This window comes from Melanostigma gelatinosum (assembly GCF_949748355.1).
Source record: "Melanostigma gelatinosum genome assembly, chromosome: 18".
NCBI classification, from domain to species: domain Eukaryota; kingdom Metazoa; phylum Chordata; class Actinopteri; order Perciformes; family Zoarcidae; genus Melanostigma; species Melanostigma gelatinosum.
Genome location: NC_136651.1, coordinates 8,810,610 through 8,882,698, shown reverse-complemented (window position 1 = coordinate 8,882,698; position 72,089 = coordinate 8,810,610). Strand labels below are relative to the sequence as shown.

The 72,089-nt window shown below is 43.2% G+C and overlaps 4 protein-coding genes and 1 long non-coding RNA gene across 5 annotated transcripts in view; all 5 read right to left on the bottom strand.

Annotated features, from left to right (window-relative positions):
• LOC306792598 (uncharacterized protein) overlaps nucleotides 1-4,551 on the bottom strand; it is a 5,710-nt gene extending 1,159 nt beyond the window's left edge. Inside the window, exon 1 of the mRNA XM_079289844.1 lies at nucleotides 4,221-4,551. Within this exon, the coding sequence (XP_079145970.1) occupies nucleotides 4,221-4,533 (313 nt within the window). The 5' untranslated portion in view covers nucleotides 4,534-4,551. The remainder of the gene's footprint in view (nucleotides 1-4,220) is intronic.
• Nucleotides 4,552-16,505: 11,954 nt separating this feature from the next.
• On the bottom strand, nucleotides 16,506-22,592 carry LOC306792304 (thrombospondin-4-B-like; the record flags this gene model as incomplete). The annotated part of the gene is made up of 11 exons (XM_079289377.1): nucleotides 16,506-17,303; nucleotides 17,577-17,716; nucleotides 17,880-18,052; nucleotides 18,195-18,391; nucleotides 18,478-18,526; nucleotides 19,196-19,374; nucleotides 20,461-20,654; nucleotides 20,776-20,828; nucleotides 20,962-21,080; nucleotides 22,352-22,511; nucleotides 22,581-22,592. The coding sequence occupies 11 exons, from the start codon at nucleotides 22,590-22,592 to the stop codon at nucleotides 17,245-17,247; spliced, it is 1,335 nt and encodes a 444-aa protein (XP_079145503.1). The 3' UTR covers nucleotides 16,506-17,244.
• A 14,420-nt stretch (nucleotides 22,593-37,012) lies between these two features.
• Nucleotides 37,013-38,210, bottom strand: LOC306792601. Its single transcript, XR_013772829.1, has 2 exons — nucleotides 38,084-38,210; nucleotides 37,013-37,810 (listed from the first exon to the last, which is right to left on the bottom strand). It is a non-coding gene; the product is annotated as an uncharacterized lncRNA (long non-coding RNA).
• Nucleotides 38,211-38,267: 57 nt separating this feature from the next.
• On the bottom strand, nucleotides 38,268-54,046 carry LOC306792303 (thrombospondin-4-B-like; the record flags this gene model as incomplete). Its single annotated transcript, XM_079289376.1, has 10 exons — nucleotides 38,268-38,304; nucleotides 38,387-38,559; nucleotides 38,702-38,898; nucleotides 38,985-39,033; nucleotides 39,695-39,873; nucleotides 40,960-41,153; nucleotides 41,275-41,327; nucleotides 41,461-41,579; nucleotides 42,839-42,998; nucleotides 54,035-54,046. 10 exons carry the CDS (start codon nucleotides 54,044-54,046, stop codon nucleotides 38,268-38,270), a joined length of 1,173 nt encoding a protein of 390 aa, XP_079145502.1.
• Nucleotides 54,047-63,525: 9,479 nt separating this feature from the next.
• LOC306792302 (thrombospondin-4-B-like) lies at nucleotides 63,526-69,612 on the bottom strand (the record flags this gene model as incomplete). Its single annotated transcript, XM_079289375.1, has 11 exons — nucleotides 63,526-64,323; nucleotides 64,597-64,736; nucleotides 64,900-65,072; nucleotides 65,215-65,411; nucleotides 65,498-65,546; nucleotides 66,216-66,394; nucleotides 67,481-67,674; nucleotides 67,796-67,848; nucleotides 67,982-68,100; nucleotides 69,372-69,531; nucleotides 69,601-69,612. 11 exons carry the CDS (start codon nucleotides 69,610-69,612, stop codon nucleotides 64,265-64,267), a joined length of 1,335 nt encoding a protein of 444 aa, XP_079145501.1. The 3' UTR covers nucleotides 63,526-64,264.
• Between the last annotated feature and the right edge of the window lie 2,477 nt (nucleotides 69,613-72,089).

The following is a 72,089-nucleotide window of genomic DNA, read 5'->3' as shown; positions in this document are numbered from 1 at the left end:
TGTTTATTAAGTCAAGCATCAAAAACATAGATCTATGGTTTCACAAAACACAATAATTGATTAAGTAGCCCTAGCAACAGACACAAAGTCAGGGCTCCGCACACGCATCTCTCCTCAGTGTTTTGTGAGCCCTGCCTGTATCTTTATACTTTATTTGAACTTGTCCAGCACAGGGACGCATTATCTTCACCCACACACAAGCCAGGGTTGGGCCACATTGTGTGTGGGAGTCCTGGAGTCTCAGGGATGGGGAAGGTGCTGTTCCTGCAGGTTGCTACACAATATCCCACCGACTAACCCGATTCACAACACAACTAGTTACAAGTTTTAAGCTGAACCACCTGCGTGTCAGAGCTCCCTCTTTGTACGGGGAGCGCCTCACCCGGAGATTCAAACCTTTGCTCTATGACAGTGATTCTTAACCATAGGGCCGCGGCCCATGATTGGGCCGCGAGCGCCACCTAGAGGGCCGCGAAAAACTTTCAGTTTTGCACCTGTGGGCCGCGAGGGCCGCGGGACCGCATAGGTTATCAATAGAAGACACCAGATATATCACTGTTATCCATGAGACACTCAGTTACAATACAGCTTCCCACCACCTGGTGGCGGTAATGCGTCAGTCAGTTGTTTAACAAGCTGCAATAAGCAGAAGAAGACACTCAGCTAGCCGCTAGCCTGTAGCGAAAGTTATGGATAAGTTATTAAAAAGAAAAAATGAAGACGACAGTGGTGCCATACCCCCCAAAAGTCTAAATGTGTGCGCAAGTACAACCCTGACTTTCTTAAGTACGGCTTTGTGAACGGAGGCAACGAGGCAGAGCCGAGGGCTCAGTGTGTGGAATGTGAGCTAATGCTATCAAACGAAGCACTAAAGCCTTCAAAAATAAAGCGACACGTAGCGACGAAACATCCAACGCTCGTGGGAAAGTCTGTTGGGCTTCTTGTTGTGTATGCAGGTTTACATACACATGATAATAAATGTCTTTGTGATCATCACATTCTGTCATCTCATTTATTTAACAAGGGTTTTGCCTGTTCAACACCGGCATCCTCGATCCCCTCCCCTTCCGTTCCTACGGCTTGTTTGCGCAAATACGTCACAAAACATGTCCGTGTTTGGTATCCCAGCATGCCCAAAATCCTCATCTTTGCAAAGAAATCATCGATTTTCTTTCATTTCTTATGGTTTCTCCACAAAAGGAGCCCACACACACACTGTCCAAAGTCGCCATAACCGCTGCAAGTCGTATCTTGCAGCATTTCGACGGAAAAAGACACATTACAGACCCGACAACGTGCTAGCGGATGTTACCATGGAGCTCCTGGCTTCAGAAAACGCTAGTACTTATAGTACAAACCTTATCCTCCTCTTCCGTAAGCCGTCAACCAACGTTTGTGTAACTGAGCTGTTCTCATTCTCGTTCGTGCGCTCGGTCGCAGCCATTAAGCACAGCAAGTCCGCTACTCACACACCATGTCTTCCACCATATATACATCGTTTTTGCAATTTGCAAAGGCTTATAATAAAAGGAAAATAATATAAAATCACAATATAAAGGGAGAAACACCTTTAGTGTGTCAGAATATCATGTGTTACCATGTGTCCATTTGGGTCTCCAAATGTCCTTTTAGAGCTCGGCCTGGATCTCTTCATGAAGAAACTCTGTAGAATGGTCATACTTTGTCCAATCTTCTTCAAATGTGAGGCAGTTGTTCACTGATAGTGTAGTTACAGCCCTATGGAGTGGTCTCGTGTGACGTCACAGTTTAGCTGTCGGCCATGTTGGAGTACACACAAAGCCACTGGCATGCACGGCTGAGTCGCATAACCTATCGGTGGTGAACTTTTGTGCTGTCTTTGGTTGTGGCAGCAGAGCTGATAGAGACAAGAAATCATTCTTTCGTTTGCCAGCGGTCATTACACATCAAGGAAATGACACGAAGGAGCTATCCAAGCGACGTCGCGAGAAATGGCTGTCACGCATCTCTCGAGATATAAAGGAATGGAATTTGGCGTACACTAGAGTATGTGCGGATCACTTTATAAGTGGTCAGTGATTTTATTTACTAATTCGTTTGTGAACAGTATTTAATAAAGGAAATATAAATTAAACTTGGACATGAGAAGGTTACCGAAGCTTCATCGGCCCGTGACAGCAGTCGGTACCAGAGACGTGTCGAGCGTGTACAACAGGCGAAACACAGAGATGCAGCCTCAGCATTGCTTGATATGAGTTTAACGTCAGATCATATATATATACACACACACCGATGGATGAAGTTATGGGTTAGTTTAAAGTTAATTCCTACACACACGCACACAATGACGTGCATGTACAATGTAAACAAACACACGTGTCTGTTTGCGCTGAGTAAACATTGAATATTGCTAAATATCTGACCAGATCTGTATATATTTACTCTTCCAATGACGAGATGAGAATTCTCGACGACCGTTGCTTTGACGTCTCGGACCCATCCACTGACAAACTGATTATAAGCGTCGAGCCCTTTGTAGCACGCCAACTCGTCTTCTGTGTAAGGACTGGGGGTGTTCACGAGATACGTGTAGATGTTGGCGTAGTTTACCGATGGAAGATAAGTAGGATCGGCACTGAAACCATCTGCACTCATCGTATAGGGATCCAAGTTACCAATAACCTTCAATTTGGCCAGGTAGTGAACCTTTGATGCACTATCCAGTGATTCAAAGTATGGTATTTTCGCCGCACTTCCTTGTTTACTCGCCGCCATGTAGGTTCTGTATGTACTCCAACATGGCCGACCGACCTCGTAACTAAGGAGATCGTGACGTCGGTGAGACCACTCCATACTGTCCTTTACCTGTACAGATACAGCCACCGGCAGTTATTTATACTGAAAGATACTTTTTTATTTTATGCGGACAAAAATCTTAAATTTGTACTGACTCCAAAGGCCCACTGCTCTGTTTCTGTATGACCTGCAGGTGTTCTGACACTTGTGATGCATATAGTCAGAGTGGGCCCCGGGACACTTTGTACTTGAAAAGTTGGGCCCCGAGGTCAAAAAGGTTAAGAACCCCTGCTCTATGACACACGCAACACTATTGCAAATGAGCGCACACACACGTTATGTTCAAAATTTCTCAAACAAAAGGTAAAAGCCCCCCTCCTTGCTCCAGAGATGAAGAAGCATGCAGAGGAGAAGAGGCAGCCCCCCCCCTTTCTTCCATCATTAAGCAGGGCCGAATCAGCTGGTTGAAGCTTAAATCAAAAGGAATTTAATATACTAACAAAAGAAAATGCAGTTACAAACTGAATTACATTATCAGTTGTGATACTTCATGAAATAGAGGCCCCATCCGCACCACACGACAGACTGGTGTGTCCGCCTCATGGTCCAGATGAGGTCTGATTATCTCCGGGGATTCAGTTTCTTTGTCCCTCCAAAGTCTCTGAAATGTCTCATATTACACATTCCTTAGCCCATCGATCAGCTCAGTGATTGGCTGAACCCTTCGGACTTCATTCGGCCACTTCCTTGACCAATTCACCCCCCTTCTTTAAGGCTGTACTCAGAAACTCTTCAGCAACATCCCCCCTCTCTGACTTAATGGCGGTGTCATAAATTCTCTGGTTTCTCTCACAGTGCACAACAAAATTCAGTAACTCTCCCTTTAGTTTAAACCTTCTACAAGTAAACAGATTGTAACGCATAATATCCATTGCTAGGAGCGCTTTAAAACTTAAATTCCTCACAATACATAATAATAAAAATACATAATAATAATAATACATAATTAAAAAAGTTTAATGCCTGTAAATACCGCAAGCATATTTCTACAGTAGCGAGAACCATCGAAATGACCATCGAAATGAAGACAGTGTAGACATCTTAACGCTGATTGGCCAAGACTCGACACGTCGCATCAAATATGTTTTATTGAGAAGATCACGACATCACATTTTCTCCTTGTCTCACTCCAATCTGAGAAACGCTGGCTGGCCAGTTGACCCCCCCCCCCCCAAAAAAATTGAAAACTCTACGGATCTACACTCACGTGGATGATATATTTTGATTCAAAACGGCTTATTTCACCGAAAAGCGACACGTTTGCAGGTATTAAATCAGGACAAGAAGAAAACGACGAATTGCAACAGAGTCTCACTCAAAACTACATTAAAAGTTATCAGTCGGAGCATGAACAGTGTTTGAGAGAAGAAATAAAGTGAACCCACGTGCTCTTTGGATCCGGACTTCCGGGTTGTGAACGGCGTCCAGAAGTTCCCGTTGTCGCTTATTCGCCTCTTTTGAACGAGAGATTTCCTCCTCGTACTCTGCTATCGTTCTTTCAAACATGCCTAATATATCTTCTTCAGCCGCAGTTAGTCGCTGGCTGACTAAAGATCTCAACATTTCTACTTTAGACATTTTCACTAAACCACAGAAAGGTTTCCTCCAGACGAACTCCGTCAACTCCTTGTCACCGTTTACTCTGACTTGCGCTGTGTTGGTCACTTCCGTCCTCGTCCGTGTGTTTCCAGGTAGCATGCTAAGCTAACTTCAATATCTTTATCGGCTACCAGGAGATTAGTCCTCTTCTTCTTCCTCCCCTCCGTCTTCTTCTTCTTCTTCTTCTTCTTCTTCTCCTTCTTCTTCTTTCACTTTAATGGAGGACTCCAAACCAATGTTTAAGGCGCCACCTACTGGACCGGAGTGTGTAACATCATGACTTTATGACAGTTATCATTTAAACACAATAATAATGTTATTTATAAATATAATGAAACAATTAGAAATAAACTCAATATTGCAGTCATAGTCTGTCTTTTTAACCCGTTCCATTCAAAATATTAAATAAAGCCCTTTTAAGCTGAACTTGTTTGTCCCCTGTCTAACAGTCCTTTGATGCTCCACTCCCTTCCTGTATCTACCACTCTGTTCTTCAGTCTCTCTTTCCACTCTATCAGCACATGTTCTACAGTTTCTTTACAGTTGCATATCTCACATTTATCCCACTCTGTCTTTTTCATGATGTGTATAATGTGTCATTGAGTCCTGTATGTCCGAACCTTAATCTGAAAGTAACATCTTATTTTTTACTTTTACGTCCATCACTTCTCACTCTGACTGATGTCTGAATTTTGTTGTAATTTCTACCCTTTGTTGGGAACTAAAGGAGCGTGTTTGGGTTATCAGCATTTAAGAAACTGAATTCTTGACATCAATAGAATTATTAATGTATGTAACAATTATTAATGATTATTAATAACAACGGGGCACCACCCTGCGAACAGGGACCAATAACCAAACGATAAAACTAAGTCTCATAATTAGTAGTCACTCGTAATGTCAATAGTCTGCGTATGACTATACATTCAGTGACAGTGAAGGTTTTAAGTTCGAGCACAGGCTACTACATACAGGTTTATCAAATACATATGCACAAGTAATCACAGACGACTGCTCCTTAAAGTATAACAGAGTTTATTAAATCAAAATAATAAATGATCAAATCAATTAATATTGCAACCAACAAATGTTATCATACAATTTTATATGCCTAAACTAAAGAATGAATAAAATGGATGAGGGTGTATGTCTGTGTGTGTATGTGTGTGTGTATGTGTGTGTGGGTCTGTGGGTCAAAAGGAAGGGGAGTCTTACAGCTACCGCTAAAGACTACAAAGATGGCGGCGTCGAGTGACGCTGGCCAAAAGGGGAGGGGCCTTAAGATACTACAGCTAAACTACCACCAGATGGCAGAGTCGAGTGACTCGGACAAAATGGCGGTGAGACTGCTGTACGTAATCACGTGTGCCGATGCACACATGTGTTGTGAGGCGATCGTTTGAACGGGGTTTCCCCAGGGGCAGAGATAGGAGCTGTGTGTGCGTGTTACGTGAGAGGAGGAAGAAAGGAAAAAAGGAGCGAGAACTCGACGTGCATCACACTTCGGCGTGCGATGTTGTAGGGAGCCTGAGTTTGATGGTTCTATCACGCATAATTATACCGCTGTCGTCTTTGAACTGCCGGTAACATATGCCGTGATAAGCCACGCACCTCAGCTCACTCACAGATTCGAGTTAATGAAAAGAGAACTCCCACACGGAGTGGAAGACAATGAATGAAAATAATCCCAAATAAACAGTCATAGCAGTTAATACACTAATACAGCGGAGCTTCTCTGCTCCGTAATGATTGCGCGATATCTCAATATCACGCGACAGTAACTTAAACACACAAAAACACGGGAATATCAACATATAAATGAATGGCCTGAATTAAATTTACGTTAATTTAAGCTAAGCTATGCCCAGATGCCAAGAATCTTACTTGTCGATGCGTCGTTGAAGTATGTTCGTGGCAAAGTGGTCCGTTTTCCTCGTCGGGAAGGGGGAGCAGGGGGAGCTTTCTGGTCAGCGTGGCTTTGCAGCGGGCGCTGTGTGTCGCACGGCGTTTGCTGGTGCGGCTTCGGCCCGTTGGCGTGAGCTCGCTCTGGAGCGAAACGCAGACGTGATCTATCCTCGCTGCAGGGAGGGTGATCTAACTTCGGCTGACGGCGTGGTCCGTGCGTCTTACCAGGAATCGTCGGTGAAGGAGGGAGGCTTGGTCGTCTTTCCTTCGCCGGAATGTGTGCACAAAAAGAAAAAGAATCAAAAAGCGGAGAACGGATCGCTGAAGCGGATTCGTTATCGCGGGCGGAGTGGGCCTTTACTCAGCGTGGAACACTGTTGTTTCGTCCAGCGAAATGGCTTGTGACCTGACAGGGTTTGATGAGGGTTTGAGGGCCGCGGCTCCCTCGTGGCCTTCGGTTGCCAGCGTCGTGCTGGAGGTAGGAGGCTGGTGTGTCTTCATATGTCCAAGGACGGGTCCCAGGGCGAAGAGAGCGTTGTGTGCTCCCTGTCTCAGCCGAGGTCGAAGGGAAAAAGCGTGCAGGTCCAGGGCGAAGAGAGTGTTTGCGTGCCTCCTGTTACCCCGGAGGGATTGTTGGAAAAAGCATTGGGGTGTGATCTGCAGGCAGTTTTGTTGAACAGTGGTTGAACCACAGGGGTCCTGGGGTCTCTTGGCCTTCGGCCAATGAGATGGCAGCGGTGCATTCAGGTGACCATGGTTTTTTTGGGGGGCGGGGACATTTACACCCGAGTGTGAAATTCCTTTGCTCTCATCAAACTACAACTCAGGATGAAACCTTTGCTTGAAAAAGTGCAGGCCTGATTCTCTTTGTCCACAGCACATTTTGAAGCCATTTGGTCAGACCCCAACACCTTATTGTCATAATTCCAAATGTCCTGCCAAGATGTCCCATCCAAAGCTTTTACCAGAGAAAGTCGAGTACTCCCAACCATTGTACAGGACAGTCGATGCTATATTTCCGTTAGGTCCACCCTGAATTCTAATCCAGTGTGATAGTGCTAACTCAGTTCTCCTCACATGTAATGGCAGTTCCCTGGATTTCACCAGCAATGCATTATGGGTGTGGTTTTGACTCGGGAGATGAGTCAGAGGAGAACCATCCAGAAGAAAAGGTGAACAGATCCATTCAGTTCCATTCAGATCCAACCAGTCCATTCAGACAGGTTCTACGAGGAACATCCGGTTCCGCTGCAACTTGGTGGGTAACAAAAGCCCCTTAAACTAATAAAAAAGTATATCATTACTCCTATCTTCAGTTACCTTACATCTGTACATATGTAACAGTTGTGGGTCGTGGAACGAGACGACTCAAGTGATTGTTTTCCAACATTTATTTATTGAAGACAAAATATCACCAATGAATTGCCTTCAGACCGTTTTCTGCCCCTCTGCTCCCTCAGCAACGTGTGATTGAATTCATTTTCTTCAAATACACACTGACCAATCAGAGCTCGGCACGTGGACCGTTAATGAATATTACATAATCACAGTTTAAACTGACAAATGCAAAAAAAGACAGCTGGCAATAAATCTCAGACTGTGTGAATTAGTAAATTAACAGATTTATGACATCACTGATTCATTTAGTGCAGGATAGATCTGACTATAAGTACATGTGTGTATTATGGTAAATTAATGTGTTGCAGATGTGTTTTCATGGCGTGTATGACGATATTTTAGCCTTGTTCTTTCAGCTGTAGCCTTAGTGGTGCGAAACAGACTTGGGAGTAAATAGAAAAGAAATGTGTAAATATTCTCTCATCACACATTCACTGACGTGTGTCGGCTTCTTGAGTCGTGTCTCACAGTCTCCGGCTACTTTAATGTTTGGTGTGGGTGATTTTAAGTTATGGAAGGAAACTTCCGTACTGCTTAGAATTATATTTATATTTTTTTTTATTTATTTGCCCAAAAGTCAGTTTCACATCGCTGGGGTCTCAGCTGAAAGAATAAGAATACATCAAAGTAAAACATGAACGTGAATACACGTGTTATTATAGTCAGATCTATCGCGTTATAGATGAAGCAGTGATATTATAAATCGGTTAATTTACAGAATGACAGTTAGTGATTTCTTGCCAGCTGTCCTTCCTGCATTTGTCAGTTTAAACTGCGTTACTTTCAGCATGAATTATGTTCATGTTGTTGATGTTGGTCTCAGAGTGCACCAGACTGATGCATTTAACTTTAAAATGTACAACATTTTCTTCTAGGTGAGCGTGTCCCCGGCCCCCTCTAGAAAACCAACACTAACTAGAAAATAAATACATAATTCCTTCATCGGATGAGTGTACTTCCAATAATAAATGAATCCAGGTATACAGCTGTTTTCACAATAACCTGTAACCAAGACTGTGATGGCGTCTGTGCAAATTTACAATATGTGATTTCATATTTGATAAAGAGTCTCTCCAGCGTCATACAAACAGTTCACATTCTTTTCAAAAGACATTCTGAGCATGTGGGCCCCTGAGTGAGAGTATCCCAGTTCTTCCACAGACACTAATCCACGTAGTGCACCTGCGCCTGGAGCTCCTTGGAGATGTACCCGAGAAGGGTCGCCGTCAGCTGCTGCTTCAGGGTGGCGTTGTCCATCACTAGAGCAGTTAGCTGAGCCAAATCTGTCCACTGAATGTCTCCCAGCACGGCCAGAAGACTACCATCAAGCTTCTGCTGCTGCTGAGGACTGAGCTCCATTATGACCTGAGGCAGCGGTTTGAACTGTCCACTGGTCAGCCAGCAGCCCAGAAGGCCTCCGACAGCACCGCCTACAGGGGAAAAGGGTTTCAAACATGTGGAATTATGATTGCACACACAAACACACACAGCATGACAAGGATAGAGTGATTAACCCCCGCTGGATCATCGTCTTCGGTGTGTGCACCCATCTGGGTTGTGTGCCCATCGCCAACGCCGGAGACTTCGGAGGCTACTACTGTCCGTGCCATGGCTCCCACTACGATGCTTCAGGAAGGATAAGAAAGGGACCTGCTCCTCTAAAGCTGGAGGTTCCCTTCTATGAGTTCACTGAGGAGGACGTAGTCATAGTGGGATAAATACTGGAGCTCTGTCTCAGTTCCTCCCTGTAATATGTATTTTTTAGATGGCTCCGTGTGAGAGCGACATAAAACGTGTGTATTTACCATTAAAGACATATTTCCAACTCTATGATTGAGCTATTGTCTTTTCCCTCGTACAAAAGTGAGTTGTTTTTCTTTGATTGATCTGCATCACTTAGCTTGATGTCTTTTGAGTCACTGACATTTTATTTATTGTTTTAATCTCCATAGATTTCTTTCATTCCGCACTATTTTTAGCATTTCGTATTTTCCAAACAGCATTATGTAACACAATGTATGAGGGCCGGGTGTGATCAGGTCCAACCCCTTTGCTGCCGCACCAATCCTGATATATTGTGTTGGAGCTGTGTGATGAAGTCAAAGGTGGGGCCTGTTTCATGGTTACCTAAAGTTGAGCTGGTAAAAGTGCTCATACACATGAACAAGAGGCCTGGGGAGCACAACGATTAGGATAAGATGATGGTACCATCAAGAAAAGCCACCGGCAATCTGAAAAAGTATCGACAAGTTGTGAACACATTCAGGAATGTGTCGGCCTGTTGATCAACTGGAAGGAACTATAGATCGAGATAAGGCTGTTGTTGGTTTGTAATTCCAAAGAATGTATAGATTGCTTTATCTCAGGACCTTTTTTTATCCTTTTTACAAGTTTGTGTTAGACAAGATGACAATTTTATTCCAGTAATGGCAGCAAAGAGTGCAAACAAGACAAAGAACTATTGAGTCACACTCCAGTCACTGATGGATTTAATCCTGATGAACAAAGTGTGCTATGTACAACTGTATGAACCAGTGAAATACACAAACCTTTTACTTTTTATTGATGAAATCATTTGAATACAATATACTGTGCACAGATGCAGGTAAAACCATCGTCTTAAACTTACATTACCATCAAATCAATCATCAATATAATCATCAAAACTATTTCAAACTGTACAGTTGGCGCTCATTCAGTGAATAACTTTTTGTATTGAAATCAGTGTAGTTGAACCGCGGTTAATCATGTGTCACTTCAGAGGTGACTCGTGCTGAAAGCTTTTATCACAAACGGAAACTTTACTGCAACCACAACAGCTAAAGGGGATTGTTTCCTGTGTGGGTTCTCATGTGTTTCTGTAAAGTTGAACGATGGTTAAAAGATCTCTTACAGACTGAGCAGCTGAAAGGCTTTTCTCCTGTGTGGGTTCTCATGTGGCTCTGTAAAGTTGAACGCACGGTAAAAGATTTCTTACAGACTGAGCAGCTGAAAGGCTTTTCTCCTGTGTGGGTTCTCACGTGGCTCTGTAAATGTGAACGCCTGTTAAAAGATTTCTTACAGACTGAGCAGCTGAAAGGCTTTTCTCCTGTGTGGGTTCTCATGTGTCTCTGTAAATGTGAACGCTGGTTAAAAGATTTCTTACAGACTGAGCAGCTGAAAGGCTTTTCTCCTGTGTGGGTTCTCATGTGTGTCTGTAAAGTTGAACGCTCGTTAAAAGATTTCTTACAGACTGAGCAGCTGAAAGGTTTTTCTCCTGTGTGGGTTCTCATGTGGCTCTGTAAATGTGAACGATGGTTAAAAGATTTCTTACAGACTGAGCAGCTGAAAGGTTTTTCTCCTGTGTGGGTTCTCATGTGGCTCTGTAAATGTGAACGATGGTTAAAAGATTTCTTACAGACTGAGCAGCTGAAAGGCTTTTCTCCTGTGTGGGTTCTCATGTGTCTCTTCAGATTTTGACTATTGCCAAATGTTTTCTCACACTCAGAGCATCTAAAATGTTTTTCACCAGCGCTACAATGTGAATCAGTGACACGGACTTCATCAGGTTTCACATAGTTTAAACCTGACTGAGGTTCTCTGGTCTTCTTCCCATCACCACCCTCATCAGTGTCAGAAGAGTCTCCAGTCTTCTCATCAGTATCTGGTTCTGGATGTCTATCTGGATCCAAGTTCCTGTCTGGTTCTGGTCCTCCACAGTCCTCTCCATCAGCTTCTGTTCCCATCTGTTTAGTTTGTCTTTGATGAAGCTGTGAGGACTGAGCTTCCTCTTCTTCATCTTCACTCTTCACAGGAGTGAATGAGAACTTGACATCAGCCTCCTCCAGACCTTGAAGCTGCTCTCCTTCCTGACTGGTGCAGAGTTCCTCCTGTTCTTCTTTAATGTGTGGGGGCTCTGGGTCCTCCTGGTCCAGACTGGAGCTTGACTCCCGCTGCTGAGAGGGAACCTCTTCTTTAACCAACAACAGCTGCTGGACGTCTGCAGGAAAACAGTAAACACACACAGAGGGGTTACAAAGACATTTTAGAATTGAGCAAATAGTCTCCTGGACATACACTTCCAGAGTATCACTAGAACCAGATAATACAATAATGTAATCAACTTATGTGACATGAACATATGAACCATTTTAAGCTGCCAAATCCATGTGGCGTTATCAAAGAGAACAAACTTGTACTTTAAGTTGAAATATTTCCTGTCATCTAGAAGCTGAGAGAAGAAATCAGCATACCTGCAAACTCATAAGAGGTGAAAGAGGTGCCAAGCACCCGAAGGGGGACGGGGGGGGGGGGGGGGGGGGGGGTAGACGATCTACAAGTATTAACAATTTATTAAGTCAAGCATCAAAAACATAGATCTATGGTTTCACAAAACACAATAATTGATTAAGTAGCCCTAGCAACAAACAAAGTCAGGGCTCCGCATACGCATCTCTCCTCTCAGTGTTTTGTGAGCCCTGTATCTTTATACTTTATTTGAACTTGTCCTGCACAGGGACGCATTATCTTCACCCACACACAAGCCAGGGTTGGGCCACATTGTGTGTGGGAGTCCTGGAGTCTCAGGGATGGGGAAGGTGCTGTTCCTGCAGGTTGCTACACAATATCCCACCGACGAACCCGATTCACAACACAACTAGTTACAAGTTTTAAGCTGAACCACCTGCGTGTCAGAGCTCCCTCTTTGTACAGGGAGCGCGCGAGTGCCTCACCCGGAGATTCAAACCTTTGCTCTATGACACACGCAACACTATTGCAAATCAGCGCACACACACACACACGTTATGTTCAAAATTTCTCAAACAAAAGGTAAAGGAAAAAGCCCCCCTCCTTGTTCCAGAGATGAAGAAGCATGCAGAGGAGAAGAGGCAGCCCCCCCTCCCTTTCTTCCATCATTAAGCAGGGCCGAATCAGCTGGTTGAAGTTTAAATCAAAAGGAATTTAATATACTAACAAAAGAAAATGCAGTTACAAACTGAATTACATTATCAGTAGTAATACTTCATGAAATAGAGGCCCCATCCGCACCACACGACAGACTGGTGTGTCCGCCTCATGGTCCAGATGAGGTCTGATTATCTCCGGGGATTCAGTTTCTTTGTCCCTCCAAAGTCTCTGAAATGTCTCATATTACACATTCCTTAGCCCATCGATCAGCTCAGTGATTGGGTGAACCCTTCGGACTTCATTCGGCCACTTCCTTGACCAATTCACCCCCCTTCTTTAAGGCTGTGCTCAGAAACTCTTCAGCAACATCCCCCCTCTCTCACTTTATTGCGGTGTCATAAATTCTCTGGTTTCTCTCACAGTGCACAACAAATTCAGTGACTCTCCCTTTAGTTTAAACCTTCTACAAGTAAACAGATTGTAACATCATATCCATCGCTAGGTGCGCTTTAACACTTAAATTCATCACAATACTTATAAGTTGAATGCCTGTAAATACCGCAAGCATATTTCTACAGTAGCGAGAACCATCGAAATTAAGACAGTGTAGACATCTTAACGCTGATTGGCCAAGACTCGACACGTGGCATCAAATATGTTTTATTGAGAAGATCACGACATCACATTTTCTCCTTGTCTCACTCCAATCTGAGAAATGCTGGCTGGCCAGTTGACCCCCCCCCCCCAAAATTGAAAACTCTACGGATCTACACTCACGTGGATGATATATTTTGATTCAAAACGGCTTATTTCACCGAAAAGCGACACGTTTGCAGGTATTAAATCAGGACAAGAAGAAAACTACGAATTGCAACAGAGTCTCACTCCAAACTACATTAAAAGTTATCAGCCGGAGCATGAACAGTGTTTGAAAGAATAAATAAAGTGAACCCACGTGCTCTTTGTATCCGGACTTCCGGGTTGTGAACGGCGTCCAGAAGTTCCCGTTGTCGCTTATTCGCCTCTTTTGAACGAGAGATTTCCTCCTCGTATTCTGCTTTCGTTCTTTCAAACATACCTAATATATCTTCTTCAGCCGCAGTTAGTCGCTGGCTGACTAAAGATCTCAACATTTCTACTTTAGACATTTTCACTAAACCACAGGAAGTTTTTGTGGCGTTAGACATTCCTGCAGCTATCCCCGTTATTCCAGTCACCAAAGTGGTTAGCTAGTAGCTCCTAGTAGCTAGCATTCACGGGAGAAAAAGAGCAAGCCGCCATTGTCTCTTCGGTCTGGGAACTCACTGACCGTTTATTTTGCGCATGCGCACAACAGCACACAGGCACATCACTGCACAGGCCACTCAACATGGCTTTGCTACTCATATAAGGAATATGCTCAACCGTTTTCCTCCAGACGAACTCCGTTAAAAACACCGTTTACTCTCATTAAACTCTGACTAGCGTTGTGTTGGTCACTTCCGTCCTCGTCCGTCTGTTTCCAGGTAGCATGCTAAGCTAACCTCAATAGCTTTATAGGCTACCAGGAGATTAGTACTCTTCTTCTTCCTCTCCTCCTTCTTCTTCTTTCACTTTAATGGCGGACTACAAACCAATGTGTAAGGCGCCACCTACTGGACCGGAGTGTGTAACATCATGACTTTATGACAGTTATCATTTAAACACAATAATAATGTTATTTATAAATATAATGAAACAATTATAAATAAACTTCATATTGCAGTCATATTCTGGCTTTTTAACCCGTTCCATTCAAAATATTAAATAAAGCCCTTTTAAACTGAACTTGTTTGTCCCCTGTCTCTAACAGTCCTTTCATGCTTCACTCCCTTCCTGTATCTACCACTCTGTTCTTCAGTCTCTCTTTCCACTCTGAACTTCCTCCACTCTATCAGCACATGTTCTACAGTTTCTTTACAGTTGCATATCTCACATTTATCCCACTCTGTCTTTTTTATGATGTGTATAATGTGTCATTGAGTCCTGTATGTCCGAACCTTAATCTGAAAGTAACATCTTCTTTTCTACTTTTACTTCCATCACTTCTCACTCTGACTGATGTCTGAATTGTGTTGTAATTTCTACCCTTATTGTCATAATTCCAAATGTCCTGCCAAGATGTCCCATCCAAAGCTTTTACCAGAGAATGTCGAGTACTCCCAACCATTGTACAGGACAGTCGATGCTATATTTCCTTTAAGTCCACCCTGAATTCTAATCCAGTGTGATAGTGCAAACTCAGTTCTCCTCACATGTAATGGCAGTTCCCTGGATTTCACCAGCAATGCATTATGGGTGTGGTTTTGACTCGGGAGATGAGTCAGAGGAGAACCATCCAGAAGAAAAGGTGAATAGATAAAAGTCCATTCAGACAGGTTCTACGAGGAACATCCGGTTCCGCTGCAACTTGGTGGGTAACAAAAGCCCCTTTGGGTTGGGCTGTATATCATTACTCCTATCTTCAGTTACCTTCCATCTGTACATATGTAACAGTTGTGGGTCGTGGAACGAGACGACTCAAGTGATTGTTTTCCAACATTTATTTATTGAAGACAAAATATCACCAATGAATTGCCTTCAGACCGTTTTCTGCCCCTCTGCTCCCTCAGCAACGTGTGATTGAATTAATTTTCTTCAAATACACACTGACCAATCAGAGCTCGGCACGTGGACCGTTAATGAATATTACATAATCACAGTTTAAACTGACAAATGCAAAAAAAGACAGCTGGCAATAAATCTCAGACTGTGTGAATTAGTAAATTAACAGATTTATGACATCACTGCTTCATTTAGAGCAGGATAGATCTGACTATAAGTACATGTGTGTATTATGGTAAATTAATGTGTTGCAGATGTGTTTTCATGGCGTGTATGACGATATTTTAGCCTTGTTCTTTCAGCTGTAGCCTTAGTGGTGCGAAACAGACTTGGGAGTAAATAGAAAAGAAATGTGTAAATATTCTCTCATCACACATTCACTGACGTGTGTCGGCTTCTTGAGTCGTGTCTCACAGTCTCCGGCTACTTTAATGTTTGGTGTGGGTGATTTTAAGTTATGGAAGGAAACTTCCTTACTGCTTAGAATCATATTTATATATATTTTTATTTATTTGCCCAAAAGTCAGTTTCACATCGCTGGGGTCTCAGCTGAAAGAATAAGAATACATCAAAGTAAAACATGAACGTGAATACACGTGTTATTATAGTCAGATCTATCGCGTTATAGATGAAGCAGTGATATTATAAATCGGTTAATTTACAGAATGACAGTTAGTGATTTCTTGCCAGCTGTCCTTCCAGCATTTGTCAGTTTAAACTGCGTTACTTTCAGCATGAATTATGTTCATGTTGTTGATGTTGGTCTCAGAGTGCACCAGACTGATGCATTTAACTTTAAAATGTACAACATTTTCTTCCAGGTGAACGTGTCCCCGGCCCCCTCTAGAAAACCAACACTAACTAGAAAATAAAAACTCAATTAGTCTACTGGATCAAGCTAAAGACAGTACCAAATCTTAGCGTGGACTCAATGAGCGTTGTTAATTGTATCTTTTCCGGAGGACCTCCTCCCGGGAGCAAAGACCAAAGTCTCTCAATTCATCAGCGCAGCTAATCGGGGATAAGAATGTTCTTATTAGGAAAGTATTTCCTGCTCAAGCTAAACCGTGGCCTTTGTTTCTAGAGTTTCAACCGAGAACGTGCCAATCCTCTGGGGAAGTATAGAGGTTATTTTCATGCATTCAATTAGTTCATTTGTTGTATGCATGCGCAGTATGTGTTGTCTTTAACATATCTAATCATCAAAACATGTCAACATTTTAAAGGAAAAATAAGAATGAGCCTGTTCAACACCGATGTACTTTAAAGCCCTTTTACTTTGACCAGGATTGTGACTACATAGATATGAAATGATCAAGATGTCAAGGACCAAATGATGGAAAGAGAAAACATGGCTAAACTGAGCTTTAAGTTAATCTTCTACAGTAAGTGAGGCAAGGCACAGTCTGACATTTGAGTCATACAAGACTTGGTGTCCTCTTTACAAACGTAGTAGAAATACCGCTCTGATAAACAAATAAAACCAGTTTATGATCAAAATGTAACATCAGTATGAGGCTGATCCGAAGCGGTAACTTTCCTTCCAGTTGTTTGAACAATTTTATCATGCTACACATATGCTAAAATCTCTCGTGTGGAAAATACCGTTTAAAAATTATAATAATGTTCCCTTTATTTTGAAAATATATGGAAACTGTCCATTATTGACCATATTTTGCATTTTGTAATTTGATGTTACATGTTTTCGGTGTATTTATGTCATATCACATAGCATCATTTTCAGTAAAAATCATTATAACTTATAACCTTCAGCATAATGAGCTCAGCTGGATTCATTAAGAGTTAATCAAACAGTAAAAACACATTCGGGTAACAGAAAGAGACATGATAATATGCACATACAGTACGGAGATTGTGATCATATATGCACTGAAACTGTACACGTCAATACACAGACGGACAGACACACACTCACACATTCACACATTCACACACAAGCAGTCTTCAGAGATCTGGCGTCATGTTTCTCTCTCGACTTCAGAGTGAGTCGGCGCCGTGCTGAGTGCTGAACTCCTGGAAATCCTCTGGGATGGTGTCTGTGGAAGTGAGAAGTCGGGTATCATGAGATGAGCTCAGACTCTAAAGCCAAAACGAGGCCAAACCAATTATATTCACAGCTGTAGTCTGCAACAACAACATCAGATCTCAATCTAAAATCACTTTCCAGACGCAAGCAATGAAAGACCGTAAGAAGATATGTATTGGAAACAAACCTCAAGACAATCGCTGCATAGCATGCAATCAGGGTAATTCAAAATATATAAAAATAATAGAATATGTGGATTTGTGATTCAGTGTTCCTCCCTCACCATTGCAGCGGTATTTCAAATTGGACCAGATGATGTTTTCCTGAGAGAAACAGAACACGCCGAGTCGTCCTCCTCTCATGGTCGTGTCAATTGTCACGCCAGAGTCGGCCACCAGCTCAGTTCCTTCATAGAACCGCGCCCTAAACAAAACACACAATTAAAACAAATAATCGACGTTCCACTCTCACCACTTTGGGGAAATATGCTTATTCACTTGCTTGCTGAGAGTTAGATGGAGCAACAATTACGGGTTTTTTCGTGTAATCAATATGAAGATTGTCCGGAACACGGTTGGTCGTATACCTGATGTATCCAACCTGTGGGCGATGCTGCAGGTACCAACGGTAGGACACCTTGTCCTTCCAGCCCACATTCCTGGGGTCCTTCCACAGCAGACGCACCTGGTCGTTGGTGTCTCCCGTGTGCCACAGAGAGTTCCTCAAGTGCTCCCCGGGACCCGATTTAGACTTCACAGCCTGATGAACAGCGACAGATAACAGAGAGAAGTAAGGGGGAGAGAGAGAGAGAGAGGAAGAAATGTGGAAAATATGTCGAGGGATTAAAAATAGGATGAGCACGAATCTGCTGCCTGGGGGAGTTGATGACTTGTGCTTTCACCTTAAGTTGGATGCCGGGCTCAGCCACAGCTCTGAAGGGTGTTGCCTGCCAGTAGGTCTGTTCAGTCTGCTTCCACATCACCACGTAGAAGGAGGACGAGTCCTGGTAGCCAAAGATGAAGCCGGCGTAGTCGTCGTCGGTCACTGTATTTACGTGAAATGTTCCTTCGAAGTCCACTCCACTGAAAGCAGTGTAACCTGGCAACAGAAATCAGTATATTACTGATGTTCAGACATTGTGCATTTTATTCACTGATATTCAACGCAGAGGAAATACTTCTTACCAACAGCAAGTCCTGGGTCACTATTCATGGTCTGGATAATTTCCATTCCCTGTGTGAGAAAGAGTTGTGAATAAGACATTTTGCACCCTGATGCCTTCATTTGCTACACTGTACACGAATTAATGCAGAAGCAGACAGCCAAATAATTCCATCAGATTTTCAGATGATACGGCTATATTAAGTCTGCTGCTGGAGATTGCCACTTTTAAAGACTGGTGTGACAGCCACCACCTCATTTTTAACGGTAATACCAAAAGACAGAGGAAATCATATTTGAGAGCTGCATCTCATGGCCCTGTAATCATTGGTGACAGTGCAATTGAGCAGGTGTGCTCCTATAAGTACTCGGGAATACAAATGGACAATAAATTAAATTGAGAGTGTCCACGTTGATTATCCGTGTGCTAGGCTGGCTCAGAGGCTTTCTCTGCAGACTCAGACTGAACTGAGATCACGTCAACGTTGGACAACGCTGTGCTGGAAAGCATCATTAAATATGGTATGGCACCTCACAGTTAAAAAATCGAGAATCAACAACACGGTTAAACGAGGCACTGTTGTATATTGTCTTGTGTATTTTTTGTCGTCGTGGTACGATTTCACGCATCACGATTCACATTTCTTATTGTTATTGCTTCTGTTGTTTAGATAAAAATATCGACCATAGCTGCTTCAACTTGTACATGGAGAGGGAATTTTCAGCTTTTAGTAATCTCACCTGGTTCAGAACAACCCAGTTGGGGTCGATCTGGGCGTCGCCCTCAGGGTCCAGCACCACCGTCTGATAGGCCCTGAAGTCAGTCAAGGTGACCTCAGCATTCTCAGGGCAGTTGTCGATCCTGTCAATCACTTTGTCCTGGTCAAAGTCAGACTCGCACATGTCTCCAACTCCATCATCTGAGGGACAACAGAGAGGAGATTTAGACTTAAATTAAAGTAAGAAAGACCGTGAGTCATTGTTCCAATAGGTCAGAGGTGCAGAGACTTGTTAACAGTTTTTGATTACACACACTGGCAAAGATTGTGTTGCGTCATTTATTCAAAGTAACGAGCTCCTTTTAAATCCTTTTTAAACCAGCGTGTTTCCTGCGTTGTCACAATGAGGAGATTTCAGACTGGCTTAAGCAAAAATGTCAAAAAGGCCGACAGAGCTGAATATAAAACATCCCCAAATGTCCTTTCTTAAGGGGCTATTCACATTTCAAGCAAAAGAGCAAGGCTGTATGTTGCATTGGTTTAATATAGATGGATTGTATCTCTCTAGTCTGCACCCTGCTGTGTGGGTTCAGCATTAGAGCTGCTGTGTCTGCCGTGGTTAAAAAAGTGCCACGCTGTAGTCTACTCGGTGGTGTTCGTGTCTTGTAGTGTGCAGTTCTGATATGGATTATTAAATGGAAGGAAATGTGTTGATGCACTTTTATCACTGTGGAAGTGCAACAGCTGCTACGACGTCAAGAAGGTCCGACTTGGCGGTTCTTGGCATAAAAGCTTCATTCTGTGTCAACGATTGAATTGATGCTCAATCGGGCAAATGCCTGAATGTCTTGTGTGCATCTTGTAAAACATTTGGACTCAGTAAATACACTTTTTGTGTTTTGTTATTTTCCCAACTGTCAGCTCCAACTTACATCTCTTGACTCCCTGACTGCCAAAAAAAGCTGTCTTGACTTGATTTGAATTGACACTCCAGGGGGCATGTTTTACACAGAAAATGTCCCAATGAGTCACCAAAAATGCCACTCAATGTGCTCACAGTTGCTTTTGTTTGATCTGCGTTGGTGTGCAACTGGGGACCAAAATTGCTTTCAAAGGAAAGTCAGGGAGCAGTTCGGGGAGAATGTGGAGATGAAATTATGAACATTTATCTGATCACCAGGCTGGTTTTCAGCCAAATATATCAACAATCATATGTGATTATTACTGTAAACTGATTTGACTGCGTGGTATATGAGGAGGTGCGATGTCTTTTAGACCATCGCTCACCGTTGTCGTCGATCTGGTCAGGATTTGGTGCCAGCCGGCAGTTGTCTGGTCCCGGTGGCAGAGTGTCAGGGATCCCGTCGTTGTCGTCGTCATCGTCACACTCGTCACCCAGCCCGTCTTTGTCACTGTCCAGCTGGGAGCTATTTATTACGAATGGGCAATTATCCTTGGTGTCCTGGTGACCGTCGCCATCACTACAAGGGAAAGTGACACGATCGCATGATGTGAAAAAAGGCTGTAGTACTAGCAGTAGTATGAAACAGCAGTTCAGATATCTGCAAGAACACAACATGAAGACTGGGAGAATATCGTTACCTGTCTTGGTTTGTGTCACAGGAGTCTCCAACCAGGTCGTGGTCAATATCAGACTGAAACAAGAGCAGAGAGTTCACGAAAAACACCATTTCTTTTACACTTGAGGGACTCTAGTAACAAAGTGTACTCAGTTACTTTCCACCACAGCTATCCGTCCGTCCATCCCTCCATCTGGTTCTGACTGACCTGGTTTGGGTTGGGGATGTCGGGGCAGCTGTCGCAGGCGTCTCCCACTCCGTCTCCGTCCCGGTCCAGCTGGTCTCTGTTTTGGACAAGCTGGCAATTGTCCAGAAAGTTCTTCAGGCCTATGCTCGCCAGTCAACAGGAGGAGATGGTTCGTGTTATTTAGCAGTCAGTCTGACTCCGTCTCAGCAGGGAAATATATAGTATTGTCATGGATGACATATTCGGAGGTGGCAAGTACAGATAATATTGTACTGTAGTAGAATAAATACTCTTCTCATTGTCCCTTTTTCTGAACTCTCACAAAAGATATCAGTGAATTTCTATGATTCTGTGACAATAAGTCGATTGACAGAATATTTACCTGCAACAATTCTGATAATAAATCCAAAAATGCCCAAAAATATTTAGTTCCAGTTTACTCATTTTAGGAATTGGGGAATCATATGTGTCAGTAAATTGATTTTACTCCGGCTTTTGGACCATTGGTCAGACAAAACAAGCTTTTTGAAGATTTCAACTTGGGCTTTAAGACATTTTCCACTATTCTTTGTCATTTTACAAACCCCTCGTTTTATAGAGAGAATTATCGGCAGATTGGAATCGTTGGCTGCAGCCCTATCATAAAAGAAACCAAGCTACTGCCCAGTGGAAATATTAACAGATATGGATGTTGCCAATATGGAAGAATGATTACATGGATACATAATGAGATATTATCTTCATCTGTTTGAATTGAGGTTTGATCTCTAAAATCAAAGTAATGCATTAAAGTAACTCTCTCACACTTAGTGAAGTCAATCAGTGAATTTATATTTGATTTTTGAATGCATATGAAAAATGTAGACATTACATCCATACTACTGTTTGAACTATATCGACTGAATAATTATATGGCGTGGTACTTGTAATTCCACCACTAGGTTGCACTGTTGTATTTGCTGTGAAGGTGAACGGCAGTTTGTGTTCAGATGCTATTTCTTATTCATCGCAGGGAGGCAGCAGCAGCCCCACGAATGCATAAAGGTCAAGCAGCAGCAATAGAGGAGAAACCATCTTCTCTGCCATGGGGTTTTCTGAGGTGTAATCATGCTGGTGAATGATCAAAGCTTGTTTTCGCTCAGGGGTCAGACTGCTTTTGGCCTTAACTTTTCTTTTTTTTTGCAGTGCTGTTTGTTATGCCTCAGCTGGCTTATAAAAACATCCATACAACTGTATTTTTTTTACAACATGATTAAGAGAGATTTGTACTGTAAAATCTGCATTATTTAATGTAAGAGCAGGGTGTAAATGTGAAGGAAGGAACAGAATAATACGTTTAATTAAACGGAGAGTGCCTTCAGTGCTGGTTATATAAGCACGAGCATCGGTGCTATTTTATTTATCTCCATACCGTCTCCATCCATATCATCATCGCAGGCGTCCCCTTTGCCGTCGCTGTCGGTGTCCTTCTGGTCCGGGTTCTCCACCGTGCGACAGTTATCACAGGCGTCGCCGTGGCTGTCCTTATCGCTGTTCCTCTGGTCCACGTTGGCCTTCAACCTGCAGTTGTCCTGAGACAGACGGAGAACACAAAGGCCCCGTTCACATCACGTGTATTTGTTTTCAGTGGACAAGCTTGCATGTGCATGCATGTTTTCGTACGGATTAATACAACTATATATATCAACTGGAAGGAACGATAGATCGAGATAAGGATGTTGTTGGTTTGTGACTCCAAAGAATGTGTAGATTGCTTCATCTCAGGACCTTTTTCATCCTTTTTACGAGTTTGTGTCAGACAAGATGACAATTTTATTCCAGTAATGGCAGCAAAGAGAGCAAACAAGACAAAGAACTATTGAGTCACACTCCAGTCACTGATGGATTTAATCCTGACGAACAAAGTGTGCTATGTACAACTGTATGAACCAGTGAAATACACAAACCTTTTACTTTTTATTGATGAAATCATTTGAATACAATATACTGTGCACAGATGCAGGTAAAACCATCGTCTTAAACTTACATTACCATCAAATCAATCATCAATATAATCATCAAAACTATTTCAAACTGTACAGTTGGCGCTCATTCAGTGAATAACTTTTTGTATTGAAATCAGTGTAGTTGAACCGCGGTTAATCATGTGTCACTTCAGAGGTGACTCGTGCTGAAAGCTTTTATCACAAACGGAAACTTTACTGCAACCACAACAGCTAAAGGGGATTGTTTCCTGTGTGGGTTCTCATGTGTGTCTGTAAATTTGAACGCTGTTTAAAAGATTTCTTACAGACTGAGCAGCTGAAAGGTTTTTCTCCTGTGTGGGTTCTCATGTGGCTCTGTAAAGTTGAACGCTCGTTAAAAGATTTCTTACAGATTGAGCAGCTGAAAGGCTTTTCTCCTGTGTGGGTTCTCATGTGGCTCTGTAAATGTGAACGATGGTTAAAAGATTTCTTACAGACTGAGCAGCTGAAAGGTTTTTCTCCTGTGTGGGTTCTCATGTGTCTCAGTAAATGTGAACGCATGTTAAAAGATTTCTTACAGACTGAGCAGCTGAAAGGTTTTTCTCCTGTGTGGGTTCTCATGTGGCTCTGTAAAGTTGAACGCTCGTTAAAAGATTTCTTACAGATTGAGCAGCTGAAAGGCTTTTCTCCTGTGTGGGTTCTCATGTGTCTCTGTAAAGTTGAACGCCTGTTAAAAGATTTCTTACAGACTGAGCAGCTGAAAGGCTTTTCTCCAGTGTGGGTTCTCATGTGTCCCTGTAAATGTGAACGATGGTTAAAAGATTTCTTACAGACTGAGCAGCTGAAAGGTTTTTCTCCTGTGTGGGTTCTCATGTGTGTCTGTAAAGTTGAACGCTCGTTAAAAGATTTCTTACAGACTGAGCAGCTGAAAGGCTTTTCTCCTGTGTGGGTTCTCATGTGTGTCTGTAAAGTTGAACGCTCGTTAAAAGATTTCTTACAGACTGAGCAGCTGAAAGGCTTTTCTCCTGTGTGGGTTCTCATGTGTGTCTGTAAAGTTGAACGCTCGTTAAAAGATTTCTTACAGACTGAGCAGCTGAAAGGCTTTTCTCCTGTGTGGGTTCTCATGTGTGTCTGTAAAGTTGAATGCCTGTTAAAAGATTTCTTACAGACTGAGCAGCTGAAAGGTTTTTCTCCTGTGTGGGTTCTCATGTGTGTCTGTAAAGTTGAACGCTGGTTAAAAGATTTCTTACAGACTGAGCAGCAGAAAGGTTTTTCTCCTGTGTGGGTTCTCATGTGTATCTGTAAAGTTGAACGCTGTTTAAAAGATTTCTTACAGACTGAGCAGCTGAAAGGCTTTTCTCCTGTGTGGGTTCTCATGTGTGTCTTCAGATTTTGACTCTGGCCAAATGTTTTCTCACACTCAGAGCATCTAAAATGTTTTTCACCAGCGCTACATCTTGAATCAGTGACACGGACTTCATCAGGTTTCACATAGTTTAAACCTGACTGAGGTTCTCTGGTCTTCTTCCCATCAGCACCCTCATCAGTGTCAGAAGAGTCTCCAGGCTTCTCATCAGTATCTGGTTCTGGATGTCTATCTGGATCCAAGTTCCTGTCTGGTTCTGGTCCTCCACAGTCCTCTCCATCAGCTTCTGTTCCCATCTGTTTAGTTTGTCTTTGATGAAGCTGTGAGGACTGAGCTTCCTCTTCTTCATCTTCACAGGAGTGAATGAGAACTTGACATCGGCCTCCTCCAGACCTTGAAGCTGCTCTCCTTCCTGACTGGTGCAGAGTTCCTCCTGTTCTTCTTTAATGTGTGGGGGCTCTGGGTCCTCCTGGTCCAGACTGGAGCTCCACTCCTGCTGCTCAGAGGGAACCTCTTCTTTAACCAACAACAGCTGCTGGACGTCTGCAGGAAAACAGTAAACACACACAGAGGGGTTACAAAGACATTTTAGAATTGAGCAAATAGTCTCCTGGACATACACTTCCAGAGTATCACTAGAACCAGATAATACAATAATGTAATCAACTTATGTGACATGAACATATGAACCATTTTAAGCTGCCAAATCCATGTGGTGTTATCAAAGAACAAACTTGTAATTTAAGTTGAAATATTTCCTGTCATCTAGAAGCTGAGAGAAGAAATCAGCATACCTGCAAACTCATAAGAGGTGAAAGAGGTGCCAAGCACCCGAAGGGGGACGGGGGGGGGGGGGGGGGGGGGGTAGACGATCTACAAGTATTAACAATTTATTATTTATTCAGTCAAGCATCAAAAACATAGATCTATGGTTTCACAAAACACAATAATTGATTAAGTAGCCCTAGCAACAGACAAAGTCAGGGCTCCGTATACGCATCTCTCCTCAGTGTTTTGTGAGCCCTGTATCTTTATACTTTATTTGAATTTGTCCAGCACAGGGACGCATTATCTTCACCCACACACAAGCCAGGGTTGGGCCACATTGTGTGTGGGAGTCCTGGAGTCTCAGGGATGGGGAAGGTGCTGTTCCTGCAGGTTGATACACAATATCCCACCGACTAACCCGATTCACAACACAACTAGTTACAAGTTTTAAGCTGAACCACCTGCGTGTCAGAGCTCCCTCTTTGTACGGCGAGCACGTGAGCGCCTCACCTGGAGATTCAAACCTTTGGTCTATGACACACGCAACACTATTGCAAATGAGCGCACACACACGTTATGTTCAAAATTTCTCAAACAAAAGGTAAAGGTAAAAGCCCCCCTCCTTGCTCCAGAGATGAAGAAGCATGCACAGGAGAAGAGGCAGCCCCCCCCCCCCCCTTTCTTCCATCATTAAGCAGGGCAGAATCAGCTGGTTGAAGCTTAAATCAAAAGGAATTTAATATACTAACAAAAGAAAATGCAGTTACAAACTGAATTACATTATCAGTTGTGATACTTCATGAAATAGAGGCCCCATCCGCACCACACGACAGACTGGTGTGTCCGCCTCATGGTCCAGATGAGGTCTGATTATCTCCGGGGATTCAGTTTCTTTGTCCCTCCAAAGTCTCTGAAATGTCTCATATTACACATTCCTTAGCCCATCGATCAGCTCAGTGATTGGCTGAACCCTTCGGACTTCATTCGGCCACTTCCTTGACCAATTCACCCCCTTTCTTGAAGGCTGTGCTCAGAAACTCTTCAGCAACATCCCCCCTCTCTGACTTTATTGCGGTGTCATAAATTCTCTGGTTTTCCTCACAGTGCACAACAAATTCAGTGACTCTCCCTTTAGTTTAAACCTTCTACAAGTAAACATATTGTAACACATCATATCCATCGCTAGGTGCGCTTTAACACTTAAATTCCTCACAATACTTATACCTTTAATGCCTGTAAATACGGAAGCATATTTATACAGTAGCGAGAACCATCGAAATGACCATCGAAATTAAGACAGTGTAGACATCTTAACGCTGATTGGCCAAGACTCGACACGTCGCATCAAATATGTTTTATTGCGAAGATCACGACATCACATTTTCTCCTTGTCTCACTCCAATCTGAGAAACGCTGGCTGGCCGGTTGACTAAAAAAAATTGAAAACTCTACGGATCTACTACACTCACGTGGATGATATATTTTGATTCAAAACGGCTAATTTCGCCGAAAAGCGACACGTTTGCAGGTATTAAATCAGGACAAGAAGAAAACGACGAATTACAACAGAGTCTCACTCCAAACTACATTAAAAGTTATCAGCCGGAGCATGAACAGTGTTTGAGAGAAGAAATAAAGTGAACCCACGTGCTCTTTGTATCCGGACTTCCGGGTTGTGAACGGCGTCCAGAAGTTCCCGTTGTCGCTTATTCGCCTCTTTTGAACGAGAGAGTTCCTCCTCGTACTCTGCTATCGTTCTTTCAAACAGACCAAATATATCTTCTTCAGCCGCAGTTAGTCGCTGGCTGACTAAAGATCTCAACATTTCTACTTTAGACATTTTCACTCAACCACAGAAAGGTTTCCGCCAGACGAACTCCGTCAACTCCTTGTCACCGTTTACTCTGACTTGCGCTGTGTTGGTCACTTCCGTCCTCGTCCGTCTGTTTCCAGGTAGCATGCTAAGCTAACTTCAATAGCTTATCGGCTACCAGGAGAGTAGTCCTCTTCTTCTTCCTCTCCTCCGTCTTCTTCTTCTTCTTCTTCTTCTTCTTCTTCTTCTCCTTCTTCTTCTTTCACTATAATGGCGGACTCCAAACCAATGTTTAAGGCGCCACCTACTGGACCGGAGTGTGTAACATCATGACTTTATGACAGTTATCATTTAAACACAATAATAATGTTATTTATAAATATAATGAAACAATTAGAAATAAACTCCATATTGCAGTCATAGTCTGGCTTTTTAACCCGTTCCATTCAAAATATTAAATAAAGCCCTTTTAAGCTGAACTTGTTTGTCCCCTGTCTCTAACAGTCCTTTGATGCTCCACTCCCTTCCTGTATCTACAGGTCCTGCCAAGATGTCCCATCCAAAGCTTTTACCAGAGAATGTCGAGTACTCCCAACCATTGTACAGGACAGTCGATGCTATATTTCCGTTAAGTCCACCCTGAATTCTAATCCAGTGTGATAGTGCTAACTCAGTTCTCCTCACATGTAATGGCAGTTCCCTGGATTTCACCAGCAATGCATTATGGGTGTGGTTTTGACTCGGGAGATGAGTCAGAGGAGAACCATCCAGAAGAAAAGGTGAACAGATAAAAGTCCATTCAGACAGGTTCTACGAGGAACATCCGGTTCCGCTGCAACTTGGTGGGTAACAAAAGCCCCTTAAACTAATAAAAAAGTATATCATTACTCCTATCTTCAGTTACCTTCCATCTGTACATATGTAACAGTTGTGGGTCGTGGAACGATACGATTCAAGTGATTGTTTTCCAACATTTATTTATTGAAGACAAAATATCACCAATGAATTGCCTTCAGACCGTTTTCTGCCCCTCTGCTCCCTCAGCAACGTGTGATTTAATTCATTTTCTTCAAATACACACTGACCAATCAGAGCTCGGCACGTGGACCGTTAATGAATATTACATAATCACAGTTTAAACTGACAAATGCAAAAAAAGACAGCTGGCAATAAATCTCAGACTGTGTGAATTAGTAAATTAACAGATTTATGACATCACTGCTTCATTTAGAGCAGGATAGATCTGACTATAAGTACATGTGTGTATTATGGTAAATGAATGTGTTGCAGATGTGTTTTCATGGCGTGTATGACGATATTTTAGCCTTGTTCTTTCAGCTGTAGCCTTAGTGGTGCGAAACAGACTTGGGAGTAAATAGAAAAGAAATGTGTAAATATTCTCTCATCACACATTCACTGACGTGTGTCGGCTTCTTGAGTCGTGTCTCACAGTCTCCGGCTACTTTAATGTTTGGTGTGGGTGATTTTAAGTTATGGAAGGAAACTTCCTTACTGTTTAGAATTATATTTATATATATTTTTATTTATTTGCCCAAAAGTCAGTTTCACATCGCTGGGGTCTCAGCTGAAAGAATAAGAATACATCAAAGTAAAACATGAACGTGAATACACGTGTTATTATAGTCAGATCTATCGCGTTATAGATGAAGCAGTGATATTATAAATCGGTTAATTTACAGAATGACAGTTAGTGATTTCTTGCCAGCTGTCCTTCCTGCATTTGTCAGTTTAAACTGCGTTACTTTCAGCATGAATTATGTTCATGTTGTTGATGTTGGTCTCAGAGTGCACCAGACTGATGCATTTAACTTTAAAATGTACAACATTTTCTTCCAGGTGAGCGTGTCCCCGGCCCCCTCTAGAAAACCAACACGAACTAGAAAATAAAAACTCAATTAGTCTACTGGATCAAGCTAAAGACAGTACCAAATCTGAGCGTGGACTCAATGAGCGATGCTCTCAAATTGAAAGAACACGCTCTTGGATAAAGATAGGATGAAAGCTCCATCGTTCCTCCCCTGTGTGATGTTTCATGTGGTGTGTCAAATGTATTTCATACATTTTGTATAAAACCGTTATCACAAACAGAACCACTATGTCTCTTATATGATTAACAGTGCCATTGATGAATAAATAATTCCTTCATCGGATGAGTGTACTTCCAATAATAAATGAATCCAGGTATACAGCTGTTTTCACAATAACCTGTAACCAAGACTGTGATGGCGTCTGTGCAAATTTACAATCTGTGATTTCATATTTGATAAAGAGTCTCTCCAGCGTCATACAAACAGTTCACATTCTTTTCAAAAGACATTCTGAGCATGTGGGCCCCTGAGTGAGAGTATCCCAGTTCTTCCACAGACACTAATCCACGTAGTGCACCTGCGCCTGGAGCTCCTTGGAGATGTACCCGAGAAGGGTCGCCGTCAGCTGCTGCTTCAGGGTGGCGTTGTCCATCACTAGAGCAGTTAGCTGAGCCAAATCTGTCCACTGAATGTCTCCCAGCACGGCCAGAAGACTACCATCAAGCTTCTGCTGCTGCTGAGGACTGAGCTCCATTATGACCTGAGGCAGCGGTTTGAACTGTCCACTGGTCAGCCAGCAGCCCAGAAGGCCTCCGACAGCACCGCCTACAGGGGAAAAGGGTTTCAAACATGTGGAATTATGATTGCACACACAAACACACACAGCATGACAAGGATAGAGTGATTAACCCCCGCTGGATCATCGTCCTCGGTGTGTGCACCCATCTGGGTTGTGTGCCCATCGCCAACGCCGGAGACTTCGGAGGCTACTACTGTCCGTGCCATGGCTCCCACTACGATGCTTCAGGAAGGATAAGAAAGGGACCTGCTCCTCTAAAGCTGGAGGTTCCCTTCTATGAGTTCACTGAGGAGGACGTAGTCATAGTGGGATAAATACTGGAGCTCTGTCTCAGTTCCTCCCTGTAATATGTATTTTTTAGATGGCTCCGTGTGAGAGCGACATAAAACGTGTGTATTTACCATTAAAGACATATTTCCAACTCTATGATTGAGCTATTGTCTTTTCCCTCGTACAAAAGAGAGTTGTTTTTCTTTGATTGATCTGCATCACTTAGCTTGATGTCTTTTGATTCACTGACATTTTATTTATTGTTTTAATCTCTATAGATTTCTTTCATTCCGCACTATTTTTAGCATTTCGTATTTTCCAAACAGCATTATGTAACACAATGTATGAGGGCCGGGTGTGATCAGGTCCAACCCCTTTGCTGCCGCACCAATCCTGATATATTGTGTTGGAGCTGTGTGATGAAGTCAAAGGTGGGGCCTGTTTCATGGTTACCTAAAGTTGAGCTGGTAAAAGTGCTCATACACATGAACAAGAGGCCTGGGGAGCACAACGATTAGGATAAGATGATGGTACGATCAAGAAAAGCCACCGGCAAACTAAAAAAGTATCGACAAGTTGTGAACACATTCAGGAATGTGTCGGCCTGTTGATCAACTGGAAGGACCGATAGATCGAGATAAGGATGTTGTTGGTTTGTGACTCCAAAGAATGTGTAGATTGCTTTATCATAGGACCTTTTTCATCCTTTTTACGAGTTTGTGTCAGACAAGATGACAATTTTATTCCAGTAATGGCAGCAAAGAGTGCAAACAAGACAAAGAACTATTGAGTCACACTCCAGTCACTGATGGATTTAATCCTGATGAACAAAGTGTGCTATGTACAACTGTATGAACCAGTGAAATACACAAACCTTTTACTTTTTATTGATGAAATCATTTGAATACAATATACTGTGCACAGATGCAGGTAAAACCATCGTCTTAAACTTACATTACCATCAAATCAATCATCAATATAATCATCAAAACTATTTCAAACTGTACAGTTGGCACTCATTCAGTGAATAACTTTTTGTATTGAAATCAGTGTAGTTGAACCGCGGTTAATCATGTGTCACTTCAGAGGGGACTCGTGCTGAAAGCTTTTATCACAAACGGAAACTTTACTGCAACCACAACAGCTAAAGGGGATTGTTTCCTGTGTGGGTTCTCATGTGGCTATGTAAATGTGAACGCCTGTTAAAAGATTTCTTACAGACTGAGCAGCTGAAAGGCTTTTCTCCTGTGTGGGTTCTCATGTGTCCCTGTAAAGTTGAACGCACGGTAAAAGATTTCTTACAGACTGAGCAGCTGAAAGGTTTTTCTCCTGTGTGGGCTCTCATGTGTATCTGTAAAGTTGAACTCTGGTTAAAAGATTTCTTACAGACTGAGCAGCTGAAAGGCTTTTCTCCTGTGTGGGTTCTCATGTGGCTCTGTAAAGTTGAACGCTCGTTAAAAGATTTCTTACAGACTGAGCAGCTGAAAGGTTTTTCTCCTGTGTGGGTTCTCATGTGTATCTGTAAAGTTGAACGCACGTTAAAAGATTTCTTACAGACTGAGCAGCAGAAAGGTTTTTCTCCTGTGTGGGTTCTCATGTGTATCTGTAAAGTTGAACGCACGTTAAAAGATTTCTTACAGACTGAGCAGCAGAAAGGTTTTTCTCCTGTGTGGGCTCTCATGTGTCCCTGTAAAGTTGAACGCTGGTGAAAAGATTTCTTACAGACTGAGCAGCTGAAAGGCTTTTCTCCTGTGTGTGTTCTCATGTGTTTCTGTAAAGTTGAACGCTCGTTAAAAGATTTCTTACAGACTGAGCAGCTGAAAGGCTTTTCTCCTGTGTGGGTTCTCATGTGTATCTGTAAATGTGAACGCTGGTTAAAAGATTTCTTACAGACTGAGCAGCTGAAAGGCTTTTCTCCTGTGTGGGTTCTCATGTGTCTCTTCAGATTTTGACTATTGCCAAATGTTTTCTCACACTCAGAGCATCTAAAATGTTTTTCACCAGCGCTACAATGTGAATCAGTGACACGGACGTCATCAGGTTTCACATAGTTTAAACCTGACTGAGGTTCTCTGGTCTTCTTCCCATCAGCACCCTCATCAGTGTCAGAAGAGTCTCCAGTCTTCTCATCAGTATCTGGTTCTGGATGTCTATCTGGATCCAAGTTCCTGTCTGGTTCTGGTCCTCCACAGTCCTCTCCATCAGCTTCTGTTCCCATCTGTTTAGTTTGTCTTTGATGAAGCTGTGAGGACTGAGCTTCCTCTTCTTCATCTTCACTCTTCACAGGAGTGAATGAGAACTTGACATCAGCCTCCTCCAGACCTTGAAGCTGCTCTCCTTCCTGACTGGTGCAGCGTTCCTCCTGTTCTTCTTTCATGTGTGGGGGCTCTGGGTCCTCCTGGTCCAGACTGGAGCTTGACTCCCGCTGCTGAGAGGGAACCTCTTCTTTAACCAACAACAGCTGCTGGACGTCTGCAGGAAAACAGTAAACACACACAGAGGGGTTACAAAGACATTTTAGAATTGAGCAAATAGTCTCCTGGACATACACTTCCAGAGTATCACTAGAACCAGATAATACAATAATGTAATCAACTTATGTGACATGAACATATGAACCATTTTAAGCTGCCAAATCCATGTGGCGTTATCAAAGAGAACAAACTTGTACTTTAAGTTGAAATATTTCCTGTCATCTAGAAGCTGAGAGAAGAAATCAGCATACCTGCAAACTCATAAGAGGTGAAAGAGGTGCCAAGCACCCGAAGGGGGACGGGGGGGGGGGGGGGGTAGACGATCTACAAGTATTAACAATTTATTAAGTCAAGCATCAAAAACATAGATCTATGGTTTCACAAAACACAATAATTGATTAAGTAGCCCTAGCAACAAACAAAGTCAGGGCTCCGCATACGCATCTCTCCTCTCAGTGTTTTGTGAGCCCTGTATCTTTATACTTTATTTGAACTTGTCCTGCACAGGGACGCATTATCTTCACCCACACACAAGCCAGGGTTGGGCCACATTGTGTGTGGGAGTCCTGGAGTCTCAGGGATGGGGAAGGTGCTGTTCCTGCAGGTTGCTACACAATATCCCACCGACGAACCCGATTCACAACACAACTAGTTACAAGTTTTAAGCTGAACCACCTGCGTGTCAGAGCTCCCTCTTTGTACAGGGAGCGCGCGAGTGCCTCACCCGGAGATTCAAACCTTTGCTCTATGACACACGCAACACTATTGCAAATCAGCGCACACACACACACACGTTATGTTCAAAATTTCTCAAACAAAAGGTAAAGGAAAAAGCCCCCCTCCTTGTTCCAGAGATGAAGAAGCATGCAGAGGAGAAGAGGCAGCCCCCCCTCCCTTTCTTCCATCATTAAGCAGGGCCGAATCAGCTGGTTGAAGTTTAAATCAAAAGGAATTTAATATACTAACAAAAGAAAATGCAGTTACAAACTGAATTACATTATCAGTAGTAATACTTCATGAAATAGAGGCCCCATCCGCACCACACGACAGACTGGTGTGTCCGCCTCATGGTCCAGATGAGGTCTGATTATCTCCGGGGATTCAGTTTCTTTGTCCCTCCAAAGTCTCTGAAATGTCTCATATTACACATTCCTTAGCCCATCGATCAGCTCAGTGATTGGGTGAACCCTTCGGACTTCATTCGGCCACTTCCTTGACCAATTCACCCCCCTTCTTTAAGGCTGTGCTCAGAAACTCTTCAGCAACATCCCCCCTCTCTCACTTTATTGCGGTGTCATAAATTCTCTGGTTTCTCTCACAGTGCACAACAAATTCAGTGACTCTCCCTTTAGTTTAAACCTTCTACAAGTAAACAGATTGTAACATCATATCCATCGCTAGGTGCGCTTTAACACTTAAATTCATCACAATACTTATAACGTTAAGTGTAATGCCTGTAAATACCGCAAGCATATTTCTACAGTAGCGAGAACCATCGAAATGAAGACAGTGTAGACATCTTAACGCTGATTGGCCAAGACTCGACACGTGGCATCAAATATGTTTTATTGAGAAGATCACGACATCACATTTTCTCCTTGTCTCACTCCAATCTGAGAAATGCTGGCTGGCCAGTTGACCCCCCCCCCCCAAAATTGAAAACTCTACGGATCTACACTCACGTGGATGATATATTTTGATTCAAAACGGCTTATTTCACCGAAAAGCTACACGTTTGCAGGTATTAAATCAGGACAAGAAGAAAACTACGAATTGCAACAGAGTCTCACTCCAAACTACATTAAAAGTTATCAGCCGGAGCATGAACAGTGTTTGAAAGAAGAAATAAAGTGAACCCACGTGCTCTTTGTATCCGGACTTCCGGGTTGTGAACGGCGTCCAGAAGTTCCCGTTGTCGCTTATTCGCCTCTTTTGAACGAGAGATTTCCTCCTCGTATTCTGCTTTCGTTCTTTCAAACATACCTAATATATCTTCTTCAGCCGCAGTTAGTCGCTGGCTGACTAAAGATCTCAACATTTCTACTTTAGACATTTTCACTAAACCACAGGAAGTTTTTGTGGCGTTAGACATTCCTGCAGCTATCCCCGTTATTCCAGTCACCAAAGTGGTTAGCTAGTAGCTCCTAGTAGCTAGCATTCACGGGAGAAAAAGAGCAAGCCGCCATTGTCTCTTTGGTCTGGGAACTCACTGACCGTTTATTTTGCGCATGCGCACAACAGCACACAGGCACATCACTGCACAGGCCACTCAACATGGCTTTGCTACTCATATAAGGAATATGCTCAACCGTTTTCCTCCAGACGAACTCCGTTAAAAACACCGTTTACTCTCATTAAACTCTGACTAGCGTTGTGTTGGTCACTTCCGTCCTCGTCCGTCTGTTTCCAGGTAGCATGCTAAGCTAACCTCAATAGCTTTATAGGCTACCAGGAGATTAGTACTCTTCTTCTTCCTCTCCTCCTTCTTCTTCTTTCACTTTAATGGCGGACTACAAACCAATGTGTAAGGCGCCACCTACTGGACCGGAGTGTGTAACATCATGACTTTATGACAGTTATCATTTAAACACAATAATAATGTTATTTATAAATATAATGAAACAATTATAAATAAACTTCATATTGCAGTCATATTCTGGCTTTTTAACCCGTTCCATTCAAAATATTAAATAAAGCCCTTTTAAACTGAACTTGTTTGTCCCCTGTCTCTAACAGTCCTTTCATGCTTCACTCCCTTCCTGTATCTACCACTCTGTTCTTCAGTCTCTCTTTCCACTCTGAACTTCCTCCACTCTATCAGCACATGTTCTACAGTTTCTTTACAGTTGCATATCTCACATTTATCCCACTCTGTCTTTTTCATGATGTGTATAATGTGTCATTGAGTCCTGTATGTCCGAACCTTAATCTGAAAGTAACATCTTCTTTTCTACTTTTACTTCCATCACTTCTCACTCTGACTGATGTCTGAATTGTGTTGTAATTTCTACCCTTATTGTCATAATTCCAAATGTCCTGCCAAGATGTCCCATCCAAAGCTTTTACCAGAGAATGTCGAGTACTCCCAACCATTGTACAGGACAGTCGATGCTATATTTCCGTTAAATCCACCCTGAATTCTAATCCAGTGTGATAGTGCAAACTCAGTTCTCCTCACATGTAATGGCAGTTCCCTGGATTTCACCAGCAATGCATTATGGGTGTGGTTTTGACTCGGGAGATGAGTCAGAGGAGAACCATCCAGAAGAAAAGGTGAATAGATAAAAGTCCATTCAGACAGGTTCTACGAGGAACATCCGGTTCCGCTGCAACTTGGTGGGTAACAAAAGCCCCTTAAACTAATAAAAAAGTATATCATTACTCCTATCTTCAGTTACCTTCCATCTGTACATATGTAACAGTTGTGGGTCGTGGAACGAGACGACTCAAGTGATTGTTTTCCAACATTTATTTATTGAAGACAAAATATCACCAATGAATTGCCTTCAGACCGTTTTCTGCCCCTCTGCTCCCTCAGCAACGTGTGATTGAATTCATTTTCTTCAAATACACACTGACCAATCAGAGCTCGGCACGTGGACCGTTAATGAATATTACATAATCACAGTTTAAACTGACAAATGCAAAAAAAGACAGCTGGCAATAAATCTCAGACTGTGTGAATTAGTAAATTAACAGATTTATGACATCACTGCTTCATTTAGAGCAGGATAGATCTGACTATAAGTACATGTGTGTATTATGGTAAATTAATGTGTTGCAGATGTGTTTTCATGGCGTGTATGACGATATTTTAGCCTTGTTCTTTCAGCTGTAGCCTTAGTGGTGCGAAACAGACTTGGGAGTAAATAGAAAAGAAATGTGTAAATATTCTCTCATCACACATTCACTGACGTGTGTCGGCTTCTTGAGTCGTGTCTCACAGTCTCCGGCTACTTTAATGTTTGGTGTGGGTGATTTTAAGTTATGGAAGGAAACTTCCTTACTGCTTAGAATCATATTTATATATATTTTTATTTATTTGCCCAAAAGTCAGTTTCACATCGCTGGGGTCTCAGCTGAAAGAATAAGAATACATCAAAGTAAAACATTAACGTGAATACACGTGTTATTATAGTCAGATCTATCGCGTTATAGATGAAGCAGTGATATTATAAATCGGTTAATTTACAGAATGACAGTTAGTGATTTCTTGCCAGCTGTCCTTCCAGCATTTGTCAGTTTAAACTGCGTTACTTTCAACATGAATTATGTTCATGTTGTTGATGTTGGTCTCAGAGTGCACCAGACTGATGCATTTAACTTTAAAATGTACAACATTTTCTTCCAGGTGAACGTGTCCCCGGCCCCCTCTAGAAAACCAACACTAACTAGAAAATAAAAACTCAATTAGTCTACTGGATCAAGCTAAAGACAGTACCAAATCTGAGCGTGGACTCAATGAGCGTTGTTAATTGTATCTTTTCCGGAGGACCTCCTCCCGGGAGCAAAGACCAAAGTCTCTCAATTCATCAGCGCAGCTAATCGGGGATAAGAATGTTCTTATTAGGAAAGTATTTCCTGCTCAAGCTAAACCGTGGCCTTTGTTTCTAGAGTTTCAACCGAGAACGTGCCAATCCTCTGGGGAAGTATAGAGGTTATTTTCATGCATTCAATTAGTTCATTTGTTGTATGCATGCGCAGTATGTGTTGTCTTTAACATATCTAATCATCAAAACATGTCAACATTTTAAAGGAAAAATAAGAATGAGCCTGTTCAACACCGATGTACTTTAAAGCCCTTTTACTTTGACCAGGATTGTGACTACATAGATATGAAATGATCAAGATGTCAAGGACCAAATGATGGAAAGAGAAAACATGGCTAAACTGAGCTTTAAGTTAATCTTCTACAGTAAGTGAGGCAAGGCACAGTCTGACATTTGAGTCATACAAGACTTGGTGTCCTCTTTACAAACGTAGTAGAAATACCGCTCTGATAAACAAATAAAACCAGTTTATGATCAAAATGTAACATCAGTATGAGGCTGATCCGAAGCGGTAACTTTCCTTCCAGTTGTTTGAACAATTTTATCATGCTACACATATGCTAAAATCTCTCGTGTGGAAAATACCGTTTAAAAATTATAATAATGTTCCCTTTATTTTGAAAATATATGGAAACTGTCCATTATTGACCATATTTTGCATTTTGTAATTTGATGTTACATGTTTTCGGTGTATTTATGTCATATCACATAGCATCATTTTCAGTAAAAATCATTATAACTTATAACCTTCAGCATAATGAGCTCAGCTGGATTCATTAAGAGTTAATCAAACAGTAAAAACACATTCGGGTAACAGAAAGAGACATGATAATATGCACATACAGTACGGAGATTGTGATCATATATGCACTGAAACTGTACACGTCAATACACAGACGGACAGACACACACTCACACATTCACACATTCACACACAAGCAGTCTTCAGAGATCTGGCGTCATGTTTCTCTCTCGACTTCAGAGTGAGTCGGCGCCGTGCTGAGTGCTGAACTCCTGGAAATCCTCTGGGATGGTGTCTGTGGAAGTGAGAAGTCGGGTATCATGAGATGAGCTCAGACTCTAAAGCCAAAACGAGGCCAAACCAATTCTATTCACAGCTGTAGTCTGCAACAACAACATCAGATCTCAATCTAAAATCACTTTCCAGACGCAAGCAATGAAAGACCGTAAGAAGATATGTATTGGAAACAAACCTCAAGACAATCGCTGCATAGCATGCAATCAGGGTAATTCAAAATATATAAAAATAATAGAATATGTGGATTTGTGATTCAGTGTTCCTCCCTCACCATTGCAGCGGTATTTCAAATTGGACCAGATGATGTTTTCCTGAGAGAAACAGAACACGCCGAGTCGTCCTCCTCTCATGGTCGTGTCAATTGTCACGCCAGAGTCGGCCACCAGCTCAGTTCCTTCATAGAACCTCGCCCTAAACAAAACACACAATTAAAACAAATAATCTACGTTCCACTCTCACCACTTTGGGGAAATATGCTTATTCACTTGCTTGCTGAGAGTTAGATGGAGCAACAATTACGGGTTTTTTCGTGTAATCAATATGAAGATTGTCCGGAACACGGTTGGTCGTATACCTGATGTATCCAACCTGTGGGCGATGCTGCAGGTACCAACGGTAGGACACCTTGTCCTTCCAGCCCACATTCCTGGGGTCCTTCCACAGCAGACGCACCTGGTCGTTGGTGTCTCCCGTGTGCCACAGAGAGTTTCTCAAGTGCTCCCCGGGACCCGATTTAGACTTCACAGCCTGATGAACAGCGACAGATAACAGAGAGAAGTAAGGGGGAGAGAGCGAGAGAGAGGAAGAAATGTGGAAAATATGTCGAGGGATTAAAAATAGGATGAGCACGAATCTGCTGCCTGGGGGAGTTGATGACTTGTGCTTTCACCTTAAGTTGGATGCCGGGCTCAGCCACAGCTCTGAAGGGTGTTGCCTGCCAGTAGGTCTGTTCAGTCTGCTTCCACATCACCACGTAGAAGGAGGACGAGTCCTGGTAGCCAAAGATGAAGCCGGCGTAGTCGTCGTCGGTCACTGTATTTACGTGAAATGTTCCTTCGAAGTCCACTCCACTGAAAGCAGTGTAACCTGGCAACAGAAATCAGTATATTACTGATGTTCAGACATTGTGCATTTTATTCACTGATATTCAACGCAGAGGAAATACTTCTTACCAACAGCAAGTCCTGGGTCACTATTCATGGTCTGGATAATTTCCATTCCCTGTGTGAGAAAGAGTTGTGAATAAGACATTTTGCACCCTGATGCCTTCATCTGCTACACTGTACACGAAGAAGCAGACAGCCAAATAATTCCATCAGATTGTCAGATGATACGGCTATATTAAGTCTGCTGCTGGAGATTGCCACTTTTAAAGACTGGTGTGACAGCCACCACCTCATTTTTAACGGTAATACCAAAAGACAGAGGAAATCATATTTGAGAGCTGCATCTCATGGCCCTGTAATCATTGGTGACAGTGCAATTGAGCAGGTGTGCTCCTATAAGTACTCGGGAATACAAATGGACAATAAATTAAATTGAGAGTGTCCACGTTGATTATCCGTGTGCTAGGCTGGCTCAGAGGCTTTCTCTGCAGACTCAGACTGAACTGAGATCACGTCAACGTTGGACAACGCTGTGCTGGAAAGCATCATTAAATATGGTATGGCACCTCACAGTTAAAAAATCGAGAATCAACAACACGGTTAAACGAGGCACTGTTGTATATTGTCTTGTGTATTTTTTGTCGTCGTGGTACGATTTCACGCATCACGATTCACATTTCTTATTGTTATTGCTTCTGTTGTTTAGATAAAAATATCGACCATAGCTGCTTCAACTTGTATATGGCGAGGGAATTTTCAGCTTTTAGTAATCTCACCTGGTTCAGAACAACCCAGTTGGGGTCGATCTGGGCGTCGCCCTCAGGGTCCAGCACCACCGTCTGATAGGCCCTGAAGTCAGTCAAGGTGACCTCAGCATTCTCAGGGCAGTTGTCGATCCTGTCAATCACTTTGTCCTGGTCAAAGTCAGACTCGCACATGTCTCCAACTCCATCATCTGAGGGACAACAGAGAGGAGATTTAGACTTAAATTAAAGTAAGAAAGACCGTGAGTCATTGTTCCAATAGGTCAGAGGTGCAGAGACTTGTTAACAGTTTTTGATTACACACACTGGCAAAGATTGTGTTGCGTCATTTATTCAAAGTAACGAGCTCCTTTTAAATCCTTTTTAAACCAGCGTGTTTCCTGCGTTGTCACAATGAGGAGATTTCAGACTGGCTTAAGCAAAAATGTCAAAAAGGCCGACAGAGCTGAATATAAAACATCCCCAAATGTCCTTTCTTAAGGGGCTATTCACATTTCAAGCAAAAGAGCAAGGCTGTATGTTGCATTGGTTTAATATAGATGGATTGTATCTCTCTAGTCTGCACCCTGCTGTGTGGGTTCAGCATTAGAGCTGCTGTGTCTGCCGTGGTTAAAAAAGTGCCACGCTGTAGTCTACTCGGTGGTGTTCGTGTCTTGTAGTGTGCAGTTCTGATATGGATTATTAAATGGAAGGAAATGTGTTGATGCACTTTTATCACTGTGGAAGTGCAACAGCTGCTACGACGTCAAGAAGGTCCGACTTGGCGGTTCTTGGCATAAAAGCTTCATTCTGTGTCAACGATTGAATTGATGCTCAATCGGGCAAATGCCTGAATGTCTTGTGTGCATCTTGTAAAACATTTGGACTCAGTAAATACACTTTTTGTGTTTTGTTATTTTCCCAACTGTCAGCTCCAACTTACATCTCTTGACTCCCTGACTGCCAAAAAAAGCTGTCTTGACTTGATTTGAATTGACACTCCAGGGGGCATGTTTTACACAGAAAATGTCCCAATGAGTCACCAAAAATGCCACTCAATGTGCTCACAGTTGCTTTTGTTTGATCTGCGTTGGTGTGCAACTGGGGACCAAAATTGCTTTCAAAGGAAAGTCAGGGAGCAGTTCGGGGAGAATGTGGAGATGAAATTATGAACATTTATCTGATCACCAGGCTGGTTTTCAGCCAAATATATCAACAATCATATGTGATTATTACTGTAAACTGATTTGACTGCGTGGTATATGAGGAGGTGCGATGTCTTTTAGACCATCGCTCACCGTTGTCGTCGATCTGGTCAGGATTTGGTGCCAGCCGGCAGTTGTCTGGTCCCGGTGGCAGAGTGTCAGGGATCCCGTCGTTGTCGTCGTCATCGTCACACTCGTCACCCAGCCCGTCTTTGTCACTGTCCAGCTGGGAGCTATTTATTACGAATGGGCAATTATCCTTGGTGTCCTGGTGACCGTCGCCATCACTACAAGGGAAAGTGACACGATCGCATGATGTGAAAAAAGGCTGTAGTACTAGCAGTAGTATGAAACAGCAGTTCAGATATCTGCAAGAACACAACATGAAGACTGGGAGAATATCGTTACCTGTCTTGGTTTGTGTCACAGGAGTCTCCAACCAGGTCGTGGTCAATATCAGACTGAAACAAGAGCAGAGAGTTCACGAAAAACACCATTTCTTTTACACTTGAGGGACTCTAGTAACAAAGTGTACTCAGTTACTTTCCACCACAGCTATCCGTCCCTCCATCCCTCCATCTGGTTCTGACTGACCTGGTTTGGGTTGGGGATGTCGGGGCAGCTGTCGCAGGCGTCTCCCACTCCGTCTCCGTCCCGGTCCAGCTGGTCTCTGTTTTGGACAAGCTGGCAATTGTCCAGAAAGTTCTTCAGGCCTATGCTCGCCAGTCAACAGGAGGAGATGGTTCGTGTTATTTAGCAGTCAGTCTGACTCCGTCTCAGCAGGGAAATATATAGTATTGTCATGGATGACATATTCGGAGGTGGCAAGTACAGATAATATTGTACTGTAGTAGAATAAATACTCTTCTCATTGTCCCTTTTTCTGAACTCTCACAAAAGATATCAGTGAATTTCTATGATTCTGTGACAATAAGTCGATTGACAGAATATTTACCTGCAACAATTCTGATAATAAATCCAAAAATGCCCAAAAATATTTAGTTCCAGTTTACTCATTTTAGGAATTGGGGAATCTTATGTGTCAGTAAATTGATTTTACTCCGGCTTTTGGACCATTGGTCAGACAAAACAAGCTTTTTGAAGATTTCAACTTGGGCTTTAAGACATTTTCCACTATTCTTTGTCATTTTACAAACCCCTCGTTTTATAGAGAGAATTATCGGCAGATTGGAATCGTTGGCTGCAGACCTATCATAAAAGAAACCAAGTTACTGCCCAGTGGAAATATAAACAGATATGGATGTTGCCAATATGGAAGAATGATTACATGGATACATAATGAGATATTATCTTCATCTGTTTGAATTGAGGTTTGATCTCTAAAATCAAAGTAATGCATTAAAGTAACTCTCTCACACTTAGTGAAGTCAATCAGTGAATTTATATTTGATTTTTGAATGCATATGAAAAATGTAGACATTACATCCATACTACTGTTTGAACTATATCGACTGAATGGCATGGTACTTGTAATTCCACCACTAGGTTGCACTGTTGTATTTGCTGTGAAGGTGAACGGCAGTTTGTGTTCAGATGCTATTTCTTATTCATCGCAGGGAGGCAGCAGCAGCCCCACGAATGCATAAAGGTCAAGCAGCAGCAATAGAGGAGAAACCATCTTCTCTGCCATGGGGTTTTCTGAGGTGTAATCATGCTGGTGAATGATCAAAGCTTGTGTTCGCTCAGGGGTCAGACTGCTTTTGGCCTTAACTTTTCTTTTTTTTTGCAGTGCTGTTTGTTATGCCTCAGCTGGCTTATAAAAACATCCATACAACTGTATTTTTTTTACAACATGATTAAGAGAGATTTGTACTGTAAAATCTGCATTATTTAATGTAAGAGCAGGGTGTAAATGTGAAGGAAGGAACAGAATAATACGTTTAAACGGAGAGTGCCTTCAGTGCTGGTTATATAAGCACGAGCATCGGTGCTATTTTATTTATCTCCATACCGTCTCCATCCATATCATCATCGCAGGCGTCCCCTTTGCCGTCGCTGTCGGTGTCCTTCTGGTCCGGGTTCTCCACCGTGCGACAGTTATCACAGGCGTCGCCGTGGCTGTCCTTATCGCTGTTCCTCTGGTCCACGTTGGCCTTCAACCTGCAGTTGTCCTGAGACAGACGGAGAACACAAAGGCCCCGTTCACATCACGTGTATTTGTTTTCAGTGGACAAGCTTGCATGTGCATGCATGTTTTCGTACGGATTAATACAACTATATATATCAACTGGAAGGAACGATAGATCGAGATAAGGATGTTGTTGGTTTGTGACTCCAAGGAATGTGTAGATTGCTTCATCTCAGGACCTTTTTCATCCTTTTTACGAGTTTGTGTCAGACAAGATGACAATTTAATTCCAGTAATGGCAGCAAAGAGAGCAAACAAGACAAAGAACTATTGAGTCACACTCCAGTCACTGATGGATTTAATCCTGATGAACAAAGTGTGCTATGTACAACTGTATGAACCAGTGAAATACACAAACCTTTTACTTTTTATTGATGAAATCATTTGAATACAATATACTGTGCACAGATGCAGGTAAAACCATCGTCTTAAACTTACATTACCATCAAATCAATCATCAATATAATCACCAAAACTATTTCAAACTGTACAGTTGGAACTCATTCAGTGAATAACTTTTTGTATTGAAATCAGTGTAGTTGAACCGCGGTTAATCATGTGTCACTTCAGAGGTGACTCGTGCTGAAAGCTTTTATCACAAACGGACACTTTACTGCAACCACAACAGCTAAAGGGGATTGTTTCCTGTGTGGGTTCTCATGTGTTTCTGTAAAGTTGAACTCTGGTTAAAAGATCTCTTACAGACTGAGCAGCTGAAAGGTTTTTCTCCTGTGTGGGTTCTCATGTGTGCCTGTAAATGTGAACGCTGGTTAAAAGATTTCTTACAGACTGAGCAGCTGAAAGGTTTTTCTCCTGTGTGGGTTCTCATGTGGCTCTGTAAATTTGAACGCTTGTTAAAAGATTTCTTACAGATTGAGCAGCTGAAAGGCTTTTCTCCTGTGTGGGTTCTCTTGTGTAACTGTAAATTTGAACGCTGGTTAAAAGATTTCTTACAGACTGAGCAGCTGAAAGGCTTTTCTCCTGTGTGGGTTCTCATGTGTGTCTTCAGATTTTGACTATTGCCAAATGTTTTCTCACACTCAGAGCATCTAAAATGTTTTTCACCAGCGCTACATCGTGAATCAGTGACACGGACTTCATCAGGTTTCACATAGTTTAAACCTGACTGAGGTTCTCTGGTCTTCTTCCCATCAGCACCCTCATCAGTGTCAGAAGAGTCTCCAGGCTTCTCATCAGTATCTGGTTCTGGATGTCTATCTGGATCCAAGTTCCTGTCTGGTTCTGGTCCTCCACAGTCCTCTCCATCAGCTTCTGTTCCCATCTGTTTAGTTTGTCTTTGATGAAGCTGTGAGGACTGAGCTTCCTCTTCTTCATCTTCACAGGAGTGAATGAGAACTTGACATCGGCCTCCTCCAGACCTTGAAGCTGCTCTCCTTCCTGACTGGTGCAGAGTTCCTCCTGTTCTTCTTTCATGTGTGGGGGCTCTGGGTCCTCCTGGTCCAGACTGGAGCTCCACTCCTGCTGCTCAGAGGGAACCTCTTCTTTAACCAACAACAGCTGCTGGACGTCTGCAGGAAAACAGTAAACACACACAGAGGGGTTACAAAGACATTTTAGAATTGAGCAAATAGTCTCCTGGACATACACTTCCAGAGTATCACTAGAACCAGATAATACAATAATGTAATCAACTTAAGTGACATGAACATATGAACCATTTTAAGCTGTCAAATCCATGTGGTGTTATCAAAGAGAACAAACTTGTACTTTAAGTTGAAATATTTCCTGTCATCTAGAAGCGGAGAGAAGAAATCAGCATACCTGCAAACTCATAAGAGGTGAAAGAGGTGCCAAGCACCCGAAGGGGGGGGGGGGGGGGGTAGACGATCTACAAGTATTAACAATTTATTAAGTCAAGCATCAAAAACATAGATCTATGGTTTCACAAAACACAATAATTGATTAAGTAGCCCCAGCAACAAACAAAGTCAGGGCTCCGCATACGCATCTCTCCTCTCAGTGTTTTGTGAGCCCTGTATCTTTATACTTTATTTGAACTTGTCCAGCACAGGGACGCATTATCTTAACCCACACACAAGCCAGGGTTGGGCCACATTGTGTGTGGGAGTCCTGGAGTCTCAGGGATGGGGAAGGTGCTGTTCCTGCAGGTTGATACACAATATCCCACCGACTAACCCGATTCACAACACAACTAGTTACAAGTTTTAAGCTGAACCACCTGCGTGTCAGAGCTCCCTCTTTGTACGGGGAGCGCCTCACCTGGCGATTCAAACCTTTGCTCTATGACACACGCAACACTATTGCAAATGAGCGCACACACACGTTATGTTCAAAATTTCTCAAACAAAAGGTAAAAGCCCCCCTCCTTGCTCCAGAGATGAAGAAGCATGCAGAGGAGAAGAGGAGAAGAGGCAGCCCCCCCCCCTTTCTTCCATCATTAAGCAGGGCAGAATCAGCTGGTTGAAGTTTATATCAAAAGGAATTTAATATACTAACAACAGAAAATGCAGTTACAAACTGAATTACATTATCAGTAGTGATACTTCATGAAATAGAGGCCCCATCCGCACCACACGACAGACTGGTGTGTCCGCCTCATGGTCCAGATGAGGTCTGATTATCTCCGGGGATTCAGTTTCTTTGTCCCTCCAAAGTCTCTGAAATGTCTCATATTACACATTCCTTAGCCCATCGATCAGCTCAGTGATTGGCTGAACCCTTCGGACTTCATTCGGCCACTTCCTTGACCAATTCACCCCCCCTTCTTTAAGGCTGTGCTCAGAAACTCTTCAGCAACATCCCCCCTCTCTGACTTTATTGCGGTGTCATAAATTCTCTGGTTTCTCTCACAGTGCACAACAAATTCAGTGACTCTCCCTTTAGTTTAAACCTTCTACAAGTAAACATATTGTAACACATCATATCCATCGCTAGGTGCGCTTTAACACTTAAATTCCTCACAATACTTATACCTTTAATGCCTGTAAATACCGCAGCATATTTATACAGTAGCGAGAACCATCGAAATGACCATCGAAATTAAGACAGTGTAGACATCTTAACGCTGATTGGCCAAGACTCGACACGTCGCATCAAATATGTTTTATTGCGAAGATCACGACATCACATTTTCTCCTTGTCTCACTCCAATCTGAGAAACGCTGGCTGGCCAGTTGACTAAAAAAATTGAAAACTCTACGGATCTACTACACTCACGTGGATGATATATTTTGATTCAAAACGGCTAATTTCGCCGAAAAGCGACACGTTTGCAGGTATTAAATCAGGACAAGAAGAAAACGACGAATTGCAACAGAGTCTCACTCCAAACTACATTGAAAGTTATCAACCGGAGCATGAACAGTGTTTGAGAGAAGAAATAAAGTGAACCCACGTGCTCTTTGTATCCGGACTTCCGGGTTGTGAACGGCGTCCAGAAGTTCCCGTTGTCGCTTATTCGCCTCTTTTGAACGAGAGATTTCCTCCTCGTACTCTGCTATCGTTCTTTCAAACATACCTAATATATCTTCTTCAGCCGCAGTTAGTCGCTGGCTGACTAAAGATCTCAACATTTCTACTTTAGACATTTTCACTCAACCACAGAAAGGTTTCCTCCAGACGAACTCCGTCAACTCCTTGTCACCGTTTACTCTGACTTGCGCTGTGTTGGTCACTTCCGTCCTCGTCCGTCTGTTTCCAGGTAGCATGCTAAGCTAACTTCAATAGCTTATCTGCTACCAGGAGAGTAGTCCTCTTCTTCTTCCTCTCCTCCGTCTTCTTCTTCTTCTTCTTCTTCTCCTTCTTCTTCTTTCACTATAATGGCGGACTCCAAACCAATGTTTAAGGCGCCACCTACTGGACCGGAGTGTGTAACATCATGACTTTATGACAGTTATCATTTAAACACAATAATAATGTTATTTATAAATATAATGAAACAATTAGAAATAAACTCCATATTGCAGTCATAGTCTGGCTTTTTAACCCGTTCCATTCAAAATATTAAATAAAGCCCTTTTAAGCTGAACTTGTTTGTCCCCTGTCTAACAGTCCTTTGATGCTCCACTCCCTTCCTGTATCTACCACTCTGTTCTTCAGTCTTTCTCTTCCTCCACTCTATCAACACATGTTCTACAGTTTCTTTACAGTTGCATATCTCACATTTATCCCACTCTGTCTTTTTCATGATGTGTATAATGTGTCATTGAGTCCTGTATGTCCGAACCTTAATCTGAAAGTAACATCTTCTTTTCTACTTTTACTTCCATCACTTCTCACTCTGACTGATGTCTGAATTTTGTTGTCATTTCTACCCTTATTGTCATAATTCCAAATGTCCTGCCAAGATGTCCCATCCAAAGCTTTTACCAGAGAATGTCGAGTACTCCCAACCATTGTACAGGACAGTCGATGCTATATTTCCGTTAAGTCCACCCTGAATTTTGTTGTAATTTCTACCCTTATTGTCATAATTCCAAATGTCCTGCCAAGATGTCCCATCCAAAGCTTTTACCAGAGAATGTCGAGTACTCCCAACCATTGTACAGGACAGTCGATGCTATATTTCCGTTAAGTCCACCCTGAATTCTAATCCAGTGTGATAGTGCTAACTCAGTTCTCCTCACATGTAATGGCAGTTCCCTGGATTTCACCAGCAATGCATTATGGGTGTGGTTTTGACTCGGGAGATGAGTCAGAGGAGAACCATCCAGAAGAAAAGGTGAACAGATAAAAGTCCATTCAGACAGGTTCTACGAGGAACATCCGGTTCCGCTGCAACTTGGTGGGTAACAAAAGCCCCTTAAACTAATAAAAAAGTATATCATTACTCCTATCTTCAGTTACCTTCCATCTGGTACATATGTAACAGTTGTGGGTCGTGGAAGGAGACGACTCAAGTGATTGTTTTCCAACATTTATTTATTGAAGACAAAATATCACCAATGAATTGCCTTCAGACCGTTTTCTGCCCCTCTGCTCCCTCAGCAACGTGTGATTGAATTCATTTTCTTCAAATACACACTGACCAATCAGAGCTCGGCACGTGGACCGTTAATGATTGTTACATAATCACAGTTTAAACTGACAAATGCAAAAAAAGACAGCTGGCAATAAATCTCAGACTGTGTGAATTAGTAAATTAACAGATTTATGACATCACTGCTTCATTTAGAGCAGGATAGATCTGACTATAAGTACATGTGTGTATTATGGTAAATTAATGTGTTGCAGATGTGTTTTCATGGCGTGTATGACAATATTTTAGTCTTGTTCTTTCAGCTGTAGCCTTAGTGGTGCGAAACAGACTTGGGAGTAAATAGAAAAGAAATGTGTAAATATTCTCTCATCACACATTCACTGACGTGTGTCGGCTTCTTGAGTCGTGTCTCACAGTCTCCGGCTACTTTAATATTTGGTGTGGGTGATTTTAAGTTATGGAAGGAAACTTCCGTACTGCTTAGAATTATATTTATATATATTTTTATTTATTTGCCCAAAAGTCCGTTTCACATCGCTGGGGTCTCAGCTGAAAGAATAAGAATACATCAAAGTAAAACATGAACGTGAATACACGTGTTATTATAGTCAGATCTATCGCGTTATAGATGAAGCAGTGATATTATAAATCGGTTAATTTACAGAATGACAGTTAGTGATTTCTTGCCAGCTGTCCTTCCTGCATTTGTCAGTTTAAACTGCTTTACTTTCAGCATGAATTATGTTCATGTTCTTGATGTTGGTCTCAGAGTGCACCAGACTGATGCATTTAACTTTAAAATGTACAACATTTTCTTCCAGGTGAGCGTGTCCCCGGCCCCCTCTAGAAAACCAACACTAACTAGAAAATAAAAACTCAATTAGTCTACTGGATCAAGCTAAAGACAGTACCAAATCTGAGCGTGGACTTAATGAGCGATGCTCTCAAATTGAAAGAACACGCTCTTGGATAAAGATAGGATGAAAGCTCCATCGTTCCTCCCCTGTGTGATGTTTCATGTGGTGTGTCAAATGTATTTCATACATTTTGTATAAAACCGTTATCACAAACAGAACCACTTTGTCTCTTATATGATTAACAGTGCCATTGATGAATAAATAATTCCTTCATCGGATGAGTGTACTTCTGTTAAGAATATAACTCATGTTGAGGAGAAAACTCAGGTGAACAAACTTAGGTCGAGGCGTTTAGCTCAATTCAAGCAATAAGGTTTATTTGTAACAGAAGTATTATGTCCAGCAGTTAAACGTGCACGGACCTAGAAAAGTTCACTCTGTAGGAGCGAATGAAAAGCTAAAAGGCGCTTAGACCGAGTGCGCATGTGTGTTAAAGGTTCTTCTGATGAAAGCCTATTGGTTGAATACAAAGTAGGAGGTGGATCTGTTTTTTAGCGTTCAGATGACCTGATGGAGCTCTGTGCAACTTCACCCACACTGGCTCAGTTCCGGGACCGCCTTCTCTGGAACGTCAGTGTGTCGGCATATTGTTAACACTTAAGGTGCCGGAAAAGGGTGCAGTTCTAAGCTATTTCGAAGTCTCTGTGTGAATAGATAAAGAGAACTCTTCTCCTACTCTAAGATGGCAGTTTCTGCCCTAATCTGGTGGTTTAAGCAAGTGTTTCTTTCAGGGCCACTGTATCTGTTTCTATCGTGCGAACAGGCGACGGAATGCACTGCTTGGAGTTTTTGACCTACTTACAGTGACCTCACAACTCCGCAATATAAGCTTACAAGTATAGCTCATATTATTTAACATTGAATGAATATATTTTGATTTACAAATCCCCCTTTTCACACCTGCTAGGTGTGAACTTATTAGACTTGGAACTACTCATTCAATGGCTGTAACTCGATGTTTAGGTCCCTATCATCTGAATTGTCTGGATCGGAAGCTGGTGGGGTGCTATGTCTAGTTCGGGTGTGTGTCTGATTCGGGGATGGAGAGGGAAGAGGGGCAGTTGAATGAGATGGGTGCTGGTGTGTCTGATACTTGGTTTCTAGTCCCCAGATCAGGAGGGCAACTAGTATGCCCATACCCACCCCCATTATAGTTTTCTTCCCACATCCCACCCCTTTCCAGGTGAAGCGCTGCCGACCTCGGTCGGCGGGGTTTGCAGAAGGGTCCCCTAGACAGCGTCTAAGTTCCCGATGCATTTTCCAAATCAGTACGAATTTCTCCCAGTGTTCTGGTTGGTACCGGTGCTGGGACACAGTGTGTCAGGTGGTGCCAAGGGGCGCCTGATTTGCCCTTGACCTGGACCGAGGGTGAAGTAACCTCCTTCACCTCGTACGGCCCAGTCCACCTGGGGTCAGTCCACTTGCGCTTGTGAACCTTGACCCTGACCCAATCACCTACTTGTATCTGCTTTCCAGCTGCCGCTGCTTCAGGTACTGCTCGAGTCCTCTCAATCTGCTTGGAGAGAGCTTCAGCAAGAGAAGTTAGGGCACTCATATAGTCAGACATTTCAATCTGCTGTACATCCAGAGGTGGCATGTGACCTCCATCTCTGGGTGGACCTGGCATCGGCCGGCCAGTCATGATCTCGTGTGGGGAGAGATGTGTTTCTCCCCCTTTTCCGGACCTCATGGCCATAAGGGCCAGGGGCAGGGCCTCAACCCATGTTCATTTGGAGCCCGCGCAAACTTTGGCAATTTTGGCCTTAAGGGTCTGATTCGCTCGTTCCACCAGGCCCTGAGATTGCGGGTGATAGACTGACCCGAATCGGTGTGTAATTCCCAGAAATTGCTCTACCTGTGCGAGCATGGTGTTGCTAAAGTGTGATCCGTTATCGGAGCGGATGCATCTCGGTACTCCGTAACGGGGAATCAGTTCTGTCTGCAGCCACTTTACAACTGTCTGCGCGTCTTCTCTCTTGGTGGGAATTGCTTCCACCCAACTTGAAAATCTGTCTACCATTACCAAGATGTACCTCTTTCCCTGCACTCTGTTCTCTGGTCATATCTGTATAATCTATGCTGATGTCTTGGAAACAGGCTGAGGGCACGGGATAAGATCCCATCGGTGTCTTGAATGGTTTTCTTGGGTTGTGATTGCCACAAATTTGACATTCATCGCAGAAGAGGAAAGATATCGCTTCCATATGCGGATGCCACCATAGTTGTTTTAAATTTTCCAATGTCCATTTCTTTCCCTGGTGCGTAGGTCCGTGGGCCCCTGGTAGGAGTGCTGCACACAGTTCTGCTGAGGCAACCACTCTGCCGTCGTGGGCTCTCCACAGACCTTCTTTGTCTTTTGAGGCTCCTTTTCGTGTCCATTCAGACCATTCATAAGGTCCTGCTTTCTTTTGATGATCTTTGATGTGCTCGATTGTGAGCTCAGGTGGGCCGGATGTTGGCTTCATAACCATTTGGCGAGGTGTGTAGCCTCCCGTTTTCTTTGCTGCTCTGTCTGCCGCTTCATTACCGGCGCTGATTCGTGATCTGATTGTGTCATGTCCTTTGCATTTCATGATGGCCACCCCCTTTGGTAGTTGGATTGCTTCCACCAGCCTTCTCATAGCTGCTTCGTGTTTTATGGGGTGGTCATTTGAAGTGGTGAAGTTGCGTCTTCGCCATACAGGGCCATCGATGTGGGCCGCTCCATGGGCGTAAACCGAATCTGTGAAGATATTTACAATTTTGTCCGTGCTCCACTTCAGAGCCTGAATCAGTGCTTCCACTTCCCCTAGTTGTGCTGAAGCGGGTTGTGGCAGTATCCCTGACTCCACTGTTTGGTGATAGCCATCACTCTTCTGTTCCACCACTGCATAGGATGCAATGTTCCCTTCTTCTCCTTTGTAGCAGCAACCATCTGTGTACAGCCAGGCCTCAGCTGTGAGGTGGGGAGTGTTCTGGAGATCCGGTCTCAATTTTTCTTCTTGTACTGCAACTTCCTCGCACACGTGGTTGTCCATCCGTAAAGTTAGCCGTCATATTTCTTGTGGCTGGCACAAAGGTGCTGTGTGCCCTCAGTTGGCAGTAAGATTTCTGGTGCCCACTTCCTTCAACATCTCTCTGAGAATGGTGGTGTGGTTGGTGTAGTGGTAGGGATATGGGCTCGTGAGTAGCCTGTTAAGCCCAGAAATGAGAGGCGAGCGGCAACAGTGAGCGGTTGGGGATGTTGCAAGATGGTGACCCTGTGCATGTGTGACAGGCCTTGCCCGTCTGATGAAACATTGCGACCCAAAAACAACACTTGGCGTCTGGTGAACTGCACCTTTGAACGTTTGACCTTGTAGCCCTTTTCGGCCAATAGAGTGAGGAGTCGGACAGAGGAATCGAGGCAGAGCTGCTGACGTTGCTGCCAGAAGCAGATCATCAACATATTGAATCAGAACTACGCCTTCTGGGAGGGAGAGGTCAGCAAGATGAAGGCGTAAGTGGTGGTTGAATAGGCCTGGGGCGCACCTGTAGCCCTGGGGTAGGGAGGCATAGGTATACTGCTGATCATTGAAGGTGAAGGCGAAGATGGGCTGAGAGTCTTTGTGCAGTGGGAGTGATTTTTGGTTTGAGAATGTTGAACCAATATTGGATGGCAGGGGTCTGGGGGCCAGTTTGAAGACAGCGTAGCCAGAAAACCTCTTCGTCTGTGGGGGACACCGTCTCTGTAACGGGAGCAAGGGAGAGAATGCGTACTGGCATGGACAACGTACTAGTTGGTGGGTTGGACGAGACATGGACACCGTCTTGGTTCATCCAGATGATCAGATTGAGGCGAGTCATCAGATCGTGTCCTAGCAGGTTGACTGGGCAGTTTGGAGCAGAGAGAAAGCTGTGCATGAGGGTTGCATCTTGAAATGTGATGGGGAGAGGGGTGGTGTAAAATTGTCGAACTGGAGTGCCAGAGACTCCCACCACTGACACAAACCGGTCCGACAACGGCTGCGTAGTCATCACACTCGAATAGGTGGCTCCAGTGTCGACGAGGAAGATGTGATCCTGTCCATTTACTGAGCACCTTATTAAGGGCTCGCTGGTGAGGCCGAAATGTAGAGTGTGTGACGCCAGTGATTGAGGGGCGTGTCAATAGGGAGGACTGTTGTAACCTCTGGGCCATTGTTGTTGGCCTGTGTGGCATGGGCCCCGCCTTGGGGACCATGTCCCTCGTCCCAAGGAGCCTGATGGGCCCCTTGCTGTGGTCTTTGTCTCTCATAGCCCCGTCCGCCTCCTCCTCTGGAGTATTGTCCTCTTCCTCTCTGTGTTTGCTGCGGTGCTGACATGCAGTCTCTTGCGAAGTGTCCCGGTTTCCCACAGTTGTAGCAGAAATAGGATGCTCCTCTGCCTCCAGGCGCTCCTCTTCTTCTGGCTCCTCCTCTTCCACCCCATTGGCCCTGTGGGACCCATGGGCGTGACTGTTCACCGGCTGCTGACATCATAGCCATCATGACCTCCAGTGGGACGGAAGGAGTAGGTGCCGTTGGAGGTGGAGTCGGTGCAGGTTGGACTACCAGCTGTTGTTGCTGTTTAGCCTTAGATTTCATGGTTGCCTCAGCCGCGTCTTGTTCTTTGAGTTGTTTCTTGAGTAGGGCCTTCTGCAGGGCCTTAATTTCTGAGTCGCTACCCGCCTCAGTTTGAATGTGCTTAGAGAGGTAATGTCGGAGCTGGGCGTTCCACATGTCTTGTGTTATTTCTTCTAGGCCAACCACTACGTCCATGCACCGGCGAGGTCCATCAGGGAGGCCTCGTTTTACCATTGTGTGCCATAGTGCCACTGTGGTAATGCTTGCATCATGTGGCATCATGTGTGGGGGGCTCTGCCGGGGCCCAGATGAATGCTGCCACTGCGCCTTGGTTCACTGGAGTGGGGAACTTAGTTCTGAGCTCCTGCCACAACGCTGTACGATATCGATCAAAGGGGTCGGCATCTGGTGCCACACCAGCGTCTGCCATGTATAGTAGGGCAGTACACTGGGTTGGGTCCAGACAGCGGGAGAGAAGTGCTCTCAGGTCGCCAACTGCCAGCTGGTGGCCAGCAGTCAAAGATTCCATGAGCTCAATCCATGGATTGGCTCCCGCGTGGAGGGATGGGAGCTGTTGTACCATGCTGGTCATGTCTGCAAACCCAAAAGGCACAAATTGAACACGCAGTGGGTGCGCGAGAGTGGGGGCTGCTCTCAGGGGATATTCACCGGCATCAATCTCTTCTGTTTCTCCTTTGGGGGGCGGGCCATGGGACCAAAGGTGATACTGGGGGGGGGGAGGAACCGGAGGAAGTGCTGGAGACAGGCCAGTTGAGGGCGGGGGAGGGGCCGAGGCCAGAGATGCCTGGCCCGGTTCCTGTGCAGTCTTTTCCAGACCTACCGGGGCTTGAGTGGTAGGGGTGATGTCGAGGGGGGTAATGTCAAGGGGGGTGATGTCGAGTGACAGATGGGACCTGGTTTTTCCTTTTCCGGCCGGCATGTCCACCTGCATCCGATCCGTCATGGCCGTTCCTAGTGCCATCATTGCCACTCGCTGTTCCTCTTCTCTGTCTTTGCGGGCTTGCTTCAGTGGGTTAGCGAACCCCCATCGCTTGGTTTGATTTGTCGTTTGATTTCTCTCTGCAGTCTGTGCTTGAGCCACTCGTTTTGTCAAATCGTTGGTAATGAGCAGGAGGTTGTTGACCGACGGAGGTAGTGGACTGGCCGCCTTCCACCATCCCTCCTCTTTCCATTGTTTCATGCAGTTATCCCAATGAATCTTGTCTCTTTTCCATGCTGTCTTGCCTCCAGTCTCTGTGACTGCTTTTTTCAGTTTTGCACGCAGTTCTCCTGAATAGCCACCAGATGGAGCCACAGCTCCAGCCATGTCTTCTTGTGTTTTTTTATTTTTGGTTTTTAATTCAATTCCAATCTTTTTTTTTTTTTTTTCAAAATTCCTTTTTTTTTCTAATTTCAAATTTCAATTTTTTTCAATTCAAAATTGTTTGTATGCAGTACTCCCGAATGTCCACCAGATGGAGCCAAAGCTCCTGTCAAATGTTCTTCCCGCAGTTCCTGAAGTACCACCAGAGGGAGCCAAAGCTTCTGTCAAATGTTCTTCTTGCAGTTCCTGAAGTACCACCAGAGGGAGCCAAAGCTTCTCCCAAATTTTCTTCTGCAGTTCCCGAAGTGCCACCAGAGGGAGCCAAAGCTTCTCCCAAATTTTCTTCTGCAGTTCCCGAAGTGCCATCAGAGGGAGCCAAAGCTCCTGCCAAATTTTCTTCTGCCTTGCGACCTTGAACGAGACTCGAACTGTCCCTAGCTACAATCTTTCACACTCCCTAGAGCTGCACCTGGTTCTTATCTAAGTTCTACTCCCATTTTTTCAGTGTCTCTGCCTGACTGTCTGCCTGCTCTGTTTTCGCTTCTAAATTGTTTACGGTCCCTAAGCAATACAATTCCCAATAAATCTGTAATCTTTCTAACTCTACCAGTAAAACTGACACGTATATTAACCCTCAGCTTCCCTCAGTCTATCCTAGTGTTTTGTGTTTCTGTGGTGAGTGCAAAGCTTGTGTCTCATCCTTGTGCTGCTCCACTGACCGTCAAAAACTGACAAGCACACGAATCTGGTGGAAACATCCAACTCCAATTGTCCTTTGCTCTCAATATCAACTACACTTCCTAAGTCTAAATCGATGTCTCTCTGAGACATTACACTGCACACAATCAACCCTACACTGCCACAGTTTTACAATTACAATTTTGAGTCTATGTCTCCCTGAGACATTATGTTGCCACAGTTTTACAATTACAATTTGAGTCTATGTCTCCCTGAGACATTATGTTGCACGCAATCAACCATACACTGCCGAGTTCTACGAATTACTCAAACACAAACCACATCTGGATGAGATCTCTGCCGATCTGCGTTTTCCAGTGTATGCCTTCGTACGAACTTGGTCCCTTGGGGAAATAGCGATATATTGTGCACTCTCTGAATTTGGACCTCTGTCTCCCTGAGACATTACCCAGCACTCAATCGACCACACACTGCCGTGATTCCACAAATAATCGCACACAGACCACGTCTGGAAAGATCTATTGATCTTATTGTTTACAGTGTACGCCTTGTACGAACCAGGTCCCAGGACGAAATGGCGATATCTTGTGCAGTATTTTACTGTACTTCTTCACGTTACTTCGTACTTCAACAGTTGCTATATACGTGATCCAAACTTTAGCTTGCTACTTCGCATAAATCAACAGTGTGGCCCGGGATTCAGTCTTTTCAGACCGTCATTGGTCAGCGAACCGAAGCTTTCGCCAATTTCTAAATTTACACTTCCAATAATAAATGAATCCAGGTATACAGCTGTTTTCACAGTAACCTGTAACCAAGACTGTGATGGCGTCTGTGCAAATTTACAATATGTGATTTCATATTTGATAAAGAGTCTCTCCAGCATCATACAAACAGTTCACATTCTTTTCAAAAGACCTTCTGAGCATGTGGGCCCCTGAGTGAGAGTATCCCAGTTCTTCCACAGACACTAATCCACGTAGTGCACCTGCGCCTGGAGCTCCTTGGAGATGTACCCGAGAAGGGTCGCCGTCAGCTGCTGCTTCAGGGTGGCGTTGCCCATCACTAGAGCAGTTAGCTGAGCCAAATCTGTCCACTGAATGTCTCCCAGCACGGCCAGAAGACTACCATAAAGCTTCTGCTGCTGCTGAGGACTGAGCTCCATTATGATCTGAGGCAGCGGTTTGAACTGTCCACTGGTCAGCCAGCAGCCCAGAAGGCCTCCGACAGCACCGCCTATAGGGGAAAACGGTTTCAAACATGTGGAATTATGATTGCACACACAAACACACACAGCATGACAAGGATAGAGTGATTAACCCGCGCTGGATCATCGTCCTCGGTGTGTGCACCCATCTGGGTTGTGTGCCCATCGCCAACGCCGGAGACTTCGGAGGCTACTACTGTCCGTGCCATGGCTCCCACTACGATGCTTCAGGAAGGATAAGAAAGGGACCTGCTCCTCTAAAGCTGGAGGTTCCCTTCTATGAGTTCACTGAGGAGGACGTAGTCATAGTGGGATAAATACTGGAGCTCTGTCTCAGTTCCTCCCTGTAATATGTATTTTTTAGATGGCTCCGTGTGAGAGTGACATAAAACGTGTGTATTTACCATTAAAGACATATGTCCAACTCTATGATTGAGCTATTGTCTTTTCCCTCGTACAAAAGCGAGTTGTTTTTCTTTGATTGATCTGCATCAGTTAGCTTGATGTATTTTGATTCACTGACATTTTATTTATTGTTTTAATCTCCATAGATTTCTTTCATTCCGCACTATTTTTAGCATTTAGTATTTTCCAAACAGCATTATGTAACACAATGTATGAGGGCCGGGTGTGATCAGGTCCAACCCCTTTGCTGCCGCACCAATCCTGATATATTGTGTTGGAGCTGTGTGATAAAGTCAAAGGTGGGGCCTGTTTCATGGTTACCTAAAGTTGAGCTGGTAAAAGTACTCATACACATGAACAAGAGGCCTGGGGAGCACAACGATTAGGATAAGATGATGGTACGATCAAGAAAAGCCACCGGCAATCTAAAAAAGTATCGAAAAGTGGTGAACACATTCAGGAATGTGTCGGCCTGTTGATCAACTGGAAGGAATTATAGATCTAGATAAGGCTGTTGTTGGTTTGTGACTCCAAGGAATGTGTAGATTGCTTTATCTCAGGACCGTTTTCATCCTTTTTACGAGTTTGTGTCAGACAAGATGACAATTTTATTCCAGTAATGGCAGCAAAGAGTGCAAACAAGACAAAGAACTATTGAGTCACACTCCAGTCACTGATGGATTTAATCCTGATGAACAAAGTGTGCTATGTACAACTGTATGAACCAGTGAAATACACAAACCTTTTACTTTTTATTGATGAAATCATTTGAATACAATATACTGTGCACAGATGCAGGTAAAACCATCGTCTTAAACTTACATTACCATCAAATCAATCATCAAAACTATTTCAAACTGTACAGTTGGCGCTCATTCAGTGAATAACTTTTTGTATTGAAATCAGTGTAGTTGAACCGCGGTTAATCATGTGTCACTTCAGAGGTGACTCGTGCTGAAAGCTTTTATCACAAACGGAAACTTTACTGCAACCACAACAGCTAAAGGGGATTGTTTCCTGTGTGGGTTCTCATGTGTGTCTGTAAAGTTGAACGCCTGTTAAAAGATTTCTTACAGACTGAGCAGCTGAAAGGTTTTTCTCCTGTGTGGGTTCTCATGTGGCTCTGTAAATGTGAACGCTGGTTAAAAGATTTCTTACAGATTGAGCAGCTGAAAGGCTTTTCTCCTGTGTGGGTTCTCATGTGGCTCTGTAAATGTGAACGATGGTTAAAAGATTTCTTACAGACTGAGCAGCTGAAAGGCTTTTCTCCTGTGTGGGTTCTCATGTGTCCCTGTAAAGTTGAACGCCTGTTAAAAGATTTCTTACAGACTGAGCAGCTGAAAGGCTTTTCTCCTGTGTGGGTTCTCATGTGTGTCTGTAAAGTTGAACGCATGTTAAAAGATTTCTTACAGACTGAGCAGCTGAAAGGCTTTTCTCCTGTGTGGGTTCTCATGTGGCTCTGTAAATGTGAACGATGGTTAAAAGATTTCTTACAGACTGAGCAGCTGAAAGGCTTTTCTCCTGTGTGGGTTCTCATGTGTCCCTGTAAAGTTGAACGCCTGTTAAAAGATTTCTTACAGACTGAGCAGCTGAAAGGTTTTTCTCCTGTGTGGGTTCTCATGTGTATCTGTAAAGTTGAACGCTCGTTAAAAGATTTCTTACAGACTGAGCAGCTGAAAGGCTTTTCTCCTGTGTGGGTTCTCATGTGTATCTGTAAAGCTGAACGCTCGTTAAAAGATTTCTTACAGACTGAGCAGCTGAAAGGTTTTTCTCCTGTGTGGGTTCTCATGTGTGTCTGTAAATGTGAACGCCTGTTAAAAGATTTCTTACAGACTGAGCAGCTGAAAGGTTTTTCTCCTGTGTGGGTTCTCATGTGTCTCTTTAGATTTTGACTATTGCCAAATGTTTTCTCACACTCAGAGCATCTAAAATGTTTTTCACCAGCGCTACATCGTGAATCAGTGACACGGACTTCATCAGGTTTCACATAGTTTAAACCTGACTGAGGTTCTCTGGTCTTCTTCCCATCACCACCCTCATCAGTGTCAGAAGAGTCTCCAGTCTTCTCATCAGTATCTGGTTCTGGATGTCTATCTGGATCCAAGTTCCTGTCTGGTTCTGGTCCTCCACAGTCCTCTCCATCAGCTTCTGTTCCCATCTGTTTAGTTTGTCTTTGATGAAGCTGTGAGGACTGAGCTTCCTCTTCTTCATCTTCACTCTTCACAGGAGTGAATGAGAACTTGACATCGGCCTCCTCCAGACCTTGAAGCTGCTCTCCTTCCTGACTGGTGCAGAGTTCCTCCTGTTCTTCTTTAATGTGTGGGGGCTCTGGGTCCTCCTGGTCCAGACTGGAGCTCCACTCCTGCTGCTCAGAGGGAACCTCTTCTTTAACCAACAACAGCTGCTGGACGTCTGCAGGAAAACAGTAAACACACACAGAGGGGTTACAAAGACATTTTAGAATTGAGCAAATAGTCTCCTGGACATACACTTCCAGAGTATCACTAGAACCAGATAATACAATAATGTAATTAACTTATGTGACATGAACATGTGAACCATTTTAAGCTGCCAAATCCATGTGGTGTTATCAAAGAACAAACTTGTAATTTAAGTTGAAATATTTCCTGTCATCTAGAAGCTGAGAGAAGAAATCAGCATACCTGCAAACTCATAAGAGGTGAAAGAGGTGCCAAGCACCCGAAGGGGGGGGGGGGACGGGGACGGTAGACGATCTACAAGTATTAACAATTTATTATTTATTCAGTCAAGCATCAAAAACATAGATCTATGGTTTCACAAAACACAAGAATTGATTAAGTAGCCCTAGCAACAGACAGAGTCAGGGCTCTGTATACGCATCTCTCCTCAGTGTTTTGTGAGCCCTGTATCTTTATACTTTATTTGAACTTGTCCTGCACAGGGACGCATTATCTAAACCCACACACAAGCCAGGGTTGGGCCACATTGTGTGTGGGAGTCCTGGAGTCTCAGGGATGGGGAAGGTGCTGTTCCTGCAGGTTGCTACACAATATCCCACCGACTAACCCGATTCACAACACAACTAGTTACAAGTTTTAAGCTGAACCACCTGCGTGTCAGAGCTCCCTCTTTGTACGGCGAGCGCGTGAGCGCCTCACCTGGAGATTCAAACCTTTGCTCTATGACACACGCAACACTATTGCAAATGAGCGCACACACACGTTATGTTCTAAATTTCTCAAACAAAAGGTAAAAGCCCCCCTCCTTGCTCCAGAGATGAAGAAGCATGCAGAGGAGAAGAGGCAGCCCCCCTCCCTTTCTTCCATCATTAAGCAGGGCAGAATCAGCTGGGTGAAGTTCAAATCAAAAGGAATTTAATATACTAACAAAAGAAAATGCAGTTACAAACTGAATTACATTATCAGTAGTAATACTTCATGAAATAGAGGCCCCATCCGCACCACACGACAGACTGGTGTGTCCGCCTCATGGTCCAGATGAGGTCTGATTATCTCCGGGGATTCAGTTTCTTTGTCCCTCCAAAGTCTCTGAAATGTCTCATATTACACATTCCTTAGCCCATCGATCAGCTCAGTGATTGGCTGAACCCTTCGGACTTCATTCGGCCACTTCCTTGACCAATTCACCCCCCTTCTTTAAGGCTGTACTCAGAAACTCTTCAGCAACATCCCCCCTCTCTGACTTAATGGCGGTGTCATAAATTCTCTGGTTTCTCTCACAGTGCACAACAAAATTCAGTAACTCTCCCTTTAGTTTAAACCTTCTACAAGTAAACAGATTGTAACATCATATCCATTGCTAGGAGCGCTTTAAAACTTAAATTCCTCACAATACTTATAAGTTTAATGCCTGTAAATACCGCAAGCATATTTCTATAGTAGCGAGAACCATCGAAATGAAGACAGTGTAGACATCTTAACGCTGATTGGCCAAGACTCGACACGTCGCATCAAATATGTTTTATTGCGAAGATCACGACATCACATTTTCTCTTTGTCTCACTCAAATCTGAGAAACGCTGGCTGGCCAGTTGAACCCCCCCCAACATTCTTTTTAAAACTCTACGGCTCTACACTCACGTGGATGATATATTTTGATTCAAAACGGCTTATTTCGCCGAAAAGCGACACGTTTGCAGGTATCAAATCAGGAGAAGAATAAAACGACGAATTGCAACAGAGTCTCACTCCAAACTACATTAAAAGTTATCAGCCGGAGCATGAACAGTGTTTGAGAGAAGAAATAAAGTGAACCCACGTGCTCTTTGTATCCGGACTTCCGGGTTGTGAACCGCGTCCAGAAGTTCCCGTTGTCGCTTATTCGCCTCTTTTGAACGAGAGATTTCCTCCTCGTACTCTGCTATCGTTCTTTCAAACATACCTAATATATCTTCTTCAGCCGCAGTTAGTCGCTGGCTGACTAAAGATCTCAACATTTCTACTTTAGACATTTTCACTCAACCACAGAAAGGTTTCCTCCAGACGAACTCCGTCAACTCCTTGTCACCGTTTACTCTGACTTGCGCTGTGTTGGTCACTTCCGTCCTCGTCCGTCTGTTTCCAGGTAGCATGCTAAGCTAACTTCAATATCTTTATCGGCTACCAGGAGATTAGTCCTCTTCTTCTTCCTCTCCTCCGTCTTCTTCTTCTTCTTCTTCTTCTTCTTCTCCTTCTTCTTCTTTCACTATAATGGCGGACTCCAAACCAATGTGTAAGGCGCCACCTACTGGACCGGAGTGTGTAACATCATGACTTTATGACAGTTATCATTTAAACACAATCATAATGTTATTTATAAATATAATGAAACAATTAGAAATAAACTCCATATTGCAGTCATATTCTGGCTTTTTAACCCGTTCCATTCAAAACATTAAATAAAGCCCTTTTAAGCTGAACTTGTTTGTCCCCTGTCTCTAACAGTCCTTTGATGCTCCACTCCCTTCCTGTATCTACCACTCTGTTCCTCAGTCTTTCTCTTCCTCCACTCTATCAGCACATGTTCTACAGTTTCTTTACAGTTGCATATCTCACATTTATCCCACTCTGTCTTTTTCATGATGTGTATAATGTGTCATTGAGTCCTGTATGTCCGAACCTTAATCTGAAAGTAACATCTTCTTTTCTACTTTTACTTCCATCACTTCTCACTCTGACTGATGTCTGAATTTTGTTGTAATTTCTACCCTTATTGTCATAATTCCAAATGTCCTGCCAAGATGTCCCATCCAAAGCTTTTACCAGAGAATGTCGAGTACTCCCAACCATTGCACAGGACAGTCGATGCTATATTTCCGTTAAGTCCACCCTGAATTCTAATCCAGTGTGATAGTGCTAACTCAGTTCTCCTCACATGTAATGGCATTTCCAAGTATAAGATAGATCTGACTATAAGTACATGTGTGTATTATGGTAAATTAATGTGTTGCAGATGTGTTTTCATGGCGTGTATGACGATATTTTAGCCTTGTTCTTTCAGCTGTAGCCTTAGTGGTGCGAAACAGACTTGGGAGTAAATAGAAAAGAAATGTGTAAATATTCTCTCATCACACATTCACTGACGTGTCGGCTTCTTGAGTCGTGTCTCACAGTCTCCGGCTACTTTAATGTTTGGTGTGGGTGATTTTAAGTTATGGAAGGAAACTTCCTTACTGCTTAGAATTATATTTATATATATTTTTATTTATTTGCCCAAAAGTCAGTTTCACATCGCTGGGGTCTCAGCTGAATTAATAAGAATACATCAAAGTAAAACATGAACGTGAATACACGTGTTATTATAGTCAGATCTATCGCGTTATAGATGAAGCAGTGATATTATAAATCGGTTCATTTACAGAATGACAGTTAGTGATTTCTTGCCAGCTGTCCTTCCTGCATTTGTCAGTTTAAACTGCGTTACTTTCAGCATGAATTATGTTCATGTTGTTGATGTTGGTCTCAGAGTGCACCAGACTGATGCATTTAACTTTAAAATGTACAACATTTTCTTCCAGGTGAGCGTGTCCCCGGCCCCCTCTAGAAAACCAACACGAACTAGAAAATAAAAACTCAATTAGTCTACTGGATCAAGCTAAAGACAGTACCAAATCTGAGCGTGGACTCAATGAGCGTTGTTAATTGTATCTTTTCCGGAGGACCTCCTCCCGGGAGCAAAGACCAAAGTCTCTCAATTCATCAGCGCAGCTAATCGGGGATAAGAATGTTCTTATTAGGAAAGTATTTCCTGCTCAAGCTAAACCGTGGCCTTTGTTTCTAGAGTTTCAACCGAGAACGTGCCAATCCTCTGGGGAAGTATAGAGGTTATTTTCATGCATTCAATTAGTTCATTTGTTGTATGCATGCGCAGTATGTGTTGTCTTTAACATATCTAATCATCAAAACATGTCAACATTTTAAAGGAAAAATAAGAATGAGCCTGTTCAACACCGATGTACTTTAAAGCCCTTTTACTTTGACCAGGATTGTGACTACATAGATATGAAATGATCAAGATGTCAAGGACCAAATGATGGAAAGAGAAAACATGGCTAAACTGAGCTTTAAGTTAATCTTCTACAGTAAGTGAGGCAAGGCACAGTCTGACATTTGAGTCATACAAGACTTGGTGTCCTCTTTACAAACGTAGTAGAAATACCGCTCTGATAAACAAATAAAACCAGTTTATGATCAAAATGTAACATCAGTATGAGGCTGATCCGAAGCGGTAACTTTCCTTCCAGTTGTTTGAACAATTTTATCATGCTACACATATGCTAAAATCTCTCGTGTGGAAAATACCGTTTAAAAATTATAATAATGTTCCCTTTATTTTGAAAATATATGGAAACTGTCCATTATTGACCATATTTTGCATTTTGTAATTTGATGTTACATGTTTTCGGTGTATTTATGTCATATCACATAGCATCATTTTCAGTAAAAATCATTATAACTTATAACCTTCAGCATAATGAGCTCAGCTGGATTCATTAAGAGTTAATCAAACAGTAAAAACACATTCGGGTAACAGAAAGAGACATGATAATATGCACATACAGTACGGAGATTGTGATCATATATGCACTGAAACTGTACACGTCAATACACAGACGGACAGACACACACTCACACATTCACACATTCACACACAAGCAGTCTTCAGAGATCTGGCGTCATGTTTCTCTCTCGACTTCAGAGTGAGTCGGCGCCGTGCTGAGTGCTGAACTCCTGGAAATCCTCTGGGATGGTGTCTGTGGAAGAGAGAAGTCGGGTATCATGAGATGAGCTCAGACTCTAAAGCCAAAACGAGGCCAAACCAATTCTATTCACAGCTGTAGTCTGCAACAACAACATCAGATCTCAATCTAAAATCACTTTCCAGACGCAAGCAATGAAAGACCGTAAGAAGATATGTATTGGAAACAAACCTCAAGACAATCGCTGCATAGCATGCAATCAGGGTAATTCAAAATATATAAAAATAATAGAATATGTGGATTTGTGATTCAGTGTTCCTCCCTCACCATTGCAGCGGTATTTCAAATTGGACCAGATGATGTTTTCCTGAGAGAAACAGAACACGCCGAGTCGTCCTCCTCTCATGGTCGTGTCAATTGTCACGCCAGAGTCGGCCACCAGCTCAGTTCCTTCATAGAACCGCGCCCTAAACAAAACACACAATTAAAACAAATAATCGACGTTCCACTCTCACCACTTTGGGGAAATATGCTTATTCACTTGCTTGCTGAGAGTTAGATGGAGCAACAATTACGGGTTTTTTCGTGTAATCAATATGAAGATTGTCCGGAACACGGTTGGTCGTATACCTGATGTATCCAACCTGTGGGCGATGCTGCAGGTACCAACGGTAGGACACCTTGTCCTTCCAGCCCACATTCCTGGGGTCCTTCCACAGCAGACGCACCTGGTCGTTGGTGTCTCCCGTGTGCCACAGAGAGTTTCTCAAGTGCTCCCCGGGACCCGATTTAGACTTCACAGCCTGATGAACAGCGACAGATAACAGAGAGAAGTAAGGGGGAGAGAGAGAGAGAGAGGAAGAAATGTGGAAAATATGTCGAGGGATTAAAAATAGGATGAGCACGAATCTGCTGCCTGGGGGAGTTGATGACTTGTGCTTTCACCTTAAGTTGGATGCCGGGCTCAGCCACAGCTCTGAAGGGTGTTGCCTGCCAGTAGGTCTGTTCAGTCTGCTTCCACATCACCACGTAGAAGGAGGACGAGTCCTGGTAGCCAAAGATGAAGCCGGCGTAGTCGTCGTCGGTCACTGTATTTACGTGAAATGTTCCTTCGAAGTCCACTCCACTGAAAGCAGTGTAACCTGGCAACAGAAATCAGTATATTACTGATGTTCAGACATTGTGCATTTTATTCACTGATATTCAACGCAGAGGAAATACTTCTTACCAACAGCAAGTCCTGGGTCACTATTCATGGTCTGGATAATTTCCATTCCCTGTGTGAGAAAGAGTTGTGAATAAGACATTTTGCACCCTGATGCCTTCATCTGCTACACTGTACACGAATTAATGCAGAAGCAGACAGCCAAATAATTCCATCAGATTGTCAGATGATACGGCTATATTAAGTCTGCTGCTGGAGATTGCCACTTTTAAAGACTGGTGTGACAGCCACCACCTCATTTTTAACGGTAATACCAAAAGACAGAGGAAATCATATTTGAGAGCTGCAGCTCATGGCCCTGTAATCATTGGTGACAGTGCAATTGAGCAGGTGTGCTCCTATAAGTACTCGGGAATACAAATGGACAATAAATTAAATTGAGAGTGTCCACGTTGATTATCCGTGTGCTAGGCTGGCTCAGAGGCTTTCTCTGCAGACTCAGACTGAACTGAGATCACGTCAACGTTGGACAACGCTGTGCTGGAAAGCATCATTAAATATGGTATGGCACCTCACAGTTAAAAAATCGAGAATCAACAACACGGTTAAACGAGGCACTGTTGTATATTGTCTTGTGTATTTTCTGTCGTCGTGGTACGATTTCACGCATCACGATTCACATTTCTTATTGTTATTGGTTCTGTTGTTTAGATAAAAATATCGACCATAGCTGCTTCAACTTGTACATGGAGAGGGAATTTTCAGCTTTTAGTAATCTCACCTGGTTCAGAACAACCCAGTTGGGGTCGATCTGGGCGTCGCCCTCAGGGTCCAGCACCACCGTCTGATAGGCCCTGAAGTCAGTCAAGGTGACCTCAGCATTCTCAGGGCAGTTGTCGATCCTGTCAATCACTTTGTCCTGGTCAAAGTCAGACTCGCACATGTCTCCAACTCCATCATCTGAGGGACAACAGAGAGGAGATTTAGACTTAAATTAAAGTAAGAAAGACCGTGAGTCATTGTTCCAATAGGTCAGAGGTGCAGAGACTTGTTAACAGTTTTTGATTACACACACTGGCAAAGATTGTGTTGCGTCATTTATTCAAAGTAACGAGCTCCTTTTAAATCCTTTTTAAACCAGCGTGTTTCCTGCGTTGTCACAATGAGGAGATTTCAGACTGGCTTAAGCAAAAATGTCAAAAAGGCCGACAGAGCTGAATATAAAACATCCCCAAATGTCCTTTCTTAAGGGGCTATTCACATTTCAAGCAAAAGAGCAAGGCTGTATGTTGCATTGGTTTAATATAGATGGATTGTATCTCTCTAGTCTGCACCCTGCTGTGTGGGTTCAGCATTAGAGCTGCTGTGTCTGCCGTGGTTAAAAAAGTGCCACGCTGTAGTCTACTCTGTGGTGTTCGTGTCTTGTAGTGTGCAGTTCTGATATGGATTATTAAATGGAAGGAAATGTGTTGATGCACTTTTATCACTGTGGAAGTGCAACAGCTGCTACGACGTCAAGAAGGTCCGACTTGGCGGTTCTTGGCATAAAAGCTTCATTCTGTGTCAACGATTGAATTGATGCTCAATCGGGCAAATGCCTGAATGTCTAGTGTGCATCTTGTAAAACATTTGGACTCAGTAAATACACTTTTTGTGTTTTGTTATTTTCCCAACTGTCAGCTCCAACTTACATCTCTTGACTCCCTGACTGCCAAAAAAAGCTGTCTTGACTTGATTTGAATTGACACTCCAGGGGGCATGTTTTACACAGAAAATGTCCCAATGAGTGACCAAAAATGCCACTCAATGTGCTCACAGTTGCTTTTGTTTGATCTGCGTTGGTGTGCAACTGGGGACCAAAATTGCTTTCAAAGGAAAGTCAGGGAGCAGTTCGGGGAGAATGTGGAGATGAAATTATGAACATTTATCTGATCACCAGGCTGGTTTTCAGCCAAATATATCAACAATCATATGTGATTATTACTGTAAACTGATTTGACTGCGTGGTATATGAGGAGGTGCGATGTCTTTTAGACCATCGCTCACCGTTGTCGTCGATCTGGTCAGGATTTGGTGCCAGCCGGCAGTTGTCTGGTCCCGGTGGCAGAGTGTCAGGGATCCCGTCGTTGTCGTCGTCATCGTCACACTCGTCACCCAGCCCGTCTTTGTCACTGTCCAGCTGGGAGCTATTTATTACGAATGGGCAATTATCCTTGGTGTCCTGGTGACCGTCGCCATCACTACAAGGGAAAGTGACACGATCGCATGATGTGAAAAAAGGCTGTAGTACTAGCAGTAGTATGAAACAGCAGTTCAGATATCTGCAAGAACACAACATGAAGACTGGGAGAATATCGTTACCTGTCTTGGTTTGTGTCACAGGAGTCTCCAACCAGGTCGTGGTCAATATCAGACTGAAACAAGAGCAGAGAGTTCACGAAAAACACCATTTCTTTTACACTTGAGGGACTCTAGTAACAAAGTGTACTCAGTTACTTTCCACCACAGCTATCCGTCCGTCCATCCCTCCATCTGGTTCTGACTGACCTGGTTTGGGTTGGGGATGTCGGGGCAGCTGTCGCAGGCGTCTCCCACTCCGTCTCCGTCCCGGTCCAGCTGGTCTCTGTTTTGGACAAGCTGGCAATTGTCCAGAAAGTTCTTCAGGCCTATGCTCGCCAGTCAACAGGAGGAGATGGTTCGTGTTATTTAGCAGTCAGTCTGACTCCGTCTCAGCAGGGAAATATATAGTATTGTCATGGATGACATATTCGGAGGTGGCAAGTACAGATAATATTGTACTGTAGTAGAATAAATACTCTTCTCATTGTCCCTTTTTCTGAACTCTCACAAAAGATATCAGTGAATTTCTATGATTCTGTGACAATAAGTCGATTGACAGAATATTTACCTGCAACAATTCTGATAATAAATCCAAAAATGCCCAAAAATATTTAGTTCCAGTTTACTCATTTTAGGAATTGGGGAATCATATGTGTCAGTAAATTGATTTTACTCCGGCTTTTGGACCATTGGTCAGACAAAACAAGCTTTTTGAAGATTTCAACTTGGGCTTTAAGACATTTTCCACTATTCTTTGTCATTTTACAAACCCCTCGTTTTATAGAGAGAATTATCGGCAGATTGGAATCGTTGGCTGCAGCCCTATCATAAAAGAAACCAAGCTACTGCCCAGTGGAAATATTAACAGATATGGATGTTGCCAATATGGAAGAATGATTACATGGATACATAATGAGATATTATCTTCATCTGTTTGAATTGAGGTTTGATCTCTAAAATCAAAGTAATGCATTAAAGTAACTCTCTCACACTTAGTGAAGTCAATCAGTGAATTTATATTTGATTTTTGAATGCATATGAAAAATGTAGACATTACATCCATACTACTGTTTGAACTATATCGACTGAATAATTATATGGCGTGGTACTTGTAATTCCACCACTAGGTTGCACTGTTGTATTTGCTGTGAAGGTGAACGGCAGTTTGTGTTCAGATGCTATTTCTTATTCATCGCAGGGAGGCAGCAGCAGCCCCACGAATGCATAAAGGTCAAGCAGCAGCAATAGAGGAGAAACCATCTTCTCTGCCATGGGGTTTTCTGAGGTGTAATCATGCTGGTGAATGATCAAAGCTTGTTTTCGCTCAGGGGTCAGACTGCTTTTGGCCTTAACTTTTCTTTTTTTTTGCAGTGCTGTTTGTTATGCCTCAGCTGGCTTATAAAAACATCCATACAACTGTATTTTTTTTACAACATGATTAAGAGAGATTTGTACTGTAAAATCTGCATTATTTAATGTAAGAGCAGGGTGTAAATGTGAAGGAAGGAACAGAATAATACGTTTAATTAAACGGAGAGTGCCTTCAGTGCTGGTTATATAAGCACGAGCATCGGTGCTATTTTATTTATCTCCATACCGTCTCCATCCATATCATCATCGCAGGCGTCCCCTTTGCCGTCGCTGTCGGTGTCCTTCTGGTCCGGGTTCTCCACCGTGCGACAGTTATCACAGGCGTCGCCGTGGCTGTCCTTATCGCTGTTCCTCTGGTCCACGTTGGCCTTCAACCTGCAGTTGTCCTGAGACAGACGGAGAACACAAAGGCCCCGTTCACATCACGTGTATTTGTTTTCAGTGGACAAGCTTGCATGTGCATGCATGTTTTCGTACGGATTAATACAACAATATATATATCAACTGGAAGGAACTATAGATCGAGATAAGGATGTTGTTGGTTTGTGACTCCAAAGAATGTGTAGATTGCTTCATCTCAGGACCTTTTTTATCCTTTTTACGAGTTTGTGTCAGACAAGATGACAATTTTATTCCAGTAATGGCAGCAAAGAGAGCAAACAAGACAAAGAACTATTGAGTCACACTCCAGTCACTGATGGATTTAATCCTGACGAACAAAGTGTGCTATGTACAACTGTATGAACCAGTGAAATACACAAACCTTTTACTTTTTATTGATGAAATCATTTGAATACAATATACTGTGCACAGATGCAGGTAAAACCATCGTCTTAAACTTACATTACCATCAAATCAATCATCAATATAATCATCAAAACTATTTCAAACTGTACAGTTGGCGCTCATTCAGTGAATAACTTTTTGTATTGAAATCAGTGTAGTTGAACCGCGGTTAATCATGTGTCACTTCAGAGGTGACTCGTGCTGAAAGCTTTTATCACAAACGGAAACTTTACTGCAACCACAACAGCTAAATGGGATTGTTTCCTGTGTGGGTTCTCATGTGTGTCTGTAAAGTTGAACGCTGGTTAAAAGATTTCTTACAGACTGAGCAGCTGAAAGGTTTTTCTCCTGTGTGGGTTCTCATGTGTATCTGTAAAGCTGAACGCTCGTTAAAAGATTTCTTACAGACTGAGCAGCTGAACGGTTTTTCTCCTGTGTGGGTTCTCATGTGGCTCTGTAAAGTTGAACGCTGGTTAAAAGATTTCTTACAGACTGAGCAGCTGAAAGGTTTTTCTCCTGTGTGGGTTCTCATGTGTATCTTCAGATTTTGACTCTTGCCAAATGTTTTCTCACACTCAGAGCATCTAAAATGTTTTTCACCAGCGCTACATCTTGAATCACTGACTTCATCAGGTTTCACATAGTTTAAACCTGACTGAGGTTCTCTGGTCTTCTTCCCATCAGCACCCTCATCAGTGTCAGAAGAGTCTCCAGTCTTCTCATCAGTATCTGGTTCTGGATGTCTATCTGGATCCAAGTTCCTGTCTGGTTCTGGTCCTCCACAGTCCTCTCCATCAGCTTCTGTTCCCATCTGTTTAGTTTGTCTTTGATGAAGCTGTGAGGACTGAGCTTCCTCTTCTTCATCTTCACAGGAGTGAATGAGAACTTGACATCGGCCTCCTCCAGACCTTGAAGCTGCTCTCCTTCCTGACTGGTGCAGAGTTCCTCCTGTTCTTCTTTAATGTGTGGGGGCTCTGGGTCCTCCTGGTCCAGACTGGAGCTCCACTCCTGCTGCTCAGAGGGAACCTCTTCTTTAACCAACAACAGCTGCTGGACGTCTGCAGGAAAACAGTAAACACACACAGAAGGGTTACAAAGACATTTTAGAATTGAGCAAATAGTCTCCTGGACATACACTTCCAGAGTATCACTAGAACCAGATAATACAATAATGTAATCAACTTATGTGACATGAACATATGAACCATTTTAAGCTGCCAAATCCATGTGGCGTTATCAAAGAGAACAAACTTGTACTTGAAGTTGAAATATTTCCTGTCATCTAGAAGCTGAGAGAAGAAATCAGCATACCTGCAAACTCATAAGAGGTGAAAGAGGTGCCAAGCACCCGAAGGGGGGGGGGGGGTAGACGATCTACAAGTATTAAGAATTTATTGTTTATTAAGTCAAGCATCAAAAACATAGATCTATGGTTTCACAAAACACAATAATTGATTAAGTAGCCCTAGCAACAGACACAAAGTCAGGGCTCCGCATACGCATCTCTCCTCAGTGTTTTGTGAGCCCTGCCTGTATCTTTATACTTTATTTGAACTTGTCCAGCACAGGGACGCATTATCTTCACCCACACACAAGCCAGGGTTGGGCCACATTGTGTGTGGGAGTCCTGGAGTCTCAGGGATGGGGAAGGTGCTGTTCCTGCAGGTTGCTACACAATATCCCACCGACTAACCCGATTCACAACACAACTAGTTACAAGTTTTAAGCTGAACCACCTGCGTGTCAGAGCTCCCTCTTTGTACAGGGAGCGCGCGAGTGCCTCACCCGGAGATTCAAACCTTTGCTCTATGACAGTGATTCTTAACCATAGGGCCGCGGCCCATGATTGGGCCGCGAGCGCCACCTAGAGGGCCGCGAAAAACTTTCAGTTTTGCACCTGTGGGCCGCGAGGGCCGCGGGACCGCATAGGTTATCAATAGAAGACACCAGATATATCACTGTTATCCATGAGACACTCAGTTACAATACAGCTTCCCACCACCTGGTGGCGGTAATGCGTCAGTCAGTTGTTTAACAAGCTGCAATAAGCAGAAGAAGACACTCAGCTAGCCGCTAGCCTGTAGCGAAAGTTATGGATAAGTTATTAAAAAGAAAAAATGAAGACGACAGTGGTGCCATACCCCCCAAAAGTCTAAAT